The 67,978-nt window shown below is 48.8% G+C and overlaps 7 protein-coding genes and 1 long non-coding RNA gene across 12 annotated transcripts in view; 2 read left to right on the top strand and 6 right to left on the bottom strand.

Annotated features, from left to right (window-relative positions):
- LOC112886707 (protein NRDE2 homolog) overlaps positions 1-6,516 on the bottom strand; it is a 9,823-nt gene extending 3,307 nt beyond the window's left edge. For all 4 annotated transcript variants that reach the window (XR_003227417.1, XM_025952683.1, XM_025952701.1 and 1 more), the window contains exons 1-8: positions 5,955-6,516; positions 4,519-4,933; positions 3,960-4,295; positions 3,248-3,857; positions 2,993-3,167; positions 2,030-2,384; positions 1,302-1,412; positions 1-313 (exon numbers count right to left, since the gene is read on the bottom strand). The exon at positions 1-313 is cut by the window's left edge and continues 256 nt beyond it. Coding sequence is in view for 3 of the 4 variants with exons in the window: in XM_025952683.1 (XP_025808468.1) it covers positions 1-313; positions 1,302-1,412; positions 2,030-2,384; positions 2,993-3,167; positions 3,248-3,857; positions 3,960-4,295; positions 4,519-4,933; positions 5,955-6,472 (2,833 nt within the window). In the remaining variant the exon portion in view is untranslated. The remainder of the gene's footprint in view (positions 314-1,301; positions 1,413-2,029; positions 2,385-2,992; positions 3,168-3,247; positions 3,858-3,959; positions 4,296-4,518; positions 4,934-5,954) is intronic.
- Positions 6,517-10,556: 4,040 nt separating this feature from the next.
- On the bottom strand, positions 10,557-14,464 carry LOC112903577 (homeobox-leucine zipper protein ROC8-like). The gene is made up of 10 exons (XM_025972832.1): positions 14,334-14,464; positions 14,099-14,216; positions 13,800-13,985; positions 13,228-13,701; positions 12,982-13,080; positions 12,655-12,876; positions 12,389-12,569; positions 12,029-12,291; positions 11,831-11,920; positions 10,557-11,748 (listed from the first exon to the last, which is right to left on the bottom strand). Exons 1-10 carry the CDS (start codon positions 14,429-14,431, stop codon positions 11,365-11,367), a joined length of 2,115 nt encoding a protein of 704 aa, XP_025828617.1. The 5' UTR covers positions 14,432-14,464; the 3' UTR covers positions 10,557-11,364.
- A 5,540-nt stretch (positions 14,465-20,004) lies between these two features.
- LOC112901445 (N-alpha-acetyltransferase 40) lies at positions 20,005-22,567 on the bottom strand. Its single transcript, XM_025970370.1, has 8 exons — positions 22,441-22,567; positions 21,793-21,895; positions 21,473-21,552; positions 21,039-21,368; positions 20,824-20,897; positions 20,681-20,723; positions 20,524-20,592; positions 20,005-20,336 (listed from the first exon to the last, which is right to left on the bottom strand). Exons 1-8 carry the CDS (start codon positions 22,507-22,509, stop codon positions 20,316-20,318), a joined length of 789 nt encoding a protein of 262 aa, XP_025826155.1. The 5' UTR covers positions 22,510-22,567; the 3' UTR covers positions 20,005-20,315.
- Positions 22,568-30,068: 7,501 nt separating this feature from the next.
- Positions 30,069-36,998, bottom strand: LOC112902659 (putative transcription elongation factor SPT5 homolog 1). Its single transcript, XM_025971812.1, has 21 exons — positions 36,514-36,998; positions 35,454-35,701; positions 35,217-35,360; positions 34,989-35,150; positions 34,838-34,921; positions 34,432-34,502; positions 33,996-34,353; positions 33,739-33,894; positions 33,543-33,640; positions 33,406-33,454; positions 33,178-33,330; positions 32,924-33,067; positions 32,759-32,843; positions 32,436-32,606; positions 32,315-32,363; positions 32,156-32,247; positions 31,596-31,665; positions 31,378-31,432; positions 31,003-31,270; positions 30,776-30,876; positions 30,069-30,686 (listed from the first exon to the last, which is right to left on the bottom strand). Exons 1-21 carry the CDS (start codon positions 36,845-36,847, stop codon positions 30,444-30,446), a joined length of 3,135 nt encoding a protein of 1,044 aa, XP_025827597.1. The 5' UTR covers positions 36,848-36,998; the 3' UTR covers positions 30,069-30,443.
- Positions 36,999-38,511: 1,513 nt separating this feature from the next.
- LOC112874908 lies at positions 38,512-43,810 on the top strand. 2 transcript variants are annotated; one of them, XM_025938501.1, is made up of 10 exons: positions 38,512-38,873; positions 38,986-39,069; positions 40,357-40,498; positions 40,614-40,901; positions 40,997-41,150; positions 41,230-42,168; positions 42,261-42,499; positions 42,574-42,647; positions 42,929-43,040; positions 43,389-43,810. In XM_025938501.1, the coding sequence occupies exons 2-10, from the start codon at positions 39,014-39,016 to the stop codon at positions 43,410-43,412; spliced, it is 2,028 nt and encodes a 675-aa protein (XP_025794286.1). In that variant the 5' UTR covers positions 38,512-38,873; positions 38,986-39,013; the 3' UTR covers positions 43,413-43,810. The 2 variants fall into 2 exon arrangements, with proteins under 2 accessions (XP_025794286.1, XP_025794279.1); XM_025938494.1 differs by having other exon boundaries at positions 38,512-39,069.
- A 4,728-nt stretch (positions 43,811-48,538) lies between these two features.
- On the top strand, positions 48,539-51,478 carry LOC112878744 (glucan endo-1,3-beta-glucosidase 11). The gene is made up of 3 exons (XM_025942957.1): positions 48,539-48,670; positions 48,782-50,110; positions 51,130-51,478. Exons 1-3 carry the CDS (start codon positions 48,592-48,594, stop codon positions 51,162-51,164), a joined length of 1,443 nt encoding a protein of 480 aa, XP_025798742.1. The 5' UTR covers positions 48,539-48,591; the 3' UTR covers positions 51,165-51,478.
- A 314-nt stretch (positions 51,479-51,792) lies between these two features.
- On the bottom strand, positions 51,793-55,965 carry LOC112878746. Its single transcript, XR_003225860.1, has 2 exons — positions 54,126-55,965; positions 51,793-52,216 (listed from the first exon to the last, which is right to left on the bottom strand). It is a non-coding gene; the product is annotated as an uncharacterized LOC112878746 (long non-coding RNA).
- A 1,460-nt stretch (positions 55,966-57,425) lies between these two features.
- Positions 57,426-59,759, bottom strand: LOC112876977 (1-aminocyclopropane-1-carboxylate oxidase 1-like). Its single transcript, XM_025941171.1, has 3 exons — positions 59,527-59,759; positions 58,978-59,207; positions 57,426-58,334 (listed from the first exon to the last, which is right to left on the bottom strand). The coding sequence occupies exons 1-3, from the start codon at positions 59,647-59,649 to the stop codon at positions 57,728-57,730; spliced, it is 960 nt and encodes a 319-aa protein (XP_025796956.1). The 5' UTR covers positions 59,650-59,759; the 3' UTR covers positions 57,426-57,727.
- Between the last annotated feature and the right edge of the window lie 8,219 nt (positions 59,760-67,978).

The following is a 67,978-nucleotide window of genomic DNA, read 5'->3' as shown; positions in this document are numbered from 1 at the left end:
CCGAAGAATAACCTGATGTCATACTTTCAAACAAAGAAGCTGAGCATATCAGAGCAACAGATTCTTCTTTTATACCACCAGAAGCAAATGCAGATCGTAAGCTTCTAATCTGCTCCTTGAACCCTTGGCGAGCCCTCAAGACCTGTGGCCTTGAAATAGGGCCAATGAAAGGAGCATATTTTACATTACTCCCTAAGCAGGATAGAATGTAAATTGCACGATGCGTTGAGTCAGAGTTGTTTCTTGAAGTGGACACTGTTATCTCCATCTCAGCATACCAAAGATAAAGGATGGGAACCTTCTTCCTAAGATCCTGCTCAGCAAAGGTAATGGCCATCAAACATGAATAAGATGAAAGCACAATTTTCTAAGTATAAAGCAAACTATTTTACTGAAAATAAAGCGAGTTATAAGAGCCCTGAAGCAAAATCTGGAACCAATAAATCGTTAATTTAGATAGCCACATGCTGACAGCATTAGCTCCCTAAGAAGTAAGAACATGAACTGTTCAACAAAACAAACATGCACTTGCATCAAGATACTTAAACTAATTTAACTTCCTCCTGTCAAAATTACTTGTTTTAGCAAATAGAACAATGAATGAATTGGTGCTTTGTTTTTTGGGATAAAGTTTGCTCATTTTTTTTATTAAACACGCAGGGGAGATGTGTATCATTATATTAAAGAAGAAGATAAAGCTTGTTCATCTTGATTGCATACCAATCTCTCCGATCCAACTACCAATAAACTCTACAGTATTACCAATAAAGTGCCATTTGGCGGGAAAAAAAATGTTACCTTGTAGCATCCAGGACAACATCAATTCGCAAAACAAAACAAAATTCCTAAGGCCATTCTCAATGCAAAGTTTCATATTTATATTTCCAAGAATGCCATATAACCAAAGAGTGCATTTAGTTCATGGATGAAATAGCTCACACAATGCGTTGTTTTATCTTTTGTGCTTCCAAGGCTACATACAAGACACAAACTATCTTGGAAACAGTGTACACATGGTTTCATCCCCATGAAACTAGTTTCTTCTCTCACCTCATAAATAGTGTGCCATGTCATCTCAATTGCCTACATGGCAGCTCATTTATTGTTCATGAAACTGCCATTGAGAATGGCCTAAGTGGTCATGCAGGCTTAACAACAGACACCCACGCTTGTAAACATGCACTCAAGAAACAGTTATGGTACACCAGCAGCATTGCACATTACAAGTACAAAGTTCTGTGAACTTAATTGGTATTGACCATGCAAGCTTACTTAAAAACACATATCCTTCACAGTTTTACCTCAGCAGTTGCTTCTGTAGATAACAATGCCATGTCAAATATCTTCCTTGCTTGTTCAATGTTCCCGTGCATAGCCTCAGTTCGTCCATATATCCCACAAAGCAAAAAATCCTGCAAAACAAAACAATTATAGTAATAAATTTTACACAACCAGCTATTACCGGGATCATGTGATTTATCCAAAACCAAAGCATCTTGGTTCAGTTTTACTTTCAAAACACAGAATGCTCCAAGCAAAATAGTAATCACTTGTGAGTGCGATTTTTCTTTTCAGAAATACAAATTTAACACCATGTGTAGAATTGGAAAGATGCGCCTAAAGAATTAATAGTATGTTTACATTTTAAAGAAGATAAAGACTAGATTGAACCACTCATGAAAATTTTTGAAAACTGTACAGCGGGGGAAGCCCCTGCCACTCATGAAAATTGTGAAATTGCTTATATTGGATTGACGAATTCTGCCATGAATCTCCAAATGCCTTGGCTTGTTTTTTGTTCCAATTTCCAAAAATGTAGGATACATCCAGCCCATCAAATGATGCAGATTACTTAATACTATCACATTATAAATTAATAAATCAAATAAAAAAGGCTAGCCGAAAAAGACAAGACAGTGTTTTTTATTGTCTTCTGTGCAAACTAATTGCCTGTGCACTAGCACCTGATTTTTAGCATGTTACACTCCTCAACAAAGTAATGTAAACAACAAAAGAAGAACAACCATACCTGTCTGTCTTTCTTCAACAGATTTTTGGCCAAAGCCCGCGATGTATTAGCTGTCGAGGAAGAATTCTCTTGAGCAGTATACATTTCGGTGGTAACAAGAATAGCTTCCTCCAAGACATGATTACGAGGGAAAACATCAAGCAAAAGCAGTATCGCATTTCTGAGAAACTTCACCAGGCCAGGCCTTTGGGAAAGATCATGCATGCTTCCTAATAATGATTCCAATTTACAACTATATGAATCTTGATTCTTGTTTACAATGTCTGATACAGCACTAAGATCTTCAAGAATGTCATCTGAAATCATCTCTAAACTCAAAATTCTATCAAGCCAACTCGAACTGTTTGTAGATGTCCTGGAATTTTAAGAATCCGTGGTGAGGTCATTGAACTATAATATATCAAAGTTTAGAATTGGGGAACAATTACAAAGGCAGTTGTTGGCTTTGTATGTCAAAGTTTTGACAAAAAGATTAAAACGAGCAGCAATTAACACTTTACTGTGTCATTTTCCTGATCTACATAACCAACAATCCAGCACATGAAATGACCAAAACAATTAGCAGGGGCCAATGAATAGACTAAATTGCTGTGAATACCTTTTAGGATCGTAGACTAAAAAATGTGAATACCTAGAAGGAATGAAGTTCTTTTCATCAAAGAAGAACAATGACAAATCCAATTCGACGTGGACCCAAACCTGGGTGGTGGAGCTAAGAACTCCCACCAACCGAGCACAAAGAATGGCTTCAACCATAAATCTCCCATGGCTTTTAGGGATGGGTTTTGACAACAGAAATTGAGTTACATGCATGATGTATGCACCATGTTATGGATAAAAGGCATCTATATGGCTATTAAAATTCGGGTACGAACACATCTCCAGTGGAAAAATGTATTAGCTAATTTCTTCTTGTGTGAGGAGGATGATCGTTGCATATCAACAAGGAAGTAAGAACAATACCATCTTGAAATTTTGCCACCATAAAAATCAATAAATTGGCAAATCAGAGAAAAGCGAGCCTCCTCTGAAGATAAAGAGAACAGGAACTCGGCTACATCCTCAAACAAGATTACTCTAGAAAGCTGATTATTGTCTTCTCCAGATGGAGCATCACCAGAATCAAGTGATCCTATTCCTATAAATAGCATACAGTGTTAGCATTGAGTTAACTAAACAAAAAAAAATCCAGCAATAATTGAAACAGGATCAAATTACCAGATTTTTCATGAAGAGGCAACCATTGTTCATTGTCTCTTGACAACTCCATAGTAGCCCATCTATTCCAAGTTTCTGCATCTTTAACTTCACTATTAGACTCTGCATCTACATCGATACCAAGCTTTTTCAGCAAGGATTCAACATCATCTTGTGCAGGTCTATCTTCAGCATCAAGGTCTTCTGCATCATTTCCATCAGTTGATGGTTCCACTGATTCGTTTGTGTCAGTGTTTCCAACAGAAGGATCAAACCAGCCACTCCAACCTCCTGTTTCGATCTCTTGTGAATTTTCTTGTGCAACCAAGTTTTGTCTACTCTCCTCATCTTTAGCTAACCATGCAGACCATCCAAGAGCTCCATCTTCCCCTATTCTGGCACCACCACTGTTCCAAAAGTGTTCAAAGAGCCTTTGCTTACTACTTGTGGTAAGATACAGGGGAGGGGAGAATAAGCTAAACTCCATTTGTGCCTGAAATAGCCCAGTTGCTAATTCTCGATGTCCTGTCTGCCACTCAAATCGGCACAGATTCACAAATATATCCACTAAACCCAATTCTAGCTGAGCTAAGGAAGAAGATGGTGACTTGGGATCCATATTTTCATTAACCTGTGTGAAAAAATAAGAAAAAACATTAACAATATTTCAGAGTTCATAGGGTTCTGGGAAACAGAGAACGCAACTATTTACGGAGAACCACTGAAGTTAAACCTGCCTACATAGCTTGGTGCATGCTGCAGATAGAGCCTGTACAGCATACACATACGACTTCCGTATTTCAGAAACTTTGAATCTGGAGAACTCCCCTTGACATAGAAGCAGGTACTGTTTCCACAACTTACAACTATCTGGGTGCTTCGTAAGTACTTGCTCCCATCTACCCAAGAGATTCTCAGTGCTGTCCCTCTCGCCATATGACTTCAGAAGGCAAAGCAGCAATTCCTCATTATCTGGATTAAGCTCCACAGCCTTCTCCAATATACTAATTTTCCTTTCAGTAGTTTGCAAACGAGCAGCCTTTTGTGGCTGAGTACTAGCAACTTTGTCCTGCAATTCACAGCAGAGAAAATTACAAAACAGAAGAGCGAAAGATTGACTGAAACAAAACTCTAGTGGTGAGTCTGAATTTTAGAATGCCATTTGTAAGGCCAAACTATTTGTCCCAGCATGAATGGAAAAAATTAACTGGCAACAATACTTGGACACAGTAAGCATAGTTTGTTTAAAGAGATATCACATATATAAAAAAAAGCATAGAAATTCATAATACCTGAAATTGAGCAAAGGCCAACCAAACTTTTTCATCGTTAGGATGTTCCCGAGACATCTTATTAAATTCCCTTGTCCTCCGAAGTATTTCATCTTCCCAAGATTCCTCCAGCTCCTGTTCCGCAGTTGTCCTTTTCACAGAAAGTGATTGTGCATCTAAGGGCACAAAATCTTCAGCAAGCATTGCAGAGGTATCTCCCTTAGATAATTTCAGGTGTTTGGAACCCTTATTTCTTTCAGAAACTGCATTTTTTGCCGAATAGTAACGGCCCCCAGCTCTTACTTTATTATCCAGTCCATCCAAGTCTGAATCCAAATCAATATGTGATGAACCAAACCTCCGGTTAAAAAACATAGACCGATTCAAACCACGTGTCTCCAGCATGCTCTGAGATCTGTAACGGGCAACATCCATTCTGCAGATTTCCTTGAGGTGTTAGACTTCAGTAAATAGAACAGCACATCAACATGTGCTAACAATCCCAACTATGACAGAGCATATTTATCAACCCAATAAGGGTGTTCAATAATGTGCTGATTTGGATATCACAACTCTTAACTTTTATTTGCAAACAGACAAGGAATGAGAACCTGGCTCGTCATTTGGAGATAGAAGGTACAAGGAAAATACCTCCATGTAAAAGAAGAAGAAAAACCTACACATGCCAGTCGCTAAATTTACAATATTTTCTCACACCTATAGAAAACAGAAGCTAGCTATATAGCAGTGTTGCAGTTGAGCAAAAACGACTGTCACAGTAGTTAAAAGAATCTATCGTATTCATATTATATAGTTAAAAGAATTTATAGTATTCTTGTTATATTGTTCTGTGATAAAATTTACCAAGGATCAAGACATGGCGAGTCACATTATTATATTGATTCACTAGCATTTGAAATAGCCTTATTTTGGAACATTCTAGATGTAACAAATACAAATAGGAAATGTGCAAAGATTGTATATAATGAGCCATAGTTTAACTCACAAACTATATATCAAAATGCTGGCCCAACCCACCATTTAACTCTGGATTGGACTAAACAGGTCATAGGTAGATAAGATACAAGCTATCATACTAGGTTTAGTGGAGGCTGGAGAACATTCCAGAATTTTACTATCATAACTAGGCCAATGAAATTCGCACAACTTGATTAGCCCAGGTCAGGCCTCTACTTGCTGATATCTTTTCACATAATACTGATGCTGAGAACTTGGATTTCACACTAGAATAACCCAGCTAACAGTTTGCACACCTTGTCATCATGTAATCTAACACAGTTATTCCGTACACCTATGAACGAAATGTTACTGATAAATAGCTTCAGCAAACTAACAGCATGACAAAATTGGCCATGAATTCAGCACCATAGATTCGCTAAGGAACAAGCAATTGGATCAGTATAGCTGCATTGATAGTTCATGATCAAACACTTCACCTGTAGAGGGATCCAAACGCCAGGTTATCATGGTCGCCCTTTGCGTCGACGTAGTAATCCTTGACAGGCTTCGTCTCTGACCCAGCCCAAGCACGAACCCCGGCCTTCCGCGACTCCGATGCCCCATCATACCGGTCCTTCTCCCGTCTCCGTTTCCTCCTCCCCCTCTCCTTCCTCCGCGACCCCCTCTCCTCGTCGGAGTCCGTTTCAGAAGGCACCAGCTCGTACTTTGCAGGGGCGGGCGCCGGCGGCGCGTCATCGTCGGACGAGGGGCTTAGCGGCGTTGGGAGCGACGAGGTGGTGGTAGACGGGACGTTCAGGGAGGAGGCATCGAAGGAGAAGCTAGGGTTTGAGAGCCACTGAGATTCGGCGGTGGACGCGGAGGAGGTGGACGCGGCGAGGGGGAAAAGTGGAAACAGAGAAGATGATGTCGTGGACGGGTGCGACTCGTGTCCTTCGCCGGCGGCGGGGAAGGTGGCCGTGGTGACCGGCGGCGAAGGTTCCGACGAGGGCTCCATGGCGGGTGCGAGCTGACGAGAGAGTGTGGGAGGGGCGAGGGACAACTGACGGTGGAGCCCGCAATTCAGTATACGGGCTTCTTTTTACTTCGTATATGGGCCGATGGTCTATGATTGTTGCTTGGGTCTTGAGAGGTTTGGTGAGTGGGCCGGTATGCAATTATTCAAAAAAATAGTGGGCTGGTATGAGCGGGCTGTGAAAAGTCCAGGGCCACAGCTGACATTTATATATTTTGGTCCTTTATATTAGCTATAAGGAAGCTTTCCACACCCAAAAAAAAAAGCTAAGCAAGCTAAAGTCTAGTAACTTTTTCATATCTCAAAAGTACTTGCATTAATTTAAAGAAACGGACTTACATTATGCTAAAAAATATAGTACAATTAATTAAAATATTGGAATTAGAAGGTATTCTTATTCCTTTCACATCATTATTCAACAGTTGTTCTGTGAAATGGATTTTTCATTCCAAGTTATCTAGAACTATGGCAACTGGGCGGCAATCTGGCCATCACTCTTCCTGGTTTTGGCCAAAGGAAAAAAAAACACTCTGCGAGTTTGAAGGACATACAGTGAGGAGGAAAAATAAAGAAGAGTCTTGCAGGAACAGATTATTTCCCATCAACAGCCTTTATCCCATTGAAAAACAAGGTCACTATCATCGATGTTAGTTACTGCAAACACGCTATTAGTTGCATTAATGGTCAAAAGCCAGGGACGTTACTATCATCATAAGTCCTTCATGCACTCATTTCAGTTTTCCTTTTTCTTGTTCAGTTTTGTCGGATTTGATGGAAACCCCCGACATGTTTCAGGATATCTAGTCATCTCATATTAAAAATCTGACCATTGACTAAACTTAAAACATGTCGCAGCAGCATCAATATAATCGAGAGCTGCTCTGCTAGTAACGGCAAATGTGACTCCACAATTTATTTTGTGGTCCGTACTGAATACCTGCATGGCTGCATTCACCCCTGGCCCTCATAAACAAACTGCATTTCTCTGGAGCATGATGACAGAGACCTTGAAGGGGCAGCTGTAATGCGTGGCTTAAATTAATAACACTGGAGCCATTACGCAGAGGCCATAAATGCCTCAAATTGCGCATTAGTTCGCATAACCACCCTGGAATCTATGGAGCTGCCTCTGCCTGTTTCAAGTGATTTCACCTAATTTTTTGGCAGTTACAGTTGATTGGTTCATGGGCTGGATCTCAGCTTGCACCTTGTGTTCAATTGTTCATTCTTCTGTACTGATTGCTGTTATCATAAACTTCGCTGGCGGTTGTAGGTTGTTGGGTGTTATTGTTGGCACGCACGTCGATGACATGCATGTCTTGAAACGACAGCGACAAAAAGGTCTTCCTGAGGAATGAGGACAGGACAATCAGGTCACCCTCTGCCTTTCATAGCCGTGTTACACATGACATGATTCTTCTGAAAAATCAATGCATCGTTGAAGCAGTTTTTTCATTCCCCCCGAACCCAGAACAGAAGAACCAGGAAGTCTCCGGCAGCTCCGCGCCACTATCTCGGGAGCCCGCCGGCGTCTGGTCCTGTCGCTGACTTGCGTCGCCCGCGATCGCCTGAAAAGGGAAGGGAAATGGCCCGATCAAAGCTTGTGAAACGGGTAACCTACCTGAGCCCGCGATCCGACAGGGGCGCCTTTACCTTTTTCCGTGCTGAGATCTTGTCGACCTGCGAGGGAGATTCACCGGTCACCGTCGGATCGCTGTGCAGGCCGCGCGGAGCCGGCCTGCGACAGCCGCAGCGCCATCAACGCGGGCGCAGGACGTCCAGTGTGCTCTCTAAACCCTATCATGGAGTAATTAACCGAGGGCCAGGCCAGGCTGCATCCGCATGCCCTCCCTGCAAGATGTTGGCGACGCTCGCCGGCAGGCAGGCCCGGAGGCTGGGGAGGACGCGGGCGTCGTGCATGTGATGGAGTAGCTGACTAGCTCATCGGCCGCGCCGGCCGGTTGGCTGCCCTCCCCGCGTGGCCATGCCGATCTAGCTGGGGGAGTTAAGTGGCTCGCCTCGCATGGCTATTGGCCTGTGGATCACGGCTTACTAAATGCCTAATTGACTCTCAAGTGTACTGAGTAATGCGGTATCCAGCCGTGTCGAGTTCATCGGCCGGGACCAGCATGCGTGTACACTTCATTTCTTGGCTTGTTGCATGATCATTACTTGCAGATTGCGTTGGATGGGTCCAAACCAGCTAGCTTCCTGTCAGGGTAGCTGAAGGCCTGGATAATGGTCTTTCTTTTTTTTTCCCTCCCTCCTCCTTCTCTGCCCTTCGAAGAGGCAGGTTTAATCATGAGTTTTCAGCTGTCGCCGTCACTGTTTGTGTTTGGACATGCCATTACACTGCATGCAATGGCAGTGTGGCTGATTCAAAGGCCCCTGCATGTTATTTAAAGCTGGCTCCAATTTGAACAACCCCAAACCTTGGCAGAGCTCGGCTGCATGCAGCATGATTAAAAAAAAGAAAGAAAGAAGGATCAGAAAAATAAAAGATCCGAGCATTGTAAATAAATCAACTAGTCAAGCATGTCGTGTGCCACTGTCTGGTATCTACTACTCGTGTGGCATGGGACTTGCTACTTCCAGAGCTCTGAAAACTCTGACTGAATAAACGTCGCTTTCGCGTAATAAACTGCGTGCCACCTAGGCGGACGGACAGGCGCCCGTGCTTTGCACTGGCACTCCGTTTTCGTCCAACTGCTTCTGCAAATCGCGCCGCCACTCCCGCGCAGCATCATGCATGATCCATGCCCTCATTGGGGAACTACGAGTGATCTGCATCTTTGCGCAGACGACGATTCCGTTTCTGAATTCTAATACCAGATCGTTCCGTTCAGACTTCAGACCAGCAAAGACATTGGGCCCAGGCTGGACCGGGGCCGGGAACGTATTTGCGGGCTCACATCGAGCTCAGCCCAGACCCAGCCCAGGGCCATGCCATGTGTATTTTTTTTTTAATTTCACCACGGATTTCCGTAGTAGTAGCAGTAGTGTACGACAGTACGAGTCGCCGCCATGCACGGTGCCATTCAACAGCAGGAAGCCCGCGCCAAGCAGGCAACTCCGTTGCGCCCCATGTCAACGGGCCAACAGCACCTGTGGCACGGGCCTGGACCAGGGCAGGGGGGATGAGCGGAACACGCCGGGAACCAGAGGCGAGTGCCCGTCTCATCCCATCGCGTCCTGCGATCGAACGAGCACGACCCGGCCGATGGGGGAAAAAAACGCAGGCATTGAAGGCGGCGGGCTGGCCAACAACAATTCCAGCTCCCGAACGCCGAAAATATGGGATCGATGGTGACAAGTTAGGGCCTGCTGGATCGGCGCTGTTCGCACCAGCATGGCAAATTCATTGCGCCATTCAATACGGGGAGCGCCGCCGTGCGTGCTCACACATGCTCGCGGTCCGGGAGGCGCATGGCGGACGAGAGCTACGGCCTACGGCTCGCTCGCAGCCGCAGCCGCAGGAGAGGAGCTGCCTGGAGTGCGCGCACGGCCCAGCTCCATCGTCCTGGAATTCCAAGGAGACTCGTGATCTCTGATAGTTTTAATCAGAATTACCCGTGCGCGAAGATCACAGGAACAGTTGCTTTCGCATGGAAGGCATGGAATAGCAAGCTAGCCACGCGTGGATCCATGGCTGGAATTCCCGGGCGTGGGTGTGGGGAACGCTAGCTAGGGTTACGGGCTGGCTCTCCGCTCCTTCTCTAGCTGTAGCGTCGCTTAATTCTACCAGGGGAGTGGCAACTCATACAGTACTCCATGCAACCACCCGTATTAATAGGGAGCAATTGAAAGGGGGACGGGGGGAGGGGAGGCCATGGATGGATGGATGGATGGATGCAAAAACATATATGCATGCATCGCAATTGAATTCGGTGGCGTGGCGGCCCCTACTTATTACAGCCTGCGCCCAACAGGCAGCCTCTTAATGCCCGAGCCTGAACACCACGTAGTACGCCTTCATTTTGCATCGCATCGCGGACAGGTAATACATGAAGTGGGCTGAGGTGGACACCCGGCCCAGCCAGCAGGTGGCAAGAGTAACTACAACTGGTAGGAAGAAGAGTGGTAGCGCACATCACAAAAGCCTGTTCAGAAATCGACAAGCGGCTGCTGGCTCATACCGGCAAACATGACAGGTTCCACGAGCCAAACAAGCCATCAAATTGATGCAGCAGTGAGTGAAAGGGGGGAAGAACAAGAAGAAACAATCAGAGCACTGAATGGTAGTGATACTTCCCTTAGATTATACTAACTTTACTGAAAAAAGAGAGAAAGATTCAATGTTCATGAAGGCTTTAACACCAATAGACAGAAGTCAATACCCGAACCATTCATCATCCTCTGCTGCGGCTACAAACTAGAATAATGGGGGCGGTGCAAATGGATGGCAAAAAACTATGGAGGGATGAGGGGAGGGAAAGAGAGAAACAGAACAGCTGACGGCAGCAAGAGGAATGAGGCGAGCATGGTGCGTTCTTGACTCCTCCGTTTCATGCAAAGCCTCGAAAAGCAAGCAAGCTTCAAACCCTGTAACACAGAGAGACTGGACACCTAGAGGCATAGAGCAAGAGGAAAAGTTACCATGCATGCATGGGTGGCAGAGGGAGAAGGAGAGTTGAATCAATGATGGCAGGGCTGAGCAGCCCCGCCCCGGCTCCATGAATGGGCAGCAAGCAAGCATTGAAGCCCCCCAACCAACCAAGAGCGCAGCTCCTCCATCGCGAACCAAACGCCTTGAAGGAGAATTCACTCCTCGCAGCAGGCGGCCGGGGGTCGGGTGGGAGACCTACGCAGGCCAGGCCGGGCAGCAGGTGCAAGGGCAACGCATGCATGCACGCATCAACTCCGTGGATCCACCATCAATGGCTGGCACAATTCAAGGCCGCCTTAATTTGCTCCACCGTGGTGCTGATGAGGCTGTTGACCGTGGCCACCGACTCGGCGTTCAGCTTCGACGACGGCAGGCTGCTCACCAGGATCTGGAACGCCACCGTCACCAGCGACCCCGCCGGCGGGGACCCCAGCGGGCCGGCGCTCGACGACGACGACGGCGACGCGCCCGGCCGGCCGTCGGGCAGGATGGTGAAGCCCGACGGCAGGAGCGGGATCGCCGACGGGTCCTCGCCGCTCATCACCACGTTGGCCGCCGGGATGTCGATCGGCGCGTACACCACCAGCGACCCCGACGCGTCGGTGCAGCTCTCCTGCAGGATCAGCATGCTGTTCTGGCTCGCGTTCAGGCCCTACAAAACACACATGTACATTTCATCAGGACGTAAACACGTGCACGGCCTTTCCAAATAATTCTCAGAGATGCCTCCTTACTCGTAGCAAGGAGATGCAATTCCCAGGGTGCGAGCCGTTGGGGATGCGCGACACCTCCTGCACGGGGTTGCCGTGCGACAGCACGTCCCACTGCACGCATCATCATCGGTCAGGTCAATAATAAATTAAAATTAGGATTAAATTAGGGCACACGTACAGCACAGCTATAGCCTATGTGAAACGATCGGCACGGCGGACCTGAGAGCGCGTGTTCTCGTCGCAGATGAAGGCGAACACCCGGTCGCAGGGCACCGGCAGCCAGATGGACGTGGCGGCGCTGAGCACCACGCCGCTGGGCTGCCCCGGGTCCGTGCTGCGGTGCACCATCACGCGGACGCCCACGTCGTTGGGCCCCGACAGCGTCGTCCACCGATGCAGCTGCGACGCGCTCAGGCTCGCGCAGAAGCCGCTCACCATCCGCTGCGACAGCTTCATCATGCTCCGGTTCCCTTCCGGCGTCACTGCGAACAAAGCGGCGCGCGTGGGTTCCCTTCTTAATTTCTCTTAGCCGCCGGAAATTCTCATAGATACCACACCAACACGGCAACATCCGCTTACCTCCTGCGATGTCTCTGGGCGGCATCCCGGCAGTGGCGAGGCACGCGCAGCGCTCGCACGCCCTCTGCAGCGCGGCGAGCCACCGGTGCGCCCCGAACGCGGCGCCGCTCAGGATGAGGTCGCGGTAGAGGAGGTGGATGGGGACCCTGTCCTCGACCTCCATGTGCTCCACCCATGTCACCTGCATCCGCTCGCCAAGATTACGTATGCGCGGTGGCAACAACCAACGCACATGGCGAACACGATGTGTCCGGCGGGATGCTCACCTTGGAGTAGCCGTTGGCCATATCGGCGATGAGGCAGCCCGAGGGGAGGCGGCACGAGCGCGGCGGCTGCGGCGGCGCGCCGAACCGGGCGTCGCGCGGCTGCAGGTCCACTGACACGTCGGCGACCGCCCACAGCCCGTGCTCGATCTGCCGGCAGTAGCGGAGGAAGCACAGCTCGCGCGTCGGGACGACCGGCGACATCACGTGCAGCTCCTCGTACATCTGCACATACACGCAGAGGAATGAGGAATCAGTCGTGAGATCACAAGCGGACGCGACGTGCAGCGGACGCAACGCGAGCACGAACGATCGATCGAGCTGCCCTACCAGAACCAGCGACTCGCTCCGCCCGGCCATGCCGTTCACGAGGACGTCGATCGTACGGGCGTTGGACACGATGGCGGGGAAGAACTCCATCCACTTGCTCTGCGAAAGGAAACACACAGTGACAGTGTGCACGTCACGCTTACGATCGATGCGGTAGGTGAAGAACGCACAATAATAACAAAGATAATAAAAGTAGTAGCAGCACTGTCACGTAACGGCTAGAAAGTTACACCGGAAAAAACTTACCGAGTCCATGAACATGTCGACGAGGCCGACGGCGCTCATGAAGACGAGGCCCGAGTCGCGGGACCCCTCGACGTGCACGTCGGGGCCGCGGAACGAGCTCCCGGGCTTGGAGAATATGCTGTCGTACGTGTCGACGTTGAGCACCTCGCGCCCGTCGGGGCCGCCGGTCCGGGCCCAGAGCTGCTCGCCGGCTTGCGCCATCCTGATGAGCTCGTCCATGGCGCGCGTCGCCATCTCGGCCATCATGGGCCGCTCCATCTCGGACACCGCCGTCGGGAGGTGGAACGCCGGGTGGTGGTACCCCGAGGAGCCGCCGCTGAGGAGGTCCAGGTCCAGCGACGGCCCCAGCGCCGGGCTGCCCAGCCCGCCGACGGACAGGTCCAGCGACGACGACATGGACAGCGGCTGCACCGGCGGCAGCTGCGTGAAGGGCCGCCCCAGGTACTTGGACGTCAGGCTCGACACCCGGTCAAGCTGCAACGTGAAACGCCGTGTGAGGCAGACGAGAATGCAATGTGGGGTGAAATGAATCAAGACGAGCAATGGAGAATAATAATGCGGGTGGGGCTTGCCTCCTCCTTGAGGCGCGCGTTCTCCATGCGCAGCTTCTGCTCGTCGAAGTAGTCGTCCGCGACGGGCGGGCCGCCGCAGGTGGGGCAGATGACGTTGCGGAGCGCCTCGCGCATGGCGATGTTCTCGCACCGGATCTTGTCGTTCTCGGCGCGGAGGAAGCAGTTGTCCTGCCGCTCGTGCTGCGCCTGCGAACCCGGCCAAACCATCGACACCCCAAATAAATGGCCGTTGCGTCTCGAACAGGAGAATGAACGACCAACTGATGATCAGAAAAACATTAACAGTAGGGCGGGGGTACCTTCATCTGCGTCCGGCGATTCTGGAACCAGAACTTGATCTGCCGGGGCTCCAGCCCCAGCTCCCTGCTCAGCTGCATCCGCTGGTTCTCGTCCGGGTGCGGGCACTCCTTGAACATCCTGCGCGCACCAGGAGGCGACCGCCATTTGAGCAAAGAAAGAATCCAGCACATAAAACGAACGAACAACCACAACGAGATGAGGAAGGGAAGGGGGAAATCGGCAGTGGGCACGTACGCCTCGAGCTGCTGAATCTGGCGCGGGGTGTGGCGGTGGTATCTCTTCTTCCGGTGCTGGCCGTCGGAGCCGTCCATGACGTCGTCGCCGAAGTCCATCGCGTCGCGGCGCGCGCACGCCTCGCCCTCGCCCTGGCCTCGGACGGCGGCTTGCTTCGAGCGCAATCCGGGGAGGGGACTGCTCGGACTCGGCTCGGCTAGTCGACTACTAGTACCACGAGGGGGTGGGGGGGGGGGGGTAGCTATAGCTTCGACTCCTAGGCGCTATATAGCCTCGCTCCTATGCAAGAAATAGTGGCGCAGCAGCGGGGGTACGAGCAGTAATCCCGCTGGTCCTCACGAAGCAGCGCACTACAGCTCAGGAGGGGGGAGGCGCCTCGCTCGCTCGCCAGGAAGAAGAAAGAGAAACGGGCGCACCTATGTTATATCGATCGACGATCGATCAGGCCTCCGCTTGTTCCTCCTGGGCCGGCGCCATTAATTCCCTTCCACCCTTAACTCCCTCGCCTTCCCCCCCTCTCTCTCTTCTCTCTCTCTGACGGGAGTGGACTGAGGCAGACAACAGGGAGCGGTGTATGAGCGGAGACCTCGCTCTCGCTCCCTGCTGCCTGGGTTGGCGTCGCTGCTCTCGCGCGTGGAAGGGGGGGAGAGGAGGGGAGTGATCAGCGGGGGCGACGACGAGGCCGGGGAGGAAAGAGGAGAGAACGGTAGGCGGGGCGGAGTAATAACCGAATTAAGAGCCGGAGGAGTATTTAAAAGGGCCCCACCCGCTCGGTTCGAGGCCGGCCCTACTGTTGCTTTCTTGGGTTTGGGTGGGAACAGCTGGAGCCATTTAAGGCCCAAACGGGTCGGGCCTGTTGACTTTTCTCGCCCACGCCCACCCGCAAGTACGCTTCCACCTCTCTTCTACTGTTCGCCCATGGCGCTTCACAGTATCTTTTGTGTTGGCTATGCTGCAAAACTGGCTGTCTTGCGTTCATACATGCAGCGCCAGGATCGTGTGTGGCTGGGAAGGGCTATCCTGCTGGAAAAGATTTGGCATCAAATAAACTCCAAGACATAATGAGAGAAGAATTTGCATATTTCTCTAATTAATTTGCCGGTATCAGAAGGTATTAATTGCTCACATCAGATTTTGATTTTGAGTGAGGCAGTAGTTGTCAGATTTTCCTTCCTCGCTTCTAAGGCAAGTGCAGTTAATTTCTTTTCAAGAGAGCACTCGGAGAAAAACGTTTGAAATGCAGCATAATAGTATGTTTGAAGCTTTAACATTCCTGCGGCCATGAGACTACTTCTACAATGAAGCAATAGAGGGACTATTCAAGAAATTATCCCAGGAAAAGTGAGATGAACTTATACTACTAGATAATAAAGCCCCAAGACATCAGAATGCTACCATGATTGTCCATTACAACTTCTGATGTGTGATCCTGTGACCAAACGATATCCAATAATAACCGTGCTGGAATGTCTGTAGATTTCACCTGGATCATCTGAAATTATTAGTGGTAGCAGTCTTATAAATGACCCAAAATATTTCATTTTAGCAACATCTGTTTCATTTTCTTGCCCGGGCGCACCTTGCCTTGGGCAGGTCCCAAACAGGCCGGATCCTGAACCCGGATGTGACACCGCTGCAACCCGGCCTGGAAAGGGACGAAGCAGCATTAAATCGTTGGTGGATTCCCAAATGTGATAATGGTATCGGGATCCAAAACCAAAAGATCAAACTCAAGACTTCCTTCTACGGGGTTGGGCCGGGTTGGATCCATCCAAGGGCAGACCAAGCGAGCCGGCATGTTGGCACTTCCATGGCCTCACACCCCATTTGGTGCACGCGCGTGTGTGCATGGGCATGGCAGACCAGCTCAGGGTCCAAACTTGGGTGCACCAACCCATGCAAAAATTCAGGTGCCTCCAAGGCCTAAGATTCTAAGGTCTCGGCCGTAGATCAGTTTAAAAAATGCCGCAAAAGTTTGAACTCTGGTCGCCTGACCATATTTTTTGGAAGTTTGCTTCCTAAGCCAGAGCACTTTGCTTCTTGCTTTGCTCCCCGTGGGGAGGCGTGCCGGGTTGACGACTCTTCCAGTGGTAGTAGAATCACACGCACCCTTTTTTATGACCCCTAGAAGTGACACTGAAACATCAGAGCCGAAGGCCGATGTGTTGCGCATTGACTTTGAACGGGTATAAATAAATAGGGGGACGTACGGCGTGACAAGCTCCACTGACTTGATTCGAAAAAATGAAAAGGAGTAATCATATGCATTGATAGGAGAAGCATGCGGGTAAATTCGTGGTATTCAAGTGCTTGGGTGTCCTTTTCAAGTTTTCATTTCCGGAGGTTCATGAATTGATAGATGGAAGCCCAGGATGGATCGAGTTCCCTTAATTGTTCTGCTGGCCTTTGGTGGGAGAAAGCTCACTTTTACCAGAAAGAGGATTGTCCTGGAAAAGTTCAGTCCGGGGGAAGTTTAATACTACTGGTGATACTCCATTACTCCTCGTCCCCGGCCTCCAAATGCTTTTTGTAAATTTGTAAATTATTCCATTTTTATAATCGTGCACGTTAAGCAAATTCCACTCGTAAAGAGCAGATGTACCATCTGGCACTTGAATAATCAAGAATTCTGTTGTTGCTGTTGCTTTTTACGAGAAGTATCTAGTGGTCTATGGCTTGCTTGGTCATTAGCTTAGTAAGTGTTGACAGTGGAATAAAAAAAAGGGTGCTGGTTTATTCTTTGATATATTTGCCAGTTCAATCCTCTACAGCCTTTTTTCTGTAGACAGTTTTTCATTTAGAGGACGCCACGCTGCATGTACGAGTATTAAAAACTTCTGAAGAGAGGTCAGCTCCGGTACGCAGGGAGAGCAAGTGCGAGGGGATGCCAGGCCAGGAGGGGGGAAAAAACGGAGTTGCTGGTGAGGAAGATACTCCACATTGAATAGCTATTTCTGGTTTCCATTTACTCCAATTCATGGCCCCTCTTAAATGTTCTTGCTCTCGCATCCTGTGCATGTCGATTGAATTCATTTGGCCGAGTTCTTGGTGGATGTATGTATTTATCGCGAATCCTATCTTTGATGCAATCTTACATGACAAAAGTCCTTGATTGTTTTTTTTATAAAATGATTTTCAATCTATGCGAATCCCTTCACATTTCTCTCATCCATCAGCATTTCCCCGCGTGCTATCCAGCTGCAAATGTTTTGTTGGCTCAACAAAGCGGAGACGCGTTGGTGCGTCGAGGCTCAATGATTTTTTTTTCCTTGTCCACAACCACGCAGCCTACACAGCACAGGTGGTCGTGAGATGAGATCGCGGCCAAAGACCAGCACCCCAAGGACGTCTACGGCTGATTGCTTTATGGTTCGCCTCGTTGTTTCCACTGATTTCCAGGGCTCCTCCCCAGACAGTACCCCAGGAACCCAAACCGCAAGGCATAAATAAATGATGAAACCCATCGATTGGCTTGTCCTCGCCGGTGGTACGCGCCAACGCGTCCGCCTCCGCCTCGCCGTCGCCCCCGCCCACAGGCGCCAGCGAGGCCGCGCACGGCCGGCGCGCCCTGCCTGAGGGCAGGTGCCGGACAGCCGCCGGGGTGGGTGCCGTAGCCCGTAGGCGGTGGAAAATTTTGTGGACGGGGCGCGGGAGTACAGGGCCGGCCACCTCCGTGGCCGTGCAGCGCGTGCTCGGCTCCGATCGGACGGCTGCCGTCGTTCGCGTATCCGGCGTGGAGCGGAGGCCGGAGAGGGAGAGGGAGAGGGAGAGGGACATTGGCACGCGCTGCCGCTGCGTCTGCACGAGCGGGCACTGCTGCGGCACGGTGGTGTGGACTGTGCTGGAGTGTTGACCCGTCAGGTGGGACGGACGACGGGCCCATGCCTCTGCCGTCCATCCCGTTGACCCCATATGGGGCCGGCGGTCGAGTGGACGGGCCTGAGTTGCATGCGCGTGCAGACAGGGCCGGAGCATCATTATTGGTGGAGATAAGATTTTGGGCTTCCTTTTGGAAGGAGAATAGTATTGGGCCTCTTCTCTACGTTGGGCTTATTTAATAACTTTTTGAAAAAAAAGAGAGGAAATGCACTAGTTCTTCGTGAGGTCGAAGACAACTGGTGGCATTTTCCGAAGGACAACGGATTGATTGTAAATGCGGAGTATAGTGTGTGCTAGCTAGCCTTCGCATCTCCACGTTCGCGGTGCAAGATGCCAGCAATAGCTCTGCTTTGAAAACCCAGATAAGATAGAAAGGATAGACCAACACTCATCTGCAGCGCTTGTTCACGTTCCTTCTTGGGATCTTTTTGTTTGGATGCTCTAAACAGCCGCAGCTTTTGCATTAGCGCGTCCACAGGATCGCTGGGAGAAAAGATGAATCAGACCAGAGATAGCGTCTTCTACCTCTTCGTTCTGGCGCTCGCCTTGGCGAGGTTTCACAAGTGCGTGCCATGGTTGAGCTCGTCGTCATCCTCAGATTCGTATGAGAGGAAAGTAAGCCACAGCACAGCTTGGACGTATGCACAACAACCGTGCAATGGCCATGCTAGCCACAACGTGTTTCCTCTCTGAGGCCTTTTATTTGGGTTCCTTGCTCAGTTGGCAATTTCAGTCTGGATTATACACTACCACGTCATCAGGCGTTACGGCTTTTCTGCCGCGCGGCGCCACTGTCAGTGTCAAGTGTCAACCACCCCATGCGAGATCAGGCTGCCTGCGTGCTCGTGCTATACATTTGCATCCCCAGATGATTCTGACTTTCCAAGTTCTTGGCACCTATAAACATGTGCTGCCATCAGATCATCAGACATCAGGATATGACAGTGAGCTAGGTATCTGTGAGACAAACTGTCGACTGCGAGATGACGCAGGAGGGCGCGAGCAACACGAAGACCCTGCGCATAATCCTCCGGTGCACCTTCGCCGGCGGCTTCACGGGCGAGCAGCTCAGGTACCCCTGCAAGCTGAGGCGGCGCATCTGCGCCAGGTGCGGTATGCACCGCGGCGAGCACAACAGGCCCTACGCGGGCGTCAGGGACGACCTCCTGCCGCCGCGCAAGCGCTCCGCGTTCAGGAGGCTGGGAGAGTTCCAGCTGCTCGGCCTCAGCGGCGGCGAGGAGGAGGAGGAGGAGGAGGAGGGGCAGGTGCTTTTGACCGGCAGCGCGATCACCAAGGGGAAGAGGGGCCCCAGGAGAAAGCGCGCGGACCTGCTGTGCTGTGATCTCTCGAGTTTGAACGAGTAGTATACTGCTATTGTGTTTTGCACTTGTGCTTTCCAGTGTTGCTAGTTGTATTGTTAACCATCGGAGAGAGAAGTTTCTCTTGATGCTGCTAGCTACTGGTCTGTTCATTATCTAGAAATAAAAATACTGCTCTGTTATATCTAATCTGCTTTCACTTTACTTATGTTTTGACCTCTCCTAACCCTTTCAGAAAATTGGAAAACATTGCCACAAATCCACCAAGTTTGCACGGCAACCTAACGCAACACAGCATCAAGTGTTGCCGAATGCCTTACAAAACGAGCGGCCAAGCACCAGCATTTTCATATCGGGAGTATGTATGAACCCAAAGAGAGAAATTTTAGAGGACAAGAGAAAAATGTAGAATATACTAATATAGTAATATTAAACCACCCAATACGACGATGGCCATGTTTGGAGCACATATAAATGGAATTTTTTTATAAGAAAAATGATATACTCACACCTCAAATGTAATTTTAGTGTATATATTCATCGTAACTATTACAAGCTTACAGCAAGTTGAGCAGAGTTGTTAACTGCTAAGCATCCAGCGGGACACAATTCACTAATAAGAAGAAGATACCGACAGATAGGATGAAAATTGTGAACTCAGCCAAGCGTGTCACACTGTGAATTTTAATTGCAGTAACAGGGCTGCATGACAATATGTCATGTAAACTTGTGGTTTAAGATCATGCTATGGGGACTCATCATGCCCATCCTGAGAATTTTGACTTCAGAGTTCTTTGTCGCCATCCTGAAAACGTTTGCCGAAATGAAGATCATCAGTGCTAGAGAGAACACTACCACCACATTATACTTTTGTGAATTACATATATTAGAGCAGATACGAGTACAGCCAGTTAATGTAGTGCAAACTAGTGGTGAATAAGTTTGTCAGATTTGGCAAATCTTATGCCATATGTAATGAGTATGCTGCGTACCTCTAATTTAGACTTAGCTTCAGAGTCAAATGTCTTGCACAATATCTCATAGCTTTTTTCAAGTCCTATCTGTGAAAATGAAGAGATCCATGTAACCATGATAAGAGTCGCAATTTTTTTATGGTTATAAGAAAAACAGGTAAAGTGGTACTCATACCTGAGGATCCACTTGTGATGGTGAGGTACTAGATATTACATATCTGGATGAGAGAAAGAATTAGACTAAAAGAGAAGTGGTGCCCATAAGATTAGGCAACCGGAAGGTACAAATACAACTTAATGTACAGTATATAAGCTTACCTCAACTTAGTATAGAAAGCCATAGCTTGAGTATTAGCTTTCTGAACTGTTAGCATCACAGCTCCCATTTGGTTCTGCATACATGTGGTGGAATGTCAGGAGTCAGGACAGCTGAACTAAAACATGCAACTGACAATGAAAAAGTTTGGTGTCATGAAATAATATTCAGAGTATTGGATTAAGAAATAGCTAGGACTACGAATAGACCATATTACCTTGCAAGCTATCTGTTCAATTAACTGCATCATAAACTTTCCCAGGCCCTTACCCTGGGCAGAAGGCTCCATCTGTAGCTCATACACATAAACAACAGGCAGCTCCTCTTCCAAAACAAACCTATAGTGTACAAAACCAACCAAGCAACCTTCATTACATGGTGCGTGGTTATGTTCCACCCCTGCATCTTGATTCATGGAACATTCGGTAGTGAACCCATTTAAATATTGCTTGATAAAGATATATCGCGCTTCTGGGGCCACCATTTCCTGGCGCTTAATTTTCTCTTCTGAAGACCATTCTGCTCCATAGGGTTCCTCCATGTTAACCTAAATTTATTTGCTAGAATTACATCCAGAGTAGGAACATGTAAAAGCAAAATTGCAAAATGCTGCGCTAAGAACAGAATACAATGAAAGTAAATGCATATAACCTTTAGAAGATTTTGGATGTACTTCCTCATTGGTAGTGTAAGTTTATCCCCACGTCCAGACTCCAAGTAGACTGAAAGACCTATAGATCAGGATAGATCCAGGAAAGTGAGCTTGATATCTCGGCCCCAGAACAACAGAGCATAACTGACTGAAAAGCAATGAGCAGTGTGCTGAATTAGAACTGCAATGGACAAATTTTGCATTCAATTTTGTTTTGCTGACTACCTGAAACACGTAGGTGTTCTGAGTCATACCGTGACATTGGTACCTCTACAGTTCCAAAATTATTTTATTATAGTAAAAAAAACAATGTAATTACCCTTTATTTGAAATTTATGAAAGGCAGGGAATTGCTCTAGATGGTCCTTCACAGCTATAGCTTTCCTTATAAGTTCATTGAATGCCTTCTTCCTCTCCAATACCTAGCCAAGAGCATAGAATTACCCGCGTGAGCCCCAAAATACCTATACATCTAGTAGTTCTCTTCAAAAGCAGATTATGACACCAAGCATCATCAAGTGCTTATTGTGCTGTCAGTGCGAAGAAACAACACTGAAAGATGAATGTCGCGACACACAAGTTCAGCAGGACAACACCATAGTTAATTGGTGCGTTAGAAGTTGATCCTACAGCACATCCATCCCACATAGTGACTAATTGATCTCATGCAGCAAATATATCCTGCGTAGGAATCCAGACAATTTCCAGATTTCTCGGGCTTTATCTAACATTGGGTGTGGAGTCTAGCACCCCGATAAAATCTGGCAAGGCCCCTTGGTATAACGTAACAAATAAAGTTTAGGAACATACACCAAATTTTCACTATTAGATTGCCCGTGCCCATAGCAAGCGCAACTATGCATCAATGGGGAATAGGAACAGACAATCGAATAGGCAGGGAAAAGGAGCTGAGTGATTGCAGCCCGACTAATGAGAGGAGGAGTTGGGGGAGAGAAAAGAGATGAACCTCCTTTCTACTTGGCCTCCTCCCCGCTCCGCTGCTGATCCGGGGCCTCTTCTTCTCCGCCGTCGCCATTACCGTTTGCGAAGGCGACGCGGACGGGAAAGGACGACACGGAAGAGGGGAGGAAACGGCTGGGCCTTTTTCTGTGAAATCTCTTCTTCGTAGTGGGCCTGTACAAAGGAAAAGGCTGGCCTCTTGGGGCCTTTCAGCCTAGTTCTGTGAAATTTTCTTTGTAATGGGCCTTTACAACGGGCCGTTCCGAAATTTGCTGTCCAGTTCGGGAGTTTTTTTTTAAAAGGGGATAAAAAAATCAAAATTCGAAAAAGGGATCCGGATGGGAGAAATTAGGAGAATGGGTACCTCCCACCCTTTGAACGGGCGGGAAACGTGGGGCCGGGGATCTCTTCACGAATAAAAAATTTCCCTTTCATAAATTAGGAGAATGGGTACTTCCCACCCATCGGGCGGGAGGTTCCAAAAAAAATTTCCAGGGGCCTCTTCACGAATAAAAAAAGTTTTTTATTCGTGAAGAGGTCCCTGGAGCAGGCCTCCCGCCCGGCCAGTGGGCGGGTGGTCCCTGGTTATTGTTTTTGTTATATTTTCTTAGAATTTATGGTTTTTGTTATATTTTCTTAGAATTTATGTTTCAGAAACTATTTGAAATTCAGACTTTTTGCAAATACAAGATTTATTCGCCATACTCTTATGTATGCATATAAAATTTTAATTCAATTTTACGAAAAAGATTACGGTATGTAAAACTCGTACGAAGATGGTTAAACGATACCGTTTTGCAACGTAGAATCCAAAAATTACGATAGTACAATACATGAAGCCATTAAAAATAAAATAATATGATAACAAACAGTACAAATATATGAATCCAAAAATTCTGTCTTTAGTCAATGCGGCAAATATTACAAATACGCATCCAGGTCTGATACAATCTCAACGCGGCAAATATTACATATGAGCAAACAACGTTCAAATAAAATTAGAACTAAATGATGCCTGATGACGTACTAACCCTCGATCGGCGACGTCTCCCACTCCTTGATACAACCGGAGGTCTTCCATCTGTAGCATCACCTGTAGGGCCAGCTTCAGCAGAACTGGGCCCAGCATCATTGTTTGGACAACGTTTATACGTGTGTCCAATCTGATTACATGCACTGCAGCGTTGTATCCTCGGACGGAGCTCTGAATCATCCATATCATTACGAATACGCCGTGTCTGACGGCGCCCTCTCTGAACCCGTGATGATCTTGGGTCTGAAATATATATAACAGAATTCGCTGTCTGAGTGAACGATCCAACCAAACGGAATCCATAGATCTCATACTGCCAGGTGCTGGCAATTATCTTCTTTCTGAAGTAATGGGAAACATATATATTGACAGGATATCGAATATCCGCACAAGCAGCCATTACATGAGAACAAGGTAAGTGTAGCAAATTGGGCCTCAAGCATGAGCAACAATAAGTTCCATCAAACTTGAGAATGCACTCCTTTACAGGAGTTTGACGTCTCATGCCACGTCGTGCTCTGTCTTTAGGAGATACCTCAAACTTGAGCTCCTGTGTACCACATTGCCGTACATGGTGTAGCCGGGCGCTTTCTGCCTTCTTAGTCATATATTCTGTTATCATTTTCCTAAAATATCTGTCATAATCGTGCATGAATACCTGATTTTTAGTGAACCGCTCCCTAAAGTAATCGGTACACCCGCGGACGATAAATTCCACAATTGCAACCAGTGGAAGCCCACGGACACCTCGCAGCACCCAATTGTAAATCTCGGCGAAGTTGGTGGTCATTATGCCGTACCTTGTACCATCGGTACCGTAAAGTAACGCCCACTTCTCCTTTGGTTCATTCTCAATCCATTCAGAAAATGTTTTCACCGCTGACCCGGATATTCTGCGAGTACGTGCAGTATCTGTTGGCAACGGACACAAAGCCTCTGCTTCATCCTGTGCATATCTGTTTTTTGATGCGTCCTCGGCTCTTTTCTTCCCGGTCAGTTCATCAAGTTTCTGCCACTGCTTGTTAAATTTTTGCTGATTCGTTTTATTGCATAGCCTCTTGAACGTATCCATAAGGTGCTTGTTCTTAAATTGATTGAAAAAGTTTGCACCGATATGACTGCGAGCTTAACCCGTTCCAGGAACCAGTACCAACTGTCTGTGTTCTCACTCTCAACAAAACCAAAAGCAACAGGAATCAACTGATTATTTCCATCCACTCCAATAGCTGTCAGCATTTGCAATCTATACTTTCCTGTGAGAAAGGTCCCATCGATGCAAAGGAGAGGTCGGCAGTGTTGGAATGCGTTAATACATGGGCCCAAGCTGAAAAAGACCCGTTACAATATGTGCGGCGGACCTTCTCCTCTGTCTAGAGTTTTCAGGTCATAATAACCTTCAGGATTTCTCTGACATAGGACGGCCAGCAATCGAGAAACATTATCATATGCAGCCTCGAACGTACCAAACCTCATCTCCAACACCTTTTGTTTTGCACTCCACGCCTTACTGTACGAGATGGTATACTTATACTTTTCCTGAATATACCGGATAATAGACTTTGGTTCATATGACATGTTCTCTACTATCATCCCGTACATCTCATTTGCGATGTATTGCGATGTAAGGTTGTGATGGGTCTTCTGCACCCCGGGCAAATGACAAGTGTGCTGAGTGACAATGGAGCATTCCTAATAATCTTTCCATTTACCTTTATAGCCATGCACCCGCCACGGACAGCCCTCCTTCACACATACCACATCGTACTTACAAGATTTGCACTCAACTGTTTTAAACTCTCGCATAAGAGAGAGAGACCAGCACTTAACAGCTTTCTTCAACTCTTCAATTGAGTGGTACCTCGCACCCTGGATAATTTCATTCTCCATGCAATCCGAAGGCCAGCTAGATCCGTCATCTACGACAAGATGACTGAAGTCGCTGCTTACCCATTCTTCAGGCACATCATCGTCATCATCAGACGAATCGGCATTCATTGCTTCGTCCAATTTACGTTCTTCGTCTTGCAGCTGTTCAACAATGAAGGGTATGTTCTCCCCCTCATCAGCCACGCATTGAGGTGCTGCGGTGCCACCTGCCTCAATGTTTGCCTCCTCAACTTCTTCATCAATATTTTCATCCCCCAGATCAGTTTCAATTTTTATCAAAGGGTTCTGGTGCACACTAACAAGGAGTACCAGTGGCCATTGCCAATGACTTGCATTTTGCAAATAAGTTAACCACTCCTCGTTGCTTTCAAGTGGCATCAGCTCCCAGATCAAAGCGTGAGTGGTACGATTTATGACGCATTGAACACTCACAGTGTGTGTCTCCTGATTAATCCTTAATCCCCTCATTAACCAGTTGAATAGGGATTTAAATGTCCTCTCGTGCGGTCTGGTAATTCCTCTGACCGCACAGTTGAATTCACTTAAATCTACCCCATTTGGCTCATAAATCACATTTCCTTCTCCGTAATATATACTGAAAATACGTTTCTCGGAAGACATATATGAAAATACCGCATAGTTGAATAAACTAGTTATATTACATATTAATACACAACGACGACACTAAGTTTCATCGATTCTCAGATTATATTTTACAAATTCTAAACTATTCAGAATATAAATTATACTAAAAACAAATGAAAGTACTAAAAACTATTCAAAACATAACTACTCTAAGAAATATTTTCTAGATTATAGTTATTTTCAAGTAATTATACGGCTAGAATGAGAATATACCTCCAAATCGATGTGTGAACAGGGCTTCGCCGCTTCCGCTTCTCTCTTTCTCTCCTCTTTTTCTTTTTTTCCTAATTTTTCCTGGATAAAATGAAATTTTTGGAGCAGGTTAGGGCTTATATAGCCGGGAGGACCTCCCGCCCGACCAAAGGGCGGGATGCCCTTGAGGACAACATCCCGCCCTTTGGTTGGGCGGGATGCCCCCGCAGGGATCTCTTCGCAAATAAGAAATTCGCAAAGAGTCCCTCGGGGAACCTCCCGCCCGTTGGGTGGGCGGGAGGTCGCCTCCCGCCCGATCAGCGGGCAGGAGGTTCCTATTTTCCAAAATATTCCCAACCGGCACCCCTTTTCCCAATTTTATTTTTTTATCCCTTTTCTTAAAAAAAAGTCTCTAGGCCTTTGCACGGTTGGGTCTCTTGGGATGGGCTAAAACTGTGGGTAGGTTTTGATTGCGGCCTAATCCAATTTACAAGGAAGTGTAAAGTGTTCTGTGCCTATCCGCTCCAAAGTGCAATATATTTATAGTTTAGCCCTAGGTCAACATTTTCTACTTAGACCAAGTTTATATTAGGTTCGCTTAAAAAAAATTATATTAGGCTCCCAAACTCCCTTTTTCTTAGCGTTCTCTAGCTGAGTTGTCACCCGCTCTCACGTAGTACATGTAGAGTATCCACGAACTTTTAGACTTCTAGTGCTAAAGATCAAGTGTCGGTGCCTGGACCCAAAGCTTTGGTTCAGTATTTTTGAGGTTAGCAAATAATTACTTGTATTCTGCCGTATCGCCATCAAATTTAATATGCTCAAGGCTGGCTGGAAACTTGAGCGAAAATGTGTACCCTTTAGATGAAGAAAGAGGTGGTGGAAGGAACGGTGGCTGGAAAGCTTTGGTCTTGACGTTCCAACGACCCCGTCAGTCAGGCCGCCGCCGAACTCGACACTCGGCGGGTGAATAATCCTATAAGAAATCCCGGAATCGCGTGTGGCTCCCAAGTCGTGAGAAGAGAACGAAGACCAAATGAGTGCGCACCTCGTAGCCGGAATTGCGGCTCTAAAACGCACCATGCGTATAAAAACATCGTAGAAATTGCGGGAGGCGCCGCCATCCAGTTGGTAAATAGCCGGGCCATGACATGTTGGAGGCCCCGCCCCCGTCATCAATCTGCCGAGAGATGTTCACGACCCCGCAAGAGAAGGCGACAGGCGCCGCCGAGGTGTGGTTTGGTCAGCTCCTGCGGCCGCCCGCTCTTGGTTTGTCCTGTTGCTGCGTCTGCGTGCGTGGCAAGGAAGCTCCGAAGAACCATCCTGCTAATGACGTGTCAAGTAACAATCGTAGCCATGACGTGTGGCGTCGCCTTCTCCGTTTTATTTCCGCAGCAAGGGATTTTCTTCGCTCCCTTTTCGGCCGTGGAAGCCCCAGCACGTGCACGTGGCTCTCTAAATCCCGCCGCACCTCCTGACTAATCTCTAGCGACAAGCCGTTGCGCGCGTCCCGCGAGGCCGTGAGCACTATAAAAGGTCTTCCCCGGCCGGCCACGAAAGACCATCCATCCAATCCAAAGGCTCCTGCTACTCGCAGTCGCAGCGCCCCACTTCGCACCAACGGTCGGGTGCAGCGTCCGTGCAAATCAGATGGCTCAGCCGCCTCAGGGCCAGGGGAATGCTGCCACCAAGGAGGCCACCGCGTCGGAGCCAGAAATGGAAAAGGCTGCCGCCCCGGCCACAGGGCCTGATCACGCCGGCCGCGGCCGCCTGCTGCGCGGATCCGCGCTCCACCTGATGCTCTTCGGCGCGACCGTGATCATCGGCGCCGCCGCGGCGCCGGTGCCATTGCCTCGCCTGTTTTTCGCGTTGCTGGTGTGGCTCGTCGGATGCCTGTCGCTGTACATGCCACTGGCCTGACGGGCGCGCACGCCACCTGTAAGGCTGTAATATAAACTAGCCGCTGAGTCAGGGGTTGGGGACCTAGACGTGAACTCGTGATTTCTGTGGGGTGGAAATTATCCGCCAAGCATTTTTACTTAGAAAAATTACTTGGAGTAATGGTAACTTTGTCGTAAACTTTGCTTTTACTGTCGTCTTGATGTTGATGTATAAACTTTGGGGGTAAAAGTTACGGATTCATTAGCTTCTTGTTCTGTTATGCTTTGATCTTAAAGTCTTACAGTAAGTCAATGGATTTATTGAATCATACTCCCTCCATTCCAGTACGAGGCATAACCACTTTTGGGTCAAAGATTAAGAATTTATTTAATTCTCTATAAGGAACATGGTCCTATTAAGACAATCTTAATATTATGATTTTAGTAATCGTATGACAATATAATCAATAGGACTAACAAGTTTGTAAACTCAAGATTGCAGAATTTCTAGGTTTCATAGATGGAGTCCAATCTATATACAAGATGGTCCAATTCGCTGTCAAGATGTTCAAGATGTCCAAATGATCGCAGCGATGAATTGGACAAGTGCCAGCCGAAATCAGTCGACCGGTTGAACCGACGGTCCCAGAATACAACGGGTCGGTGCATTGGTAGTTGAAACAACGATCAAGTTCAGAAGAATCCAGTTGCACCGCTTGAACCGACGCTACAAGAATGGAGGCGTCGGTGCAACGAGAAAATGACATGACGATCAAGTAGAGAAATAAGAGGCACCGGTTATACCGACGGTGCAAAAGAAGGCGTCAGTGCAAGCGTGTTGTGGTTACTTAGTACGCATATTTTGGTTCCAGAAGTGTTTCCAAGCAAAGTCTTCATACTGGTTAAACCGACAGTCGTCAGTATATCGGTGCAATGAAGTCAGCAGAGGATGGCAGTTGGAGTTTAATAGCAGGTAAGCAGGCTAAGTGTGACCGGTTAAACTGACGGTGACGATCGGTTTAACCGATGCTTTATGCTTTTCAGGAAAAAAGTATGTAACGGCTAAAAGTAAATTTCTAACCTATATAAGGCCTCACCCCGGGGCCTTTGAGGTTGCTGGAGTTTGTGAGAAGTTACCCACACTCAAAATAAGTTCTCCAAGCCACCCAAGAGCTGATCGATCACATCCTTAGGATTAGCACAAGCTTTGAGAGTGTAAGTGCTAGGATTACCTCTAGAGAGAGTGAGAGAGCAGAGCGTTGTGCCTTGTGTGCTAGTTACTGAGTGAACCACAAGTTGTATCTCGGTGTGCTGGTCCCTTTGGAGTCTTGTGGCTTGCCAGCAAGTCATCGACCCTCTGATTTGGTATGGAGCGGTGATGACGGCTTTGTGTGAGGGACGTGGAGACCCCTCCCTTCACGAAGAAGTTCCTTAGTGGAGATAACATCGAGGTGACCGGAGACCTGGTGAGAATCTTAGTGGCTAAGCCTTGGTGGTGAGTCAAGAAGAGTTCCGGAAGAGACTCGGTGACCGAGAAGAAATACTCTTAGTGAGTGCTTCGACAACATAGACTACGGGTGATCTTGTGCCTACGGATACCACGTGATAAATGTTTATGTCGAGAGTTTGCTTCCACTCGTCCCCTTCCTTTAAGCTTCCGCATTTCTTCTTTAAGCTTCCGCATTTCTTATTACAATCTTACGTGCCTTTACATTGTTAGTGCAGTATTTTGCTAGAATTGGCTAGAGGTTATAAAACTTTTTGGAACGAGATTTTCACCTTAGTTAAACCCTAGTTGCACATTTAAATAATATATTTTAGATCACCCCTCCCCCTCTTAGGCTACGAGCACCGATTCTTTTTATTTTCACTATCAACACTAAGTATTATATGTATGTGGTACAAAGAGAACGCATCTTATATTATATTATAGGACTTGAGTAAAAAGTGGTTAAGAACCGAGGGAGGGAGTGGGAGTCTACTATTGGCAAATCAAAAGCGCACGCAAAAGAGAATTGGCAAATTAAAAGTGTTCACAAAAGAAATGGCAAATTGAGCAGCAGCTACGGAATGATCTTAGTAAACATGAACTGTCAAACCTCTCGATGACATGTCAGGCAGGATCAAAATCGACAGGGGAATCCAGTCAACAACAATCGTTGTGGTTTAGCCTTTTCAGTAATGTTTGCGTCGACTCAGCTGTATCTTTTTTTTTCCTTTTTCTCCATTTCTTCTTTCTCCGTCTAGTAATATATCTGGCAAAGCTCTTGCTGTCTTTTCCAGAAAAAAAGCACATTTTTTGGTACCCACTGGTACTAAAGTACGCTAAGTTAGACTGGGTACTAAACTAAGAATCTCGACTATGTAGCTTCCTCAAGCAGCCACTTTGCCCAGAATCACCATGTCAACTATTTTCACGTCTAAGCTACCTTCAACCCTCACGATGCCATCAGACCCATCAACTCCAATCAGTTTCCCCGTGACACCACGCATGGAGCCGTTCATTATCTTGAGCTTCTCGTTTTTCTTCGGCCTGATCACCTCTAGCTCGTTTGCAGTTGCAATCAGTTCGTCTCCGTTGCCCTGCGTCCCAAGGGCGACACGACACGACCCATCCTGCGAGTCCCGATTTTCAGCAATATTAGCACTGCAAAGTAAATGAAAACGTTGGGGCAACAAAGTTCACAGTCATTAAGACATGCTACCGGGAGCACTTCCTTCACCACGCCGTCTGTGACCTCATCCCCTCCCCTGGAGACGCTCACCAAAACATCTGGCAGAAGCCAGTTGCCCTCAGCCTCTCCACCTGCAAGCATTTCAAGAAGAAAGTTGATCTTTTGGTTATCTGCTCCCGTTCGATCCAATCCAGAGCTCCAGACTGCAAAATAATTTTTCACTGCAAATGCGACAGTACATAAGGCCAAGGACGAACCTATTACAGGAGACATTGAATCCATTCCAGCATCTCCTGGAGTCATCGGCTGGCCACCTGGAGTACCAGGCAAATAGGACGCAGCAGGCACTGGGGTCGTCGATTGCACAATGGGTGTTGAAGGTGCACACGTGCTTTGAGCATTTCCTGAAGTACCACCCCAACCAGTTGCACACGTGCTTTGAGCTTTTCCTGAAGCATCACCCCAACCAGCCCACACTGATCCAGGAGTGGGAGCTTCATACGGTCTAGCTTGTGGAGTTCCAGGCTGAAAAGGAAAAGAAAACCAGAGATGCAGAAGCATAATCAACTGCCAACCAAAAGTTGATTGATATTATAACATCATAATGAACAAGCAAGAAGCAGCGCATTAACCTGGTAATATGGACTACTTGCACAAGTGAACGGATCTCCATCTTCCCAGTTGTCCCTGTAAATAATTCAAAACGTCAGCACCCAACGGTATATACATGTTACTGCTTAAAAGTTGAGATGATTTATGTTCTTGAGCTGATTTATTTCTAGCTCAACTATCAGCTTCTATAGATAATGTGCACCAAAACAATTTATTCTACAAAAAAGAGCACGCATACCTGGGAGGGCTCATTGGCACCCAGGCTCGATTAGGCATAGGAGTCCTCATTCCATCTCGAATTGGGGTCGCTATAGAAATAATATAATTATTACCAGATAAGTTAAATAAGAAACCTTATTGAAGAAAATAAAAAGAAACAATACATTATCAAAAAAACACAGCAACTACACAAATATGTCGTTTTATCCAATTGTGTGGGCTGAAAATGGCACCAAATACAAAGAGTACTTATTGATATAAGTTCAAGTGGTAAGAAATAAATAAAAGTGGTTGCCTCCATACAGATCAAATAATACAAGTACTCAAGATTCGCTTCTAGGTTTCCTAGCTTTACAGCAGTGTAAACAGTACATGTAGGAGCCCAGAGAAAGTGACGATGCAAGTAAGAGTTGTCACCAAACAACTACCGCGAAATATGAATTATTAGCGCTTCTTAGCAATATATGTGAAAATCTTGTGGATCATCATGTTCATGTCCAAGACAGCAAATGTTCATAAAGAATATTAATTTTATTTAGCAATCTTAAACGAACCATAGTAAAGCATGTAAAAACACACCTCCAGGATCACGCATCGGAGTCTGAATAGGATTTAGTGGTGTTTGAGATGGATGCACAGGTGTTTCAACACCCCTTGAATAACGGGTTTCACTGCTAATACAACTCGTCAGCAAATGAAACTGAACAAATACAGATGACAAACAAGAAGAAAATTTACCGAAATGGTGTTGCAACAGCAGCTGTGTCACCAATATCCTCTCTCTTAACTATATATTTGCATAAATATTAGAACTAAAATAAGAGACATAACAACAAGAACATTTACAATAAAAACTTACCTGTGACAATTTTCATCAGCGAATCAAGCTCAATGCGCACAAGTGCACCAGTTACTTCTTTCACACGGCCACGATATCCTTTGTATGGGCCAGATTTGATTTTGATAGATCTATTGACAAGGGCATCATGCCCTCTGCCACCACCACCTCTCCCTCCAAACCTTCCACCAGCTGCATTACATAGAAGGGATGCATTATTGTATGAGCATAGGCATAGAGGAAATGGCTGGATTTGCCGAAGTAGTACAGCCGATTAAAGAGGATATTGCAACTCAAACAATGAGTATTTCAAACTAAACATATTCTTAAATTCATGTGACGACCTCTTGGGGGCAGCCTCCCTGGAGACTGTGAAATCCTTGCTGGATAGCTAAAAGCGCGAAAATTTGGATCAGCTGTATCCATTGCCTGCAGGGTATAGGCAAATGAGGTCAGACACAGTATTCACAGTTATCAATAAAGATAATTTAATCTATATCGACATATACATTCCCACAGTGGCTGCTCGCTGACCCTCCAACAAGGAGACAAGATTGTGATTTTGCACAGATAAATCCTGAATGTTCAAGATGGTGGCGATCATAGATAAAAAGTATGCCTCTGTGTATATGTTGCACAGGACCTTGCTTTCCCTGTCATGACAAGAAGAAAATGCGGATAGATGTATAAAAGTATTCAAAACAAACAAAAGTTCTTACAGAAACAACTGAAAATATACAAGATCATGTGAATTTAGACACACCTTACATGCTCCTTCAACAACCCTCACAATATCTTTAGTTGACACAATATTATTGGATCGGTCTTTAGCAGATGTGCGTCGATCAAGCTTACTCTTTACTTCTCTCAGTTTTACAAGGACCAATTCAGGTTTATCAGGCACTCCCTTCAGAATCTAATCATATATTAAGGTCAATATAGTACATAAAAAATTAAAATCCACGAAAAAAGATAAAAATAATCAGCTTGCCTGAAATGCTTCACTCTCCACCCGTATAATAATCCCAAATGATAAGTTGCTGAGAAGTGAAGGAGAAGGATAAGTTAGTCCATATACATTCATACATAAATCAGGAGAAGAATCGTTCACTCGTAATTTGAGCTTACTTAAGAAGAACAAGGTCATGCAATTCATAATCACCAATTCTTGTAATCCCTGTGGTGACCTCAGAACTCTCCACAACATGGTCTGCAAACACACGGATCTGTAGTCACACAGAGACAGTAAAAGGTTAAAGCATATGCAAAAAAAAAGAGTTTGCACTAATCAAGTACTAATATGTATGACGCAAAAATATCTCACATGTTCTTTGGTAGTGTCTGATAAAATGATCAAAACATGCCTTTCCACTTTAACAACCATGCCTGTTGCGCCTTCTTGAACTCCGGATACGACTTTTACATGGTCTCCAGGATTGAAATATTTACAGAGATCCTTTTCACTGAAGGCAAGTGTTCTCTGGGTTATGAAGAGTTCATCAGTTCTTAAGGTAAATTTTGATAAAATAATCTTTAATTAAGTTGAATATAAAATAGTAACTTTAGTTTGCAAGTAACTACCGGAAGCCCAGGTAGTTTTGGTTGAATGTGAACTGTACCATCCTCCACCTTCTCAACAGAGCCCTTTAAGTTCCTGAGATCACCTTTAATAACAATTACAGCATCACCTTTCATGAAGTGGCCCTTTTTCCTATCTGAAAACAGAGTGGACAAGCTAGCCACATCCTCATTCAGGTCATCACAAGGTCTTTTGAACTTCTCCAATTCATCAAATGAGGGCTGAATATTCTGCGTTCTAATTGATTTCATAGAGAATGTTTTGTACAGGAAGCCATCTTTGAACATTAAACTGCCGACAACATCAAAGTATTCACCAGAATCTCTATTCCTCCTCCTGTCGACACGAATGTGCATCTCCCTGTTCCATTTGTATTAGCAAACAGCAGCAAAAAAAAAACGAAAAAACATTAGGTGACAAAAGGGACAAAAAAAGTACCTTGCCTCATCGACACTAAAGAACTTTGGTGGTGTAACAAATGACTTCTTCTTAGCAACCTCATTCCCATCCTGAAAACACCAGATATTCATCAAGCCAAGCAATTCAGCACACCAGAGGGAACATGACCAAAAAAAAGCACATTTTTTCCATAAGATAGGTTATAAGAACATCCTTTAGATATGTAAAGAGGCCACAGTAAAATTCCGAACACTATTGCAAGAAAACTAATCAATGCCAGTGGATCTCATAAGAAAACCCTGCAATCAAGATGTGCCAAAATGGTATAATCATGTAATACCTAACAAAATTTGCTCGGTTCAATGAAGGCAAGATCAGACATGTAAACGTTTTATTGAACAGTAACAACAAACCTCAGGTCTTTAGCCAGTAAGAACGAACTTACCAGTTTATTTGCCAGCGCTTGTAAATCTATTCTAGGAATGAGCTTAACAGTCACCCTTTGGCGCACATTGTCAACATCAACAACCTGAAGGTAGTCAAATCAATATGAGGAGAAGGTATGTTAGGACTGGATACAGCAAAAGTGACCTTACCTTAGCAAGATCACCCTTATATACACCTAGCTTCATCCGAACCCACGAGTCCCTTGAAAGATCAACAGATTTGCTCTCGACAGATAGGACATCGGCCATTTCTCTTATAGGAACCAAAATTATTTTTGCTGAAGCTATGATATTCCTCAAACCTTTGCAAGCCTGAAATTAAATTCACTAAAAACCTGAACCAAAACGAATAAAAATGTCAAGTGAAGCACCACTTACCTCTTTGACATGGGCTTCTTTCTCTGCTTCAATGTAAATGAAATTCTTTAGGTGTTCTAATGCAACAACGGTCTTTATCTGGAGATCTGACCGATCAATGAACTTTTGCATTAGACAAACCGCTGTCTCCCGCTCATGTCCAATCTGAAGTCATAAATAGATATCAGTTATGTTCAAATGTACAAAGAATAAATGATGGAGCAATCCCAATTCTACTAGAACTTGCAGCTATCCTACCGCGCATTTTACCATCCAAAGCTTTGGATCCTTCACTGATGGTAAGAGAGCTTGCTGTTCAACTTCAGTTACTTCCTCGACATAGTCAGAATGAGACGTTGTCCCACATCCAGATCTTTCTCGTAAACGCCTCAAATACTCTTCTAAAGCTTCTTCGTCTTCCATCATAGAGCTAGGATGAGGCATAGGCCTCCTTCTCACATCATTGCCACGGATGTCATCATCATCCTGAGTATCATCAATAAAGTCTGATAAAAGAAAAAGGCGCACAAGTCACAGAACTAAAACAGTCATGCTAAACTGCATCGTGTTTTTATTTCTAACAGGAAAATCACTGCAATTTAGCAAGCAATTAAGTACATTCACCTGGCACAACTGAGCCAAATCCGTTGAAACAAAAAACAAAATCAACCACAGAATAATAAACACAACAACCACATTCCAATTCATCATAGTGACGATGTAAGAAGATTTGCACAGTACCATCTGGCTCTGGTATACTGTCGACTGGGTGTACAACCACCCAAGCATCTCGCGGTAGGTGAAGCTATAATATCTACATATGACAAGATTTATGGAGCAGGAAGTAGGGGTTTTTTTTTCCAGAAGATCTCCAGTTTTCAATACAAATGCCCGAAATAAATTCAACTTTGCCTCTGAAGTTCCTAGAGGGTTCGCAGAAGGAAAATAAAGGCTCTGAAGAACCATGACTGCGTAACGCGACTACTACCACAACTTTATGAAAACCTAGACACTCACAAGCCTTAAAACAGCACAGGATCAAGCCAGAAACCAAAAGCCAAGTAGATAATTCACCAACATCACCATTTTGATTGTTCTGACAAGTGACAACTCCCAAATTGCAATCAAGGTTCAGATTATTAGTCCCGTCCGGAGTAGAAGCTAGTTATAAAATTGTCCCCCTATGGCACAGAATATGAAGGCAAACGGTGCAAACTTTGGTAATTTCACGGTAACTTCCGCAAGTTAAGATCTGGGGAAGACCAACCGAACGATTCTACCACTTGGAACGAGATCGATTGGGCAATCAGCGACTCACCGGGCTCGCCATCGGAACCGTCGTCGTCGACATCGTCGTCATCGTCGACCTGGGCCATGTCGTCAATCAGGATCGACGACCGCATCCTCTTGGAGCCACGCCCACGGCCGCCGCCCCCGTAGTCGTCGTCCTCATCATCGTCATCCGCGTCGTCGTCCTCGCTGGCCGCGTCGTCGATGTAGCTCTCGACGCCGAGCGAGCGCTTCCCGCGGCCCCCGCCGCGCGATCGCTTCCCGCCCCTCCCCTTCTTGTCGTCCTCCTCGTCCTCGTCCTCTTCCTCTTCCATGTCGTATTCCTCCTCCTCCTCCTCCTCATCGTGGCTGCGACGAGGCATTGCGGCGGCGGCGAGGCTAGGGTTTGGAGCCCTCCTCGCGGGTCGAAAAAACTCGGCGGAGTGGAGCGTCGGGGCTTGGCGCGGACGCGCTGTGGCAAAACCCTCGAGAGCCTGAGTTGCGGCCTCGGCGATGGTTGGGTGCGATGGCGAGCGGGGCAGATGGAAGCGGGCAAGCGGCTCTACGGTTGCCGGAAGAGGGTATTTAAGGGCTGGAAGACTACTGGAACCGACTTATCATAATCCAGAGCGTTTGGTTGGGCCGGGCCGATGTGGTTCCCTTTGGACTGGCCTTGCCGTTTGCCCGGAACGGATCACGGCAGTCCATCAAGCAGCAGCCCATTCTGCTGTCGCCCAACGCTTCCGTTCTTGGGTTCCCTCCCCCCCCCCATCTGGTCCAGCCCGGTTTGGCCGTGTCGGCGTATCCCGTGGTGCCCACCGCGGATATGCCTTTCGGATACGCCCGCCATGTGCAGAATGCAGAGAAAGGGCCCAATCAATTCCACTTAATAAGCCACTTGGCCCCTTTTTATGCAGGCAAGACAAGTGAAAAAAAGGCTCAATTGTCCTATGAGTATGAGCCATCATGGATGCCTCGATCATGTTGCTGCTGCTCTTTGAGGATGTTCAAGGCACCAATGCGTTAGTGCGTGCCGCTCACCCCTGTGGTAACACGCGGCACATGGGACTGTGATAGTGCCATCCCAGTAGTAAGGTTTGTAAAGGGATTTGAACGGATTGTTTTAAATTCCTTGCAAGGTTTGTAAAGGGATTTGAACGGATTGTTTTAAATTCCTTGCAAAATTCCTGAGCAGAACGTATACGATCAACTGCCCCATGCTGCCATTTATAATAGTTAGGCCTTCGCAGTCGAGAGAAATCGCAAATATTCCATCCAGAAAGCAGACACACTTATTTGTACGTGACCCTTTTAAGTGTTTTTCTGCGATCTTAACTCCCATACCGCGTGAGCTGTACCCGGGTAGGAAGCCCACGATCATTGACTGCTTCTGATCAGCTCTAGAGTGCTCGGTGCGTGCCAATAATTTCGCCTGCAAGCAACAAATCCGTTGCACGTCGCTCGAGGCGTCACGCGCACGCCGTTCCCCTGCTTGCGTGCCCCCATGGTATTCGGCGCCGCCGTGCACCTGTCCGAACACCGCGCACCCCACGTCCTCGCGTCGCCAGCGCCCGTCTAGGGAAGCTCACGCCGCACGTCAAGACCCCAGAACCTGCACGCCGTGGACTAGAGGACTTGAGTACGCAGAGGATCCCAGCATGGCCACGGAGGATATTGGTCACTTCGTAACGGATCTACATCTTACCGCTGGCAGGTGGACCCAAAGCGCCTGACCCACGCGTCAGCGAGAAACTGCGAGGCCCGTAGCGCTGCCCCTTTCCTTGGACGCGCGGCAAGCAGAAGCGCCAAAAGGCGATGACGACAGCTGCAGAGGCGCATCACGCTGCCTTGTGGGGCAAGCACACGAAGTCACAACCGCCGGCCGGGCCCCACCAGCAGTAACGCGGTGCCTCAAAATTCGCGCGACACTGCGCCGGACGCACCCACCCGCGTTAAATAAACCCGAGATGCCTGGCGGGTGGGGCCACAGAAGCGTCGCCCCCACATGTCATCTGGGGCTAAATATCCCGAACTGCCTCCGCGTAGAAGTTGTTACCCGGAGCAAAAGGGAAGGCTGCCACGGCCGCACCCCCCCGCGCCCGCCGCTGGTTGGTTGGCTGCCTGCCCGCCTTCTCCCGCGTGGGGCGCCGCGCCTCCCCGCGATCCGGTCACCGCCCTGCTCCCCCGCCGCGGCGCCGCGGCGGAGCACGAGACCGATCGGCGGTGGCGAGGAGCTGTTTATCAGTGTAGGTAGCCATTGGCGATTTGGTGCCGCGTGGAGAAAGGGGGAGGCGAGGCGGTGTCTTTACCGCCCGCTCGCCGGGCATTAACTCCGGGCTGTGGAGCCGGACCACCTTCGCATATGGATAAGCACGACGCCATGGGAGGACAGAGCTGACCTCGGCGCAGGTACACGAGGAGCGGAGGAGGGAGGCTCCCCGACTTTGCTCGATTCGCGTGCGGATTTGGGGTCTCCGGCGTCTGATCTGCCGCTTGATGCGGGGAATTCGGCGTTTCTCAGGGTCGGAGGAGGACGCCGCGGCGGCGAGATGGTGCAGGGCGGCGAGAAGCGGCATTTCTTCCCGCTCACCAGCTTGCAAATCGGGTACGTGTTTCGCGGAATTTTCTCTCCTGTGCTGGGAATTTCTTGTATGGTTGACGCTCGTTTGACGGCAATGTGATTGCCGGCTGCCGGAGAGGTGCTGGTGCTGATTGGGGTGGGGGGGGGGCGATTCGCTGCCTGTTCTTTGTCCTTGCGAAATGCGTTGTTTTGCAACATTATTGACATCACAATGGGGTGGCATGTGTTGTTTGCGCTGATGATGTTACGTGTTCTGGAAAGCGATGTTCAGTGAGTGGCATAGGCGTGTCCAATTCATAATTTGCGCCTCTCAGGAAACAATTCGTATTTTTTTTTCTTTTCTAAGTTCGGTTTACCTCTTCTGCCAGTGAAGCTGGCATAAATCTCGAAAGAGGTGACTTCCTTGTTTGTGCCACTCTGGGAGACTGGGGAGAAAGTTGCAAGCTGTTTTTTGAGAAACAGACAGGAACTATTACAGCGGGAGTGGGTACTTGTATTCCTTCTGTAGATGTTTCGGGAGGGACACACAACGGGGAGTCCATGGACACATGGTAGCCATAAGGAAAGGAAATCCACTGTTGGGAATATTGCTAGTTGAGGCGACAGATGGTAAAAAATGCCATGCACTGGGGCCGTCTATTTTACCATTCATAGTCTTTCTCACGACCTGTTCATCCGCGGAATGTGCTGGACTACGCGTAGCAAAATTTGCACGCTATTCGGTGGTCCCAACAAAAACTCCCCAGGCTTCTTAAGTTGCCTATCACCTTACTTCCTGTGGATTGATCGAGTATATATGTTATGTGCATATTGGTATAATGGTATTCCCAAAATTTTGAATTTTCTTCCTTTTTTCATCTTTAAACTTGAGCACTCCATAGACAAAATGACAGAAAAGCTAAAAAAGATTACAGCTCAAGATATCTTCACAGTTGAACGTCCGGTGTGTTCTTTCCCATCAGGCGCCAGTATTAACAATCGAGAATAAGTGCTGTGCTGTGATCTTTTCATAAGACTTTTTATTGTCTGCATGTTATTGTAGGAAATGGCGCACAACTGTGGTGGGGAGCATTTTTCAGTTTCAGTTCCATGATTGAATCTGTTTAGTTTCTTGGTCTTTGACATCTTAAAGTTTATTTCTGTTATCTGCTACTGTTTGTCCTAGCCTAGCCAATGTAAGCTAGAATGTCTTTGGCACAAAATTTTTGGATTGATTTGGTAACTTGATGATAGTAACTTTTGATTTGTATCTATCATGAACTTCCTTCATCAGATATAACTAAACTAGTTTTTCTTTCATTTTAAATGCAGGGATTTACAGTCATATCTTGCAGAGCTGACAATATTTCTGTGCCCTCATACGAAGAAGTTTCTCATATTGCTTGACAACCGCCCATGGTTGCTAGATCAGGATACAAAACCTGCTCATCTTTGGCAGTTGATGGTTACTAAGGTCCATTGTTTGTTTCCACTGCTTATGCAACATTTTGCATATTGCAATATCTCTTTCTCGCTTAAATTTCACTACACTGTGGTAACAATCTGGTTCTTGCTATTTTGTGCTCCAGTCAAGGCTTTCCCCTTTCGCGAACTCAAGGACTAGGAGAAAGAGAGACGGAACTGATGGAAAGCTTGTATTCTCAACCAGCCCAATATCTGCTCCCCATTTGCGAAATAAATCGTCCAGATGGTATTCCTTGATCGACGAGGCCATGCGAGAAAAGAAGCTTCAAGTAAATAAGTTGAAGGATGCTCGCATACTGAATAGGGAGCTGCATCAAACTTTATATGGTTTTATCATTTTTGAGGTAGACTGGGCTGATGTGCGTGGCATCAATTATCTAAATGAACTTCAGGTACGGTCTATCAATGTTGATAATCCTACAATTGCATATGACATTGATGAATTTAAAGTGATGGCACAAGCTCATTTCGTTTAGTATCATTGTAGACCGATACATCTATGGTTGTGGAGTCCAAAATTATGAAGAGATGGGAATTTGATAGTGTCAACCAGGCTTCATCATTGGTCACTTCTTGGTTCTCAGGAAATCACTTTGAATGTCAGCTCCTACAAGAGTATTTGTACAGCATCTCTTCTAACGGTAAAAATACTTATAGTAACCCTTCTCTTCTTCATTGCTTTAGCTTATAGTACTAACCACTTATGTGCTTGCTGTATAGGTGATGTATTCTATGATGCTCAGAATGATTTCTTAACACCTGAATGTGAGAATTCACCGAGTGATTGTGATGATTCTGGGCATGTTCAAATATTCCGAGAGTCATCAAGTTTCATAGACTCATCTTATACGCCACCTCCTTGTTCTGGGCCTTACAAGCGAAGAAAAATAACAAAATTTGATGATGGAAGTAGTATGCCTGAAGAATCATACTCAGAAATTGTGACCTCACCAAAATATTCGTCATCTTCATGTTCATCATGTGGCAGTGATAATGAGAGTGCTAAGCCTCTGTTAGAGCCTAGCACATATAAGGATGTACTGATCTGCTTCCGCTTTGATGATCATGATCTCCCATTCAGACTGAAAGAAGTTATACTGTCTGATGTGAGATTGTTAACATTACTCGAGTATGGCCTTCCTTCATGGGTTATATTTTTTCAGTCATATCCAGTGTTTTGCAAGATATATCGCCCGTGGATGTGCCCTCTTGCCAGAGCATTATATGTGTTGATGTCATTAGTTACTGTTCTTATAGGATTTTATGACCTCTACAAGAATGTCCCCATGTTGAAGGCAACTGCATCAAGATTGTTTGGCCCTTTCTTTGATTGGATAGAAACATGGGAAATGATATCAAGACTTAAGTATCTAGGAACTATGCTTTTCCTGCATAACTTCCAGCAGGCTTTTACATGGTCTCTTAAAATTGTGCGTTCTGTTAAGTCTGCTTTTAGTGTTTTGACAAAGCCAATTGCGGGACCTATTATGGAGGTTCTTGAATTTACTTTGCCAATGTGGAACCTTTGTGCTGAGACAGTAGGATATTTGGGTTCAGTTGTCATGGTATCACTGGAGACCTCTTGGAGTGTAGTTTTCGGTACAATGCAGATGATTATCTGGCCATTTTGGTTTGTCTTCAGTACTGTAGTTAACATTGGTATGGTTGCTTTAGCCTCTCAAGTCATCTATTTCATGTTTCCCTCCACGTTTTGGTCCTGATATTTTGCTGCTTTATTTCCTTGTGGCCAGTAAATGCAGTTCTGTACCCTGCAATTTGGCTCCTTGGAGAGATACTAGCTGCACCTTTCCGGCTAGTGCTTGGGCTATCAAGTTTCGTTGTGGACCTTTTTGTTGATATTGTCAGTGTTCTAAAGCAGAGCTGGTCAACATTAAGTGCATTATATCAAGCAGGATCTGTTCCCAGATCAGCTGTGCTTACATCAGATAACAGCATCTGGGGGTCACTCTGGAAAGATCTTCTGTATCAGGTATCAAAAGATTGTTGACACAGCCAAAACTTACATTGAACTATCATGTATCTTACTTTGACCCTTTTTTTCAGATTTTCCGTGCAGTACGGAGCATTTTGTATGGTTTTGTTGCCTTCTTTTCAACATGTAATAGGCACCGGCTCAGGTATTTTTTCTTCCCACATCTATATGCAGTGCTACAGTTTAGTAAGATCAGAAAATATTAGATGAGCAATCAGAAATTCAGAATGATAAAGAAGCCTCAGTTTACAGTTAGAGTTCAGAACTGTCCTTCAAAATGGTTTTTATTTTCTGTCAGTTTGTGCAGACCTGAACTTTTAAGTGACCCTTACCCCCTCTGTAATATAGTCAAGTGGCCCTAAAGGAATTTCAATGTCATGCGTTTGCATTATGATTCTAGGTGCTAATACTACTGCTTCCCTGCAGCATTTACAATCACATTCAGGTGTTTCTCCAGCGCCTCTCTCGTGTCTCAACTAGAGTACCATATGCCAACTACCGTGAAGGAGGTCGGAAGTATAGTAGCCAGAATCATCCTGTAAGTAATTGTACATTCAATACTTCAGCAGGCTGTTGCTCTTGTGTTCACTCAACAATACTTATCAATTCATTGAAGTATGATCTTACCTCGGAATTAGCATTATTCATTTATGCTGCCGTACAGCTTTTCATTAAACCTATATAAGAGAACTCCGATAAAGTCAGTTTTCTAATCTGATGTAACTAGGACTCACTTTAATGTTTGTTTATCCTAACATCTGCATTCTTTTTTTTTGAAAATATAACATCTGCATTCTACATAAATACAAGACACGGATGGGGGTTCAAATTCTCTTTTGCTTTCCTTTCACTTTTCTGAATGTGTTCATGATGTGTTTCTGTGCAGAGAAGGAAGACTAAAACGAGATAACAGTGGAATTTGCAGCTTAACAAACTAACTCGGTGGAAATCCTCAAAAGGCGAAGAGAAAACAATGTAAGCCGAACATAATATGGAGAGAGAACAATAAGTAACTGAGTTTATTGGGGCCTTCGGAAAACATAAAAGCCTTGGAAGAGTCAAATTCAGGAGTTGTGCTGACGCTGAAAGTTCCGTAACATAGCTCTGACCAGCAGTTTCCTTGTGTACAAAGTACCGGCAAAGCAGTGAAGCAAAAAACTGCAAACTGTACATACGCAGATCACCTTACTGCTTTTCGTTGTAATAGGTTGTATAATAGGCTTGTGCATATCCTCCTGTAATCTTCCTCTGAACAGCAATTTTGTATATTATCTTTATCTGTTCAGTGTTAAGTTTCCTTTTCAAAAATGTTCCATTCTTTCATCTTACTGAACATCAGCAGTATTGTACATTTGGGATCAGCATTACTGACAGCTTATCTGCGTAAACCCTTCCTTTGCATTGGTATGCATTGTCCTCCTTACTACCACTCAACGATCTATAATTTGAAATGGATGGAGTCTACTAGCATAAACGGAGGAGGTTTTATGGATGTATTTTGAATCGAAAGGAGCAGGTTAGCATTCTCAACCTTTACCATTGCCGATGACAACTCCAATTCAGCCGCTAGGCCTTTATCTTGTGCTCCCATCCTGGGTTGAAATCCGTTTCTTTTGCCACGACTGGAAGAGAGAAGAATCTGGAGGGGTGAGGTGTTTCAAAATACTTAATCTCATTTTCTTCACCCAGATATCGTCTATTCTTCTCCTGTGTCATGTATTGCCCGGCTGCACATGGGGCGCGGAGCCATGGAGGAGGCCCAGCCTGCCGCGCATGTTGCGTGCTGCTGCCCGCATCACCCACGGGGCATGCCACATGTGGGTTTGGTAGGCGGATCCATGTCATGTGTGCAACAGTGCCAGATCTAAGGTGCTAGAGATTCCCCGTTTCAGCCTGACGGCGAAGAGCGAAACAGGCTCTTTCATCCAATGAGACACTGAAGCCGTGTGAAGCTGCTGGTTCTAGTAGTAGTAGGAACCAGCTGCATTGTATATAGTAGAAAGTTTGTGCCTTGCAGTTGTGATACGTCCTCATCTGAGTTTGAACCTGCTGACTTTGACAGGGTGCCGTGATCGCAACTGCAGCGTTGAGGCAATGGGAAGCCTGGCTTCCCGATGGTCCTAGCGGGTCACGAGTGACAGACAGTTTGAGAGCTCACTCGATTGTGGGCTGTGGCTGTGCGAGAGGTGGGTGCCCACCGCGTGAATAAAGGTGCGGTCCACATGAGCCCTGCAGGCACAGTAGCCCCCTTTGGGTGCTGAAGGAGCGGCTCCAAAACCAGTTTCTCCTGGAGCCCTCCTAAACACGATGCTCTGACGGTGAAGCCTCGAAATTTCTATTTTCTGGAGCGATTTGGTGGAGGAGACGTGGCTCCTCCGGCTCCTCCATCTTACGTACCACCTTTGCCCTGCACGCGCACTGCGCCTCCTCACGGCGGCCGGCCGCTACTCCTCAGCCAACCGCACCAGCCGTAGGAGGCTAGGCGGCGGCGGGAGCCCAAGGCGTGGCCCGGCGGGAGGCCGGACGGCAGCGGTGGCCCGTGACGTGACGTGGCGAGGTGAGCGGGAGGCCCGGCGGCGGTGGAGGCGGCGGCGGCAGGAGCCCGTGGCCTGGGGCGCGACGAGGCGGGGTGGGAGGCCGGGCGGCGGCAGGCCATGGCGGAAGAGGCGGTCGCCGGCGCTAGCCCGAGGCGGAGGAGGCGGCCTGCCGCGGCCCGCGGGCGTCAAGGGGCGGGGAGGATGCGGATCGGGGGAGGAGGGAAGAAAGAATAAGGTGGAGAAAGAAGGAAAAATAAATAAGAAAAATGAAAAATAAAAAAGAAGGGTCTTGTGGTCATTTCATATTTTTTTGTATTTTAACAATTAGATAAAGCTATTTTGCTAAATATTTTTTCAAAACAGTTTCTGCTCCGGAGCTGTGTTTGTAAGAGCCGTAGCCGTGCTAAAGGTACCCTACGCTCCAATCATCGATCCGGATGACGCTGCAGTGACGTCCGGTGGCCGAGCGTGCCCGTCATTTTGCCCACCGGGGAGCGGGGACCAATCCTCGGTGGCCGGTGGCGCAATGGAAGGGGGTGAATTTCTCAGTCACACCGACAGAAATGCCTCCCGGGGGCTGAAAGCCGCCCTGAAATGCTCAACACTACACTTCCACATGTTAGGCATGCTGACTGACAGGTTATGATGCGCGTGTTGTAATCGGATCCCCGTGCCACGTACATCCGCGGCACTGACTGCTGTGCGACAGTGACAGAGGCAAGTGTAAAGGAAGCTTAAACTCCAACAAGCGGTGCTAGTATCATTAGGAAGTTAAGAATGGCAACGCACCCTTTCTACATGCTTTGAAAGGGCAAGGAAACTGCTAGAGAATAATGGGGCAAGGGACAGTGAGATCTATGAGTAGCGGCTATGCTCTCCTGTTTTTCGTCAAAAGAGTGTAGGGGAGAGGGCTGCAGATCCGGACAATCCAGCTCCGGCGCACGGACGCCAGAACCGAACAGAAGCAGACGCCGGCGACCCTCCGCCGCCGATGGCGAACGTGCCCGATCGAGGGAGCGAACAATCCGGAGGCCATAATTGCTTCCCCCACTTGCCCCCACATGAGCATTGGCAACCAGCTGGGTCGCCTCGCTCGCGACCACCACCAGCCGGGTCGTCTTGCCGAGCTTCGCGCCGCGGACGAGGGGGTGCTAGCGGCCGGCGTCGCGGCGCACATGGCGCGCCCGGTGGAGGACGAGGACTTGCCCGGCCGCTTTCCCCGTTGCCAAGTTGTCCTCGCTTTTCCACCCTTCGGATGAGCCCCCGTCGTCTCGTCTCGTGCCCACGCCACGGGCCACGGCCACGGGGCCACGCGCGCTCGCCAGCCCGGTGAATTGCTCCCTCAAAGTTCCTTTGCCTACCTGTCGTCCACGAAGCCGTCTGGTGCGGCCTGATAGCTCCCATGGCGGCTTTCCTTGAGCAGCCATTCACGGCGGGTTATGCTTTCGGGGGCGTGGCGAGCTCGCCTGAAATGGTCTGCAGCCGAAAAGAAATGCTATAGCCGCGGAGTGGGGAACAAGCAAGAGCAAGCATGAACGGCATGGATGCATGATGCTCCGTAGCTGCTACGTTACTTGCCACGTACATGATTTGATGATTACATACAACCCACAAAGTCGCCAATGCAGCAAGTATGGATCATGGATTCATGGTGTGTGGATTTAGAAATCTTAGCCCCCTCCGGTGTCGCAATCTATACAAGCTGGGACAGATGCCGGGTCTGGTTACTGGTTAGGACTTTGGACACGCCCCTGTCATTTCTGTCAGTGACGGTGTGTCCGTCTCCATCCCGTCGTCGCGTTTTTCGTCTTGCTCATGACCTCGCTACAAAACTACAGAGTCCTACCTGCTCTGACCTGCGCGGCCGTCCAATGTGTTACGACCGCTCCATCTTCTCTTCACCTAAAAGGGGCTCTCCCTTTTCCCCCCGACGCAACACGGCACGCTCGATATCATCCCCATGTACTCTTGCTCCTGGGACGCAACTGCCGCCCGCCATGTAAACAAGATTGCGTCCCCTTTGGACCATCTCGCTTTGCCTTCACTAAACCGTCAACCACCTCAGCTAGCCACACCGACTTTCTGTTAACACGCAGCAAAGCCTCCGGCTACCTGCTCAAGTAATCAATCCCATCTGCCCTAAAAAATGGTAATCAATCACATCTTATTATCGCCGCCGTGCCGTGCAACGGCAAAGCTAGCTAGTCGGCAGCCGGAGCCTGCACTTTTCCCATGGCTGAGTCGGTGCACTTGCTCTGTCACGCATGGTTACCCTCCAAACGCTATCTCGTGGAGCAGTAGCTACTGCAACCGGACCTGACCTGAGCGGCTTGCAATGTTGGCGTTCACGCGTGGCTTGATTGCCTTTCACTAACCACGCAATTCAAGTCGGCAGATCGAGCCTGCTGTCATTACATCTTCCTACAGGACCACGCGTGCCGTGCAGGGTCGCTGTCGGCACCACGCGGCAGGCGTTGCACGCGTCTTCCCCGTGACGTCCGCCGAGCAGATCGCCGCGCGTACAGCAGGGTTAGCGCACAGTACGAGATTAGATTACGGTCAGCATAAGTCGCCGGGAATAGTAAACGGTGAGACTTGTGTCGAGTAGCCAGCCTAGCTTGTCCGTTGCGAACACGCAAAGTACAGCAGGCGACCAAACGTTGACGGCTACTACCATTTCATGTCGACCAGCGCCAGCCAGACCATCATCTGCCAGTTTCCATCGGAGGCCAACCACGCGTTATCCTGTCATCGTGAATCTGTAAAATCCCCTCCAGTCCGGTCATGGTGCTGACATGATTTGGGATCTTCGGATAGGAGCACACTGGAAGGCCTATTCTGAAGCTAAACAATCTGGTATTTTGCACGCTCAAATACTACTGTGCTAACACTGCCGTATTAGCATGGGTCTCATTCATCACAATACGACATCAAAACAACACGGAAGAAAGAACAAAGGAGCTTTTCTCAACGGGACAAAACAGGAAAGAAAAAGGAGCACAAGATTTTGGAGCCGTTGAGACGAGCACCAACTGGCATCAGTCCCATTCATCACACCACAGCGTCCACATTGATTACCCACTAACCACCACGCACCCCAGCCGAAACGGCCGGACGCTGGGGCCCGGCGCGCAGCGACCAACGGTCGTGGGTCGTCGCTCGCGAGCGGGCCACGCCTCCGGCCTCCTGCCCCCGGCGCTCCCCGGCTCTTTCCATCGCAGCTGGACCCGATCGCCCCGGGCATCGCAGAACACCAAACACCCGCGCCCACCACCAGCCGCGCCTCCCTCCACCCCCGCGTCGCCCCCACCACCCCACGGCCCACCCCCACGCACGAGCCGAGCCACCCGCGACGTGCCCCACCCGCGCCCCAACATACCCGCGCCACTTTCCCTTCCCGGTTCCCACACGGAACGCGCCGCGGGCGCGGGCCCCGCTTGGCAGCGTCACGAGGTCGATGGCCATAAATCCCCCGCCCCCACACTCTCGTCCACTCACCTCAGCGCCGTCGTGCTGCTCTGCCTCTCCGCGCCGCAGCAGAGCGAGCAGAGCATGGCGCCCCCACGGCGCGCACTCCTCGTCGCCGGGATACTCGCCGCGGCGCTGCCGCTGCTCCTCCTTCGCCCGGCAGGTAACTTCCGCCGGAATGCGCAAAGAATGATGCTCTGCTAACGCAATGCGGCAGGGCGAATGCAGGTGGCGGTTTGGTGGCTGACCGGTGCGGTTCTGTTGTGTCTTGCAGAGGCGGGGACTGTGGGCGTGAACTACGGCCGAGTGGCGAACAACCTGCCGAACCCAGCGGCGGTGATGCAGCTGCTCAAGCAGCAGGGCATCACGCAGGTGAAGCTCTACGACACCGAGCCCACCGTGCTGCGCGCGCTCGCCAACACCGGCATCAAGGTGGTGGTCGCGCTCCCCAACGAGCAGCTCGCCGCGGCGGCGTCCCGCGCCTCCTATGCGCTCCTGTGGGTGCGCCGGAACGTGGCGGCCTACTACCCGGCCACGCAGATCCAGGGCATCGCCGTGGGGAACGAGGTCTTCGCCACCGCCAAGAACGTCACGGCGCAGCTCGTCCCGGCCATGGTCAACGTCCACGCCGCGCTGGCCCGGCTCAACCTCGACAAGTCCGTCAAGGTGTCGTCCCCCATCGCGCTCACCGCGCTCGCGACGTCGTACCCGTCCTCCGCGGGCGCGTTCCGGGAGGACCTCGCGCAGCCCGTGATGAAGCCCATGCTCGACTTCCTGGCGCAGACCGGGTCCTACCTCATGGTCAATGCCTACCCGTTCTTCGCCTACTCCGGCAATGCGGGCGACATCTCCCTCGACTACGCGCTGTTCCGCCCCAACGCCGGCGTGCAAGACACCGGGAACGGCCTCAAGTACTACAGCCTCCTCGACGCCCAGCTCGACGCCGTCTTCGCGGCGGTGAGCAGGCTCGGGAACTACAATGGCGTGCGCGTGGTGGTCTCCGAGACGGGGTGGCCGTCCAAGGGTGACACGAACGAGGTAGGCGCCTCGGCCGCCAACGCCGCGGCGTACAACGGCAACCTGGCGCGCCGCGTGCTCTCCGGCAACACGGGCACGCCGCTCCGCCCCAACGCGGACATCGACGTGTACCTCTTCGCGCTCTTCAACGAGAACCAGAAGCCCGGCCCGACATCCGAGCGCAACTACGGCGTGTTCTACCCGAACCAGCAGAAGGTGTACGACGTCGAGTTCGTCCTCGGCAGCGGCGGCGGCGGCGCGGCGGGCGGCGGCGGCCTCGGGTGGCAGGAGAACGGCGGGCCCACCAGCGGCAACCCGCCGAGCGGGGTGAAGGTGACGACGGGGGAGGCGTGGTGCGTGGCGAACGCGATGGTCGGGGAGCAGCGGCTGCAGGCGGCGCTGAACTACGCGTGCGGCGAGGGCGGCGCCAACTGCAAGGCCATCCAGCCCGGCGCGGCGTGCTTCGAGCCCAACACCATGGTGGCGCACGCCTCCTACGCCTTCAACGACTACTACCAGCGCAAGGGCCGGTCCATCGGCACCTGCGACTTCGCCGGCGCCGCCTACGTCGTCAACCAGGCACCGAGTAAGTCGCCCCGCCGCTCATCTCCCTCCTCCGCGTGCCATTTCCTCAGCTAAAAATAGTTCCTTTCTCTTGATGGCGTTCGCTGCTAGTACCATTCGTGCACCTGATTGATCTCCATGAATTCGTTCAATCACGTAGCAAAATGTTGGTACATTCCATTATTTCACACACGTAAATGATGACCAGTAGCAGCAGTAAGCCATACAGTTCCGGTAAAAAGTGATCGCAGGAACCTAGGCGTGAAACATCCCGTACAATCCATGCTCAATCACCCGGAAGATTACAGATTGGTATACAGTTCAAATCAAATTAAAGGTGCTTTGCAATTGTACGGGAATGATTCTCGCTCTTTTACCATCACACAGCCTGTCACGTCCAGTAAAACCACATCTGGAAAGCGCCCAGCACAGTGAACAGCACGCTGCAGTCCATTGCAAGACTGCAGCAACTGGTGCTCTGTGACGACAAATCTGTACTGCGATTTTTAGCAGTCACTCCTCTCTTCATGGCCGTGTTCAAGCCTGCATTGGATCCGAGCTGTTTACAGTCACTGGGATCGAGTTGGCTGCTGCTCAGGTTCAGGCCTGGTAGTGCAATAATGACTGTGAGCTGCTCAAAAAAAAAATACTGTGCGGAGAGGAGATGGGTGGCTGTGTGGCTCGTAGCTCGGCGTGATGTGACCCGTCCTGTGTTCAGGTTCTTTACTCCGTCCTGGTTTCCTCCATGGTGATGCGTGCCGTGTCTGGATGCCGCAGACCGCGTTGTGGCTGATTGCCACTTCCGGTGCCTTTTGCAGCGCCTGCTCTGTACCCTACGGAGTACTGCATTCTTACTACACTCGTTACGTATCCTGGGGCGTACGTGTCTCCTTGGACCAGCGGTCGTCTCGAAAGGATGTTCACATGATGGGATGGGTGTGCGATGATAATCTGCTGTTAGATCAGAGAATGTGCTGTTTTTTAATGTTGATTGTGCTGTAACCTGTGATCTCACTGGTGCCTTTGCTGCATTGTTTGCAGAGATGGGCAAGTGCGACCTCCCATCGACGGTCTGAACTCTGAAGAAACTGAAGCTACGTGGCCGAGGATCCCAGGCCGGCCTGCAGCCATCTCGAGGGCGAAAGTCTAGCGAGGGGAAGATGTTGGAATCTTTGCGCCCTTTCACCCTTTCTTTACTGCTGCTGCAGCCTTGACTCCTGCTATGTAACTATGCTACGTAGTAGTAGAAAACCAACACCGCTGTAGCTGTACGCCTTTCTTTTTGCAGCCTTGGCTGATGGGGGATACCTTTGTTTAGTCTGCTATGTAACTATGCTACTGTTATAAGCTGATTAGTATAGATTAATTAATGGCTTAGCCTTTGCTCCCATGTGATGTGACCCACTAGGGTTTGTCTCGGCTCTCGAGTGATCTGTTTGACTCTTGCTCCATCGCTGTCTGAGAATTTGTGTGCCGGAAATGGTGCTTAGCGTGGACGACAGTGTACACTAGGCAGCACTCCAGTAGAGATTTAGAGAAACCCATGATAGTGGGTGGTGTCTCGTGCGGCGTCAGTGTTTGGCCTTTTAGCACCACCCCCTACTCCTGAATTTTTCTTTTAGCTAACTGTCTAGGTATTTTGGCGAGCATTTTGACTACGGCACCATGGGAACGAGGATTTGCGCCTAACTGAATTGGAAAGTCTTTAAGGTCACAAAGCAATACTGCTTTTAACATTTTGTAAACAAAACCTATCTGAAATCGCATGCGATCGCTCCAGAAATGGCGAGGTCGCTGATCCCATGGAAAGCGCCACGGCTCAACTGGCATTGGCTCGCACGGGTAGTGGGCAGTGGACGGACATGGGCACGGATGGAAACTTTCCCAAAATCTGCCGTCCTCCGCGCACCACTGTACGACCACCACGGCACACGTTCCCTGAGCCTTTCGACAGCCACGGGGGCGTACCAGTGCCGGTAGCGCTCCCCTGCTCAGCGCCACGGCGGCCAGGGTTTGGAATCACATGGAGGTGGTGTACATGCACATTGGCCACCACCACCATGAGGCATGAGTCCATCATCATCACCCGCGGTTGGTGTGTCCTGACCTCTGGGCTCCAGCCTTCCGCCTGCGGCGACCATTGGAAATACTGTGAGCACAACAATTGGAAGTTTAAGCTGGTTTCTTGCTCGGAAGCATGCATTTGAAACCGTAGTATCCAACTGAAAGCAACACAAATCTGTCTTGTGGATGACAAATGCTTGAGACTGAATACTGAGTAGCAGTGTAGTGTGCAGTTATGTGAGCAGTATAACATGCATTCACCAAAAAAAAAACTTCCTTATATGACTAATAATTCAACTATGATAAGACTACATAAGCTTGTCCTTAGTTTAGTTTGCGCAGGAACTGCAGTTGGCCTTTATGACAAATTTTGTAATCCCATCTGTTTGATGCTACTAATATTTACTAATACCTCTTAAATTGAAGGTTGGTACTGGTGCTCGATCTGAGCAGACAAGGACATACAATTACAAGGTAGCAGGGCATATTATCAGCTAGAAGCTGTTTATGTTGTTTTCTCTTCTTTCTGTTCTTTGTGGAAGGAGCTCTTCCATTTCTTTTCTTTTTCTAATACGTTTAAGTAAATAGATCTGAGGTCTTTTGCTCACAGGATAACAGAGTGACAGACTATCGGCTGAAGATGAGTTTTGAACTGACTAGCTTCCTTTTAGGAGACATTGAATCGGCTGTTCAGGTAGTTTATATGAGAACTAAACTCTGTAAATTTGGCAACATGCAGGTACTACAGTGCAAATGATTAACGATTTCACTTGTCGTTGAAACATCTAAAGTCCTGTGCTACAATGGAACAGCAGGAGCTCTTGGAGGAAATGGCCACTTCTGTGGGCGTGGCCAAGGTATGATATGCAGAATTGGCCCCTCAGAAACAGGTCATCAAACTGATGATGTGTTCAAATGGATGAAGATTAAGCTGTACATGAAGAAATCTGACAAAACTCCACATAGGCACATTTTTCTGTATTTAATGGTCATGACTAATGTCACATTGTCACAGAACATAGCAATGCACCTCAGCTTCCCTGCTGGAGGCAGATTTTTGAGTAGTAGAAAATAGACATGCTTACAATTCAACTGCTCCATTTTTCCTAATTCAATATGCTTTAAATATGTTGTCTCTGTGAAATATCACTTACTTTCTAGTTCCTTCTTTGGTTTAGATATGTAAAAAAACATATTCTATTTATGAAGATAGCTATACCCATGTGCCAGATTAGATAGGTGACCAGTTCTCCAGTTTCTTGTGTCTTAGGCTAGGTTTGGTTACTAAAAGATTTATTATAAGCCCTTTGGATGTTTAGATGCTAATTAGGAGTATTAAATATATTAATGACATAAAAAATTCCATAACCCCTAGGCTTTTTTGCAAGACGAATCTATTAAGTCTAATTAGTCCATAATTAGTCCATGTGATGCTACAGTAAATATATGCTTATCATGGATTAAGTATGCTTAATCGATTCGTCTCGCAAATAAGCCCTAGGTTTATGCATTTAGTTTTATAATTAGCTTATGTTTAGTCTTTTTAATTGGTCTAGAAATATTCGATGTGACATAGCTTATTATAAGTACCTGGAATCCAAACAGCCCCTTAATCAAAGAATGCCATCCATTCCGGTTAACAAATTCACAAGTTTGCTTTCGCAATTCAAATTGAAAATCCAGTTCACCTGACAACATGGACAAAGTCAATTTAGAAGTATTTGGGCTTGGATGAAAAGTTTGCAATATATTTTTTTTAAAAAAAATCTTTCAATTTGGTAATGTTTTGTTGTTACTACCTGATTTGTGACATGACCTAATAGCCCTTGTCAGGCATTGTGTGAATTTGGGATAAACAAATTCAGTTCTTTTCTTTTGGTTCTCAAATTTGACTATTTGAGATAAACAAGAAAGGAGAGCAAGAGAATTCTGACTATTTGAGATAAACAATCAAGGTGTTCAAGAGACTCTACCTTAGCAAAGGTCTGAAGGCTTAATAAGCACGCTTTTGCTGCTGCCTGGGCACACCGGTTCCCATCAGCATTTCGTCGAACACCACGGCCACACACCTCCGCTGCCACCATGGCTGCTGCCAAGTCCCTGCTCGCCTCCCTCCTCCTCTGACAGCAGCAGCCGGAAGCCACTTCCAGTTCACGCTCCACCTCGCCGACACCGCCGCCGCCGCTGGGTGCCTCAGATTCCTGGGCGAGTGCCTGCCGGCGACGACGAGCTGGGGGTCATCGGCGGAGCAGGCTTCGGCCACCACGGCCGAGGCCTGTATGGCTGTTGTCAGGGTGGTATTTACGCCATGGCCATCCTGTTCTTTCAGCTTGAAAGAAACACGAGAGGTGGAATTGGCCGCCGCCGAGGACAGCGTGGCCGAGCCGAGCGGGAAGGCGACGGATAGAGATTGTGTGGCGGCCGCTCCATCCCACGTCGGCCTTCGACACCGCCCTACGCCAACTCGCGGAGCACGGGGGCATGCTTGCTCATCGTCGCTGGCGTGCCCAGGACGAAGGCAGCGGCCGGGCGCGTGTGCTCGAGGGACGGGGCCGCGGCGGTGCGACCTCGCGGGCTCCCCGAAATGTTTGTAAAATACCCCTGGTTTGGATCGCGATTAACAATCGCGATCCGGGTTTTTGCGATATGACCCCAATATATTTTCATATACACCTCTAATTTGGATCGAGATTAATTATCTCGATCCGGTATTTTACAAAAAGCACCATTATATTTTTATGTAGCCCCCTAATTTGGATCGCGACTATTAATAACGATCCGATCTTTTGCAAAATACCCCCGGGTATTTGCAGATGGCTCCCTGGTTTGGACGGCCAGGTCCGTCGTCCCTTCCGGCCTCCCCCTCGGCTCCTCCTCCGGCCCGCTCGCCGCCGCCGCCGTAGTCCCCACCGAGCCCGCGACTCCTCTTCCCACCCACCCCTCGCAGCAGCGAGACAGCGACCATCCCCCCACTCATTTGTCTCCCGCACCCAAGCCAGCAAGGGCAGTAGGGCGGAGGCAGCGCACCTAATCCCAGGGCCAGGGAGCAGCCGCATGCCTGCTTGCCCTCAGCTGGCCGCCGGGCATGGCTGCTTGTCTGTGCCGCACGTCCTGGCTCGCTCTCATGGCGATTCTCTTTCTACTCAAAAGTCAGCCACGTAGCACTCCGTGGCCTGCACCCCCTTCCTGCGCGCTCGCCCATGGCGCCGACAAGTGGGCCACCTTCCCGCGCGCCATCGCTCTCTGTCTCGCCGTCCTTTCCTCTCCGGCTCTCCCCAGTACCATGCCCACTAGCTGCGTTGCTCCTGATCGCCCCTCTTCCACCTTACCGCGCTCGCCACTCCTGCCGTGCTGCCCGGCGTAGCAGTGCTACGCCCTCGACTGCCTGGCGAGGGAGCCCCTCCTCGCCAAATCCACCACCACCGCCTCCCCTTGTGCTGCTCTTCCTCGTGCTCCTGCATCTCTGGGGAACGATAGCTTGTTCCGTGGTGGAGTTCTCTCCTTGCTCGCCGCAGAGAAGGGAGCAGAACCCGTGCTGCTAATCCACCCGGTCGCACGGGGGTTCGATCCGCCTCCGGCGCCTCCCCAACCGGCATCCTGGCAAGAGTAGCGGCCACGCACGACAATGGCAGCGGCGACAGCTACGGGGACGTACCAGTGCTGTCGTGTACCGGTAGTGTGTTCCCCTGCTCGGCGCCTCGGCGGACAGGGCTCTGGAATCACATGGGGTGGCCGGGTGGGTACATGTATATTGGCCACCACCACCATGAGGCAAGAGGCCATCGTCATTACCCGCGGTAGGTACGGTGTGGCCAGACCTCCGGGCTCCGGCGGTCCGGCCTCTTCCGCGCGCGGCCTCCCTCCTCCCCTCCGCATGTGCGCGTGCCCGCTGGCGCGCATGTGAAGGAAGCTGCCAATTGGAGTCGGCAGGCTGGACCACCGGAGGGGAAGCCGAGAAGGGAATATTGGCCCAATGATTTCGCCGATGGAGACGAGAGATCTGCCGTCATCCGCGGTGTTTTCCGGTGCCCGGCGCGGGTTGGTCGTCACAGTCGCTAGTCAGCGACTGCGCAACTGTTACGAGGGCTCGTTTCCCTTTTCCTGGGTGAGCGTTGGGCCCGAGCCGCTCGACGGAACCACAAGCGCGGAAAAAGGAGTGCCGATTCGCTGGTGGGCCGTGTTTGGTTAGTTTCCATCTTTTCTTGTGAGGTGTATTGTTGTTGTGGTGGTTTCTTCGTGATTGGTGTTTGTTGCAGTAAAGAATTGGACCGGACCACTTTTGCCACCGACCTTGTGGAGTTGTGGGCTATTGGGCTCGTTATCTGACAGGTAGGGCAGATTGAGAACCCAACCTAGGCAGGGTCAAATCCAAAAGTATATTAGGAAATGTTTTACAATTCTCAGGGTTTGGTCTTTTGGGCCTAACTGAAATTCCAGGACAAGTTTAAGGTTCCTAATAAAGATAGTTTGCAGACCGAAATAAGAACGGCTGACAAGTTTAGAGACCATCGATGAATTCCACTCTCTTTAATTTTACTAGCCTATCAACCCGTGCTTCTACACGAACTAATTAGAATTAATAGAAAAATAAAGCTTATAGACAATAATTATAATTATATATCTCACATCCTCTTTCATCTACTAAATATTCTAACATATACTCTAAAATACATATTTAGCAATAGATTTTATTTTGCATTACACCTCCATATGTATTTGATATATATTTAATTGAACTATTTGTCCGTGAATTAGGATTCTTATCTTTTCCATCATACATGAATACATGATAACACATATCGTGGGTAGTATTTTTATATAAATAATATATTAATAATGATAGAAATATTAACTTAGAATTTTATATTGATGCACTTTAATTTTTCTTATAATTATATAATTTAGATTTATAGGTTATTTTAACTATTAATAATGATATAATTGGATAATTTATATGCAAAATTAGGGGTTATTTAAATTTTTTTTATAATAATATAGGTGGGTAATTTACACAAAGATTAGGGGTTACTTTAGAATTTTTTTTATAATAGCGGATGTGGGTAATTTATTAGGAAAGATAATAGATCTTATGACTATTATAATTAGAGTTGTTGAATTGATGGTCGGATATTTTTAATTTTTGTGAAATATATTCTTTTAAGAACGTCCACCTAAACTTAGGTGGCTTCACATGGAGACTTAGTAGAGCTTTCAATTAGTAAGATTTTTGCCTAGTAAATCACCTAGCTCACTGCCACAAAGATAAAAGCTACTTTCAGCAAAGCTGATGTGGCAGTAACAGTTACTTACCAACTCCTGGCCACGCACGCTGCCGGTACAATAGACGGTACAAACTTTACAGTACAATATATATACGTACATATTTATCTGAGATACAAGCAATACATTACTCCACGATACACTCATACCGTGCCACCTATAAACACATATCACGTGCCTATCTGCTACCGTACACAATACACATGGCCATTGTACGTTCACTCTCGAGCTGCTTGCCACTATGTCCGGCTGTCGCATCCGTGCAGCCACCACGCTGGTAGTTTGCGCTTCTCACTTACGCTGTGGCGATTTCGGACTTCATGGCCTCGAACCGTGGCTCCTTGGCCTCGAACTTGTGGCGCACGTAGAGGTTCATGTAGTCCTCGAACACGAACCTCGGGTACGCCGCCCCGGCGCGCTCCTCGTCGGCGGCGGCGACGAGCGCGGGCGCCGGGAAGATGACGGCGTCGGCGCCCGGGTTGTAGAAGGACGCGATGGACATGCGGTTGCCGTCGGGACGCGTGAGCACCCGGTGCATGACGCTCTTGTACCGCCCGTTGGTGATCACCTCCAGCTGGTCGCCGATGTTGACGACGATGGCGTGGCGCACGGGCGGCACGTCCACCCACTCCCCGTCCTTGAGCAGCTGCAGGCCGCTCACCTGGTCGTCCTGGAACAGCAGGATGATGCCGCCGGCGTCGGTGTGCGCGCGGAGGCCGTCGACGAGGTCCGGGCGCGGGCACGGCGGGTACGCGCTCACCTTGGTGCCGAACGTCGGGCCGTTGGAGCCCGCGAAGGCCTGCTTCAGGTACCCCTGCTCCAGGCCCAGGTTCTCGCACAGCAGGTCCAGCAGCTTCTCGGACAGCTTCTGTATCTCCGATGCGAATTGTTTCATCACTTGCCTGCAGCGACACGGAAGGCTTGCTTTCAGTCAGGAATATTCCAAGCCAACAGATAAAAGCGCGTCCATTGCACTGTCACTTCCTACTAAAAAAGTGATTCGACTTGTGATGGTTACTGGACTAACACAGCACTCTGATGTAGTACACTTGTCAAGCAAAGGAATGATCGGAAAACAAACTATGCCTGTCGTCAGGCAAAAAAATAAAAATAAAACACACACTAGAAAAGTTACTTATCTACGAAAATAATCTTGATGCACAATATAGTTTTATACGACAATTTGGAACATTGTTTAATTCGCTAATAGGAGCAGGTCATGTCAGGTAGTATAGCTTTTCTTACAAAGTGTCTGATTGGGCCTAGCACAATAGGTGGCTTCGTCAGCCTGGCTTTGTAGCCTTGCATAAAAGCCATTAAACTAGTTCAACTTGGTAGACCAAGGACATTCAAGTTGAGAATCACCCGATTAACAAACTGATTATCCCCAAGGGTTTTGCAACCTGAGTCAAAAGCTGGTGACATGGCGCTTCAGCTTTTATTCAGAAGCCAACAGAAGGTTTATCAACGACTGATTGGACTGTAGCCAACTAATATGATACTGACAACGTCGTCGATGAGGCGCACTTGTATGTTTGAACACACCTGTAGTGGTCGTCGAGGTCGGGGAGGTCGGCGATGTTGGAGGCGGGGAGGTGGCGGACGAAGAAGGTGCTCTCCCAGTCCACGTCCTTGACGTCGGCGCCCTTCTCGCCGGCCTCCAGCGTCCGCGCCGCGAACTCCTGGAACTTGGGCTCGCGGCAGCTGGCGTAGTGCGCCTTGGTCAGCCGCTCCACCTCGTCCATCAGCTCGTGGGAGACGCCATGGTTCAGCAGCTGCATGGTCAGTTGGTCACGGTTCAGCTAGGCTTGAGAAGTGATGCTCCGATCGATCGGGCGACGCTAGCTGTGCTAGAAATCAGTTATGGTCGACCGGTTGATGGAGAATAAGAATCTGTCCGAGACTAGTATTTGTTAGGTAAAGGCAGAATGCTTTGTTTTCTTTTCAGAAACCCCAACGCTGGCAGAGACAGCAGACTGACAGAAATGCTGAAGAGGCGATAAACAGCATATGAACTCTTCATGTTAGCATCAGATTGTTCATAAGTTTTTGTACGGTTGATCATGTATGTGGTGTGGTGTGTGTGAGTGGCACCTCTAAGAAGCCCCAGTTCTCGCAGGCGTCGCGGATGACCTCCATGGCCGCCGGCTTCTCCTCGGTCTGGAGCTTCTCCATGTTGATCACCGGGAAGGAGAGCGTGCTGCTGGTAGCTGCCATCTCTCTTGCTCGCTCGATCTCTCTAGTCTCTCCCTCTCCCTCACACACACTTCTCGCTCTCTTGAGTGTTGCTTAATAATAAGCTGATGATGATGATGAGTTTGTGTGCAGACCGTGGCGGTGAGGGGTGCCCAATTTATAGGCGCCAGAGTGAAGGCAGCGCTGAGCTAGAATGCCAGGTTACCAGAATGGCCCTGGGACGTACTACTACATGTTTAATTCGGTCAAATGGATTAGGAACTAAAGAAAGTACGTGGTGCGCAAAAATAAAGCAGTGTGGACGTACACCGGCAATGAGGCTTAGCTTCCTGATGCAGACAAGTCCTCTTCGATCAGAGGACTGCAACTGACCCCAGCTAATTCCTAACGCTAGTATTACGTGCGGATCCGGCCTATTAATCCCATACTTTACAAGATTGATGATGATGGGTCAAGATATATACTATCAGGAATTGTGGCGTACATGCTACACCTGGTCGAAGTTCGTTGACTTTTCAAGCCCAGTTCAGTATGTACTAATATGGACGTCAATTCGCTCACGAACCAATTCAGGCATGCTGAAATTCAAGTCCTAGATAATAATTCTCAGTGATCCAACGGCTACTCCATTTATAAGTCAAAATTTAACATTTTAAGCCTAAGAAACATGCTGCACATGTATAGTCGCTAGTGGGTTAAATGCAAAATTTAGCCCACCATTTTTCTTGGAAACCTAAAGGTTCAGTCTCCATCGATTTACTAGTACACCATATGACCAGTGTTTCAACACAGTAACAACTGTGCAGCTGTGCTCTTCGAGCTCAATACTTCCATCGACACATCTGCTGGAAAGAACGAGAACAATCCCATCTGCTGAGTCGCCCTGGACCCGACCGGCCTTTGCATCTGGACCGTACCACCCCCAATCTGGTCGATCTGCGGAGTATATCGTCATCTCTGATCGGCGTGTCCCTTGTTCCTGATCTCCCCCTCCGTTGCCCATCACGAGTAGGGGCCGGACTAAACGCAGCGCGTCGCTCGGATCTACGCAATCTTTCAACTGATTCAGTTCCTGCGTTCCGTCTGACCTAATAATCGTCCTCGCGAGGGGGCGAGCCTTTACCTTACCTTTACCCTGTCGCGCCAATTTCGGCGTTGCCGAAACTTTGTAGCTGCGGAAAGCAGGCAAAAGCATGGCAGACGCTTTGCTTCTCCGTTTTTTGATCCGTATGACTAGATAATGGGTTCGTTTCCAAAAAGAAAAAAGACTAGATAGATAATTGTTGCAAACTACAAAAGCATAGTTGAGCATCAAATCATTGTACCTGCATCTGATTACAGGAGGCCTACGATGCAAACTAACCCTACCTTTATAGCTGGGCGGCACGCTCGAAATGTACTCGCTGGGGACAGGCTTAGTGGCCACTAAGCTCGATATAGTCCTCGTACAAGATACGCGACAGAATATCTTCCAAGTTGCAGGCAGCCTTCTCTCTGGAATCCGGGCGAATAATGCACAGATGTTGCTACAGACTACAGTGGAGGCCTGTGCCGCCTAGGCCCTGCGACCAGCTTAACCTACTACTTGACACATCACACATGCAGGTGCGTGCATCGCTGCCACTACTTGAGATTGGGATTTGAGAAGGCGCACTGTTGAGGTGCCGCGGGCCATGGACGAGGACGACCGTGCCGCGGCGGAGCCATGTTCCCACGGCGAGCTGGCGGGCCAGCGGCAGCAGCTTGTTTTGCTTTGCTCGCCGTCGGGTCAAATCAGGAGGAGCCTCCCCGGCGGATGGATCGGGGCCGTCGCCATCTCCTCCGTCACGGAACCACAGCAGCTGGCTTGCCTACGCTTCGTTTTGACAAGCTAGCCCGCGGCGACGCAACATGCACGTCGCGCTTGCACCCACCACCGGCGGGCCACCCACGGCCACGGGTGTGGCGAGCGAGCTGGCTCGGCATGGCCGCAAGTGGGGCGCCCTGCGCGCGCGTCGATCGCCTCCGATCCGCCACCATCGGTCACCATAAAGACGACATGGCGCCAGCCAAGACCAAGATTTGATTACACGACAGACCGCGCAACTAGTCGCTTGTGCCGTTGCGTCGGCGCCGGCGTCACGATGAATTCACAAGAACTATAGCGTTCACACTCGCGTTCGGATTTGGATTCGGAGTCGGGGTTTTTTTTATGTAGCTGGGACATGATTCGGAGGCGGGCTTCTGCTTTTGGGCAAACGCGCGCGTGCGCGCACTTGCGCACGTACGGCTGGCCGGCCGGCCGCCAGCCGGTCTGCGGCTCCGGCAGGCAAAAGGCAAAGGAAAGCCTAACCGGCCTTCTAATCTGAGCATCGGCCGGTTATTATTTTATCCAAAATCCTAATCGTTCAGACGGAAATATTTTATCGACCGTGGTTGGTCTCTCGAATCCACTTGGAACGCAGACGTGACGTGATTCCTGACGCCCGCTCCAACTCCATCTGCAGTAAAAATGCCAAGGTCAAGAAGATTCAGATCACGGGTGCGTTTCATATTGCTGCCGTACCATGGTAAATTGCCGAGCGCGCAGGTCAAGATTCTCAGATCACGGGCGCGCCGGGGAAGTCAAGGCAGCCAACGCAGCGGCCTCGAATAATTGGGGCACTTGCTCGCTGGAGGACAGGGACGATGGGGAGACGACGGTTACAGCGCATGGCGCCGAGCCGCGCATGGTACCACTGACATCCAGTGGAACGCCCCAGATCAACCACCTCTGTTTCTGTCCAAGCCGTGGTGGCGAAGGCATTACGTCTGAAGATCTCGAGCGCGTCAGGTGGCAGATTTGCAGTTCGTAAATCATATCACAATTCACAACATTCCGTCGCGAGAAAACCAAAAAGGAAGATCTAGTGGCGACTCCGAAAGATCCGTCCTTTGAACCGGCGGCATGCGAGATCGCCGTGGAAAAGGATCGCGCGGCCGACGACGACGCGCTGGCACGCCCAGCCCCCGGCCGGCGACCCGTCGCGCGCCGCTCACTGTGTCGCGGCGGAAGAGACGGACGAGAGGGTTCGGGGACACCAAGTGCCGTCGCCGTTCCCTGACGGCGACCGCGTACGTCCAGAGAAGATCGGTAGAGATGATCGATTAACCGGCCGGCCGCGGCGACAGCAGCTTGGCCGACGGCCGACGCCGATCCTTCGTTCATACATACGGGACCGGTCGGCGACGGATGAACCGCGCGCGACGCCGACGCGACGACGCTGGTGCTTTCACAGGTCGCACGCCGGTCGGTACGCCGCTGCGCCGCGGCGTGCGCCCGATGATGCCACGATGGCATTCAATCCGCATTGGCACTGCCTGCGGCCTGCAGGCTGTGCGGTGTTGGTTTCACGCGACTCGGGCAGAAAAGTCAGTGCTGTGATGTCGGCAATGTGTGGCACTGGCACTCCGCAACTGCTTCGCTGTGAGTTTCGGCCTGCTTCATGGTGGACTTGGTAAACTGTGGGTAATGGATTAACGTCCTCGTCAAGTCGTCGGCATTGTTGTTCTGTAGTCACTACGTACAAGCTGCGAGTGGATGCCTTTAGCTCAGAAGAAAAAACTTAAACTGCACAAATCGACGGCTCATGACAGTTTTTCACTAGGGCCTAGACTCCGATGTGCAGCCATTCGGCTGTGGCCGTACAGTCGTACGGCGGCCGCGCGACTAAAGCACGCGCCTCTCAACGCCTCGGTCAAGCTGTGCTCGACTCGAGCTCTCAGAAGCCAGAAAGAATCTCTCGTGCGAGAATACGAAAGTGCGGCGATCGATCGCGCGCAGGGAGACAGTGCTCTTCACAGTCAGATTGGCCCCCCAGAAGAACGTGAGGGATCCCTGGGTATGGTATTGGTACCTGCCTTCTGTTGCAGGCTACAGCATGAGCACGTGAGTTTATTCAGAATTCCAATCCCCGGACAAAACATGATGCTTTGCGGTGGCCGCCTTTTGGAAGAACATTTGCAGCAGCAGCAGACATGGGAATCTAATCCGATCCATCCAATCCAATCCTGCAAATGTTCTTCCAAGATCGCGCAAACCTTAACCGGGGCATCGCGAGCGAGCAGGAATTTTCCAGCCTCTTTCCGGGGCAGATCGAGCGCCAGCTGCTTTCCAAAATCAAAGCAAGATTTCACACAGTGGTAGGCTGGGGTTACGCTGCGATGCCCTTTGGATAGACACTGTGCTCTTTTTTTCGGCGAAGATGTTGGGCAGCTTCGTCGCCTGTTTTTGCTACTCCTGCTCTTTGGCGCAGCAAGAAAATCTCTGTTGTTCTTGCCACCTTGGAGACGCTACTAGCTTGCGCGTATAATTGGTGTCCGGTTGCGTTTGCATATGTGCTCTCCTGCAAACGTCCTCCGGGAATTCCAGATGAGGGAGAAAGAAAGCGAGCGGTCGATGTGGACAGGTAGATTTCGGGAATCGAGTTCACTAGCCTGTGGAGTTCTTTACGTCTGCACTATTGCAATGGACTAACAGGATGTGTTTAGCTGACGGCGACAGGGAACATACACTTTAATACGGCTTTATTAGTGTTACCACTTTATAGGCACGGCTGAGAAAGTCTCAGCATTCCATGCGAGCGGGCAACTTTCCAAACCTGACGAACTTGATGACCTCAAATAATCAGAATCTGAACTCGTGTCAGCAGCAGGTTAGCAGAGAACACCTAGGCAATGAGACGTGAGACAAGGTAGCCAATCTTATCATAACCAGCCTATGCTACATCTCAGTGGCGAGGTATGAAGTGGGATGAACTTTAATCTGGTGTGTAATCCTCCTGGAAAGTTGGAGAAGACTACTGTAAGGATAAACACACTAGTAGCAGCAGCCTAGCAGGACTCATTCTGTCATTCATTTTTTTTGAAGGACCATTCTGTCATTCAGAAGGAAAAGAAAAGATGAGATTGACGATGGCGAATCTGCGGGCCATGCGTGTTTACGTGCCGTAGGTCCGGTCTGCACGAGGGCTCTGAAAACGAGGTGGCTGCTCCATCACTGCGGCTCAACCTGCAACCAAAAATCAATCATGTCAGTACGAACCATTAACCAAACCCCAATCGCGGCCCCTGCCAATCGCTCTGCATGCCGTTCTCTCTGCACATGTCTGTCTGCAGTCATGCAGAGGGCATGGCATGGCATGGCTCGCGAGCCCGGAATTACCAGCGTACGGAGCGTAGAACAACTACAACCGTGTGGCTAGCTGTCGATCGAGGGTCTGTTTAGTTCCTTCCGAAAAACGCTGTAAACGCAAAGATGCTAAAGGAATCTTGCTAATTTGAAGTACTAAATGAAATCTATTTACAAAACTTTTTGCATGGATGGGTTGTAAATCGCGAGACGAATCTAATGAGCCTACTTAATCCATGTTTTGCAACAGTGATGCTACAGTAACCATCCACTAATTATTGCTTAATCATGGATTAATTAGCATCATTAGATTCGTCTCGTGATTTACAACCCATCCATGCAAAAAGTTTTGTAAATAGACTTCATTTAGTACTTCAAATTGGTAAGATTCCTTTGCAAAATTTTTTTTTGCGTTTTTGCGCTCTCATCTAAACAGGCCCCGAGTCTGGTGTCACGAAACTCTGATCGATGTCTCGTGCCTGTGGGTAGTACTAGAGATGACTTGTGATACGCTTGCTTCATGCAATATTCCAATATTGCAATGCAATCATGCTTTAATTTGTTCCAGTTTTCGAGGTGAACTCGTAGACAAATTCCTTGCTCAGGAACATGCCGATCGAGCTAGAGAGGCAACCATTGTGTATATATAGCTTGTTTATTTCATACGAAAGGATAGATAGGGTTGGAGGAATGGAAGAACATGGACCTATTAGTTCTTAGTACTTTCCTCATCCGCTCACTATCCATGATTATTCTAGTAGCTAGGTTGGATCTTAGAGTAAGGTATACAGGTGAAGAACTTACAGAAGCATCCCCTGACCCTGAGGTCTGCTACAGTAGTTGCCAGCTGCAATGGTTGCCTTTGCCTGATAACCTGATCGGTGAGAGAGGCCAATGCTCATTTCCCACAGCAGGAGCACTGTAGCTACCATCATGCACTCCCTGGATGCCTGGACGGTTGAATGTGCACCTGATAATCTGATATGCTATCATCCAACAGTGCGCCGCCCCGGGTCGGGTCCCCACTCCCCACTCCCCACTCCCCGTCAGGGATGGGCTGAATTATTGGTGCCGCCGCAGTGAGCACCGCCGGAGGCCGAGACTCGATCGGCTCCAGAAGCTGCGGATGAGCTGGACGATGATTGGTCCCGACCGAAACGAAAACGGGCGGACAGATAACGTTGTTGGGACGTGTGACCCGCAGGCCGATCCGGGGGGAGGATCGCCGCCACGCCGGCCGCCGTGCTGTTTCCACTGTGCCTTCGTGCAGTCCCAGCGGCGGTGGAGCAGGAGCAGGACGGAGTCATCGACGACGACAACGGACGACCTGACGAGACGCCGCCGAAGCGAACGGCGCTGGACGCGGTGCTCGTCGGGTCGCGTCGTCACCGCCGGAAAAAATGTTGACGAAATGGCCGGGAACCCCCTACTGGACAGCGACGGATGGAACCGGGCGGGCGGGAGCGGGACCCTGCCGGATCGCGTCCCGCGATCTGTGCAGGGCGCGACGGGACGGCGCCGTGCGGGTGCCGTGCATCGCGCACGTCCTGGAGGTGGTTGGATGGAGGCGGCGCTTTGTGGGTCGGCGACGGCGAGGGAGGGATTGCCGCGCGCGCTTCTTGTCTTGGGCCGAGAGAGGCTCCTTCCTTCCGGGCCGAGCCGAGAGCCCTCATCCGCGTGCGCCTCTGCCGTGTGCCGCGTGGGCTGCGATTTGAACCCCACCGTTGGGCGGCGCTGTGGTGGTGTTGGTTGCACTGGCCGGCCCGTGGAGCAGCGCGGCCGCTCTCTTTATTGCGTGCCTAGTACTATGAGTTTCATGTGGGCTGCGCCGACAACGGGCTAGACCTTTTCTGCCTGTTCGGTCCAGAAATGATGTTGACCAGAAATTGATTTTTTTTAAAAAAGGATTAAAAAATTAAATTCGAAAAAGGTACTGATTCGTAAATTTTCGAAAAATATGTACCTCCCGCCCGATCAAAGGGCGGGATGCGTGGGGCCGGAGACCTCCCGCCCATCCAACGGGCGGGAGGTTCCAAAACTTTTTCCAGACCCCTCCCGAGGGCCTCTTCACGAATTAGAAACTTTTTTATTCGCGAAGAGCCTCCTGACGCGGCCGTAGGGGCGTTACGGCCCTACAGTGCGGAGGGGCATCCTGTCCGTTGGGCGGGCGGGAGGTCCCCCCCTCCCCGCTATATAAGCCCCCACCTGCCCCTAAATTTCCATTTTATTTAGCAAAAACCAAGAAAAATTAAAGAGAGGAGAGAAAGAGAGAAAAGGAAGCGGCGAAGCCCTGTTCACACGTCAGTTTGGAGATATATTCTCGTTCTAGTCGTATAACTACTTGAAAATAACTATAATTTAGTAAATATTCCTTAGGGTAGTTATATTTTGAATAGTTTTTGGTATTTTCAATTGTTTTTAGTATAATTTATATTCTGAATAGTTTATAATCTGGAAAATATAATCTAGAAATCGCTGAAAATTAGGGTCGTTGTGTATTAATATGTAGTATAACTAGTTTATTAATGATTGACAGATATGTCTTCCGAGAAGGGTACTTTCAGTATATATTACGGAGAAGCAAATATGATTTATGGGCCGAATGTGGTAGATTTAAGTGAATTCAACTGTGCGGTCAGAGGAATTACCAGACCGCACGAGAGGATATTTGAATCCCTATGCAATTGGTTAATGAGCGGATTAAGGATTAATCAGAAGACATACAGTTTGAGTGTTCAGTGCGTCATAAATCGTACCACTCACGCTTTGATCTGGGAGCTGATGGCAATTGCAAGCAGTGATGGCTGGTTAATTTATCTACAAAATGCAAGTCATTGGCAATGGCCACTGGTACTCCTTGTCGGTGTGCACCAGAAGCCTTTGATAAACATCGAAGCTGCTGTGGGGGATGAAGATGTTGATGAAGAAGTTGAGGAGCCAAACATTGAGCAGGTGGCACCGCAGCATCTCAATGCGCGGCTGATGAGGGGAAGAACATACCCCGTATTGTTGAACAGCTGCGAGACGAAGAACGTGAATTGGATGAAGTAATGAATGCCGATTCGTCTGATGATGACGAGGATGTGCCTGAAGAATGGGTAAGCAGCGACTTCAGTCATGTTATCGTAGATGAGGGACCCAGCATGCCTTGGGATTGCAGGGAGAACGAAGTTGTCCAGGGTGCGAGGTACCACTCAATTG

The sequence above is a fragment of the Panicum hallii genome, chromosome 1 (genome assembly GCF_002211085.1).
Source record: "Panicum hallii strain FIL2 chromosome 1, PHallii_v3.1, whole genome shotgun sequence".
Classification (NCBI taxonomy): Eukaryota; Viridiplantae; Streptophyta; class Magnoliopsida; order Poales; family Poaceae; genus Panicum; species Panicum hallii.
This window is presented reverse-complemented; position numbering and strand designations above follow the sequence as displayed.

Bases quoted from the DNA above. Each gene is read 5' to 3' on its own strand.
- LOC112903577 (XM_025972832.1), bottom strand. From the start codon at position 14,431: ATGGACTTCGGCGACGACGTCATGGACGGCTCCGACGGCCAGCACCGG. The intron at 13,702-13,799 runs GCAAGCCCCACC...TTCACGTTGCAG, and splicing joins ACGCGCGCCTCAAGGAGGAG to CTTGACCGGGTGTCGAGCCT. The intron at 12,570-12,654 runs GTGAGCATCCCG...GAGCGGATGCAG, and splicing joins TGGCCAACGGCTACTCCAAG to GTGACATGGGTGGAGCACAT.
- LOC112901445 (XM_025970370.1), bottom strand. From the start codon at position 22,509: ATGGCGACGGCGGAGAAGAAGAGGCCCCGGATCAGCAGCGGAGCGGGG. The intron at 21,896-22,440 runs GTTCATCTCTTT...GCTCTTGGCTAG, and splicing joins GGAGGCCAAGTAGAAAGGAG to GTATTGGAGAGGAAGAAGGC. The intron at 20,898-21,038 runs GTAATATGGTCT...ACATGTATGCAG, and splicing joins TTGAACAGATAGCTTGCAAG to AACCAAATGGGAGCTGTGAT.
- LOC112902659 (XM_025971812.1), bottom strand. From the start codon at position 36,847: ATGCCTCGTCGCAGCCACGATGAGGAGGAGGAGGAGGAGGAATACGAC. The intron at 35,151-35,216 runs GTAAGTGGTGCT...ATTTAATTTCAG, and splicing joins AAGAAGCCCATGTCAAAGAG to GCTTGCAAAGGTTTGAGGAA. The intron at 34,922-34,988 runs GTAAGGTCACTT...GACTACCTTCAG, and splicing joins ATAAGGGTGATCTTGCTAAG to GTTGTTGATGTTGACAATGT.
- LOC112874908 (XM_025938501.1), top strand. From the start codon at position 39,014: ATGGTGCAGGGCGGCGAGAAGCGGCATTTCTTCCCGCTCACCAGCTTG. The intron at 39,070-40,356 runs GTACGTGTTTCG...TTTTAAATGCAG, and splicing joins CTCACCAGCTTGCAAATCGG to GGATTTACAGTCATATCTTG. The intron at 40,499-40,613 runs GTCCATTGTTTG...TTTGTGCTCCAG, and splicing joins GGCAGTTGATGGTTACTAAG to TCAAGGCTTTCCCCTTTCGC.
- LOC112878744 (XM_025942957.1), top strand. From the start codon at position 48,592: ATGGCGCCCCCACGGCGCGCACTCCTCGTCGCCGGGATACTCGCCGCG. The intron at 48,671-48,781 runs GTAACTTCCGCC...TGTGTCTTGCAG, and splicing joins GCTCCTCCTTCGCCCGGCAG to AGGCGGGGACTGTGGGCGTG. The intron at 50,111-51,129 runs GTAAGTCGCCCC...CATTGTTTGCAG, and splicing joins CGTCGTCAACCAGGCACCGA to AGATGGGCAAGTGCGACCTC.
- LOC112876977 (XM_025941171.1), bottom strand. From the start codon at position 59,649: ATGGCAGCTACCAGCAGCACGCTCTCCTTCCCGGTGATCAACATGGAG. The intron at 59,208-59,526 runs GTGCCACTCACA...CTGACCATGCAG, and splicing joins AGAACTGGGGCTTCTTAGAG to CTGCTGAACCATGGCGTCTC. The intron at 58,335-58,977 runs GTGTGTTCAAAC...GTGTCGCTGCAG, and splicing joins GACCTCGACGACCACTACAG to GCAAGTGATGAAACAATTCG.